Raw genomic sequence first — 53,972 nt, forward strand, 5'->3', positions numbered from 1 at the left:
AGTTCAGTCCCTGGTCAGGGAACTGAGATCCCTCAAGCCACTCGGCCAAAAAAAAGACTCCACTTGGGGCTTCCCTGGTGGCGCAGTGGTTGAGAGTCCACCTGCCGATGCAGGGGACACGGGTTCGTGCCCCGGTCCTGGAAGATCCCACATGCCGCGGAGCGGCTGGGCCCGTGAGCCATGGCCACTGAGCCTGCGCGTCCGGAGCCTGTGCTCCACAACAGGAGAGGCCACAACAGTGAGAGGTCCGCGTACGGCAAAAAAAAAAAAAAAAAAAAAAAGACTCCACTTGGTTCTTCCCTCATCCTTCAGGTCTCTGCTAAAATACCAGCTCCTCGGCAAAGCCTCTGACTAACCTATTTCAAATAAGCCCCCGACTCCATCACTCTCCATGTAACTTTGATTTTCCTTCACAACAATTAATACTACCTGAAGTCACATTACATAGAGATTTGTGTATAATCTGTTTTCCTCAGGAGTAAGATCCTGAGGGGCAGATACAGCATCCTTCTTCTATCCCCGGCATCTGGAGCAATGCCTAGTGCTGAGTACACACTCAATAGAGCTAAACAAATGAATAAGTGAATAAAGGGATGAACTCATTGATTAACCTCTGGGCACCAATATTCTTCACAGAGTTAGAACTCTTAGTAACATTTATGGAATGAATAAAGGAATCCAGAGAAAGTATTCAGGTGGCCTTAGAGGGCTGCTGGCAGGAATAGCAGAGTAAGCTCTGGTTTTGGGGGTTTTCTTAAATAAATTTATTTATTTATTTTTGGCTACATTGGGTCTTTGTTGCTGCGCACGGGCTTTCTCTAGTTGCGGCGAGCAGGGGTTACTCTTCGTTGTGGTGCGCGGGCTTCTCTTGTTGCGGAGCACGGGCTCTAGGCACACGGGCTTCAGTAGTTGTGGCATGCAGCCTCAGTAGTTGGGGCTCACGGGCTCCAGAGCACAGGCTCAGTAGTTGTGGCGCACTGGCTTAGTTGCTCCGCGGCATGTGGGATCTTCTGGGACCAGGGCTCAAACCCATGTCCCCTGCATTGTCAGGTGGATTCTTAACCACTGCGCCACCAGGGAAGTCCCAAGCCCTGGGTTTGAGGGAGGCAATTCACTCCAACCTGCTACCTCTACCCACAAATCCCACCTGATCCAACTTAACTCACACCAGCCCTCCATCACTCCTAACTCAACAATGTCTATCAAGTGCTGAATGGATAAACAAAAATGCAGTAAATTAGTGTTCAACAATAACAAGGAATGGAGTTCTGATGCATTCTGCAGCATGAACTGTGACATTATTATGCTAAATGAAAGAAGCCAGACATAAAGGACCACATACTGTATGATTCCATTTATATGAAATGTGGAGAATAGGCAAATCCACAGAGACAGAAAGATTAGTGGTTTCCTACCACCGAGAGGTTTGGAGGAGATGATGGGTGACTGCTAACAGATATGGGATTTCTTTCTGAGGTGACGAAAATGTTCCAAATTGATTGTGGTTATGGTTGCACAAGTCTGTGAATACCCTAAAAACCATTTAATTATACACTTTAAATGGGTGAATTATATGGTATGTGAATTATATCTCAATAAATCTGTTTTTTAAAACCGTCAACCCAACATCTAACCCCAAATTCAAGTCACCCCAAACCCAACTCTCATCTTAACTGATCACATCTTAACTTACCACACTGGCAATCCCTACCCTATATTCATAGTAACCCCTACTTTACCTCTACTCAGTTCATTCTACTTCTTAAATCAACCCTAATTCAATTCAACCCAATATCCAATTCCAAACACTTAATGCAATCCACTCATCATTCCAACCTCCAATTCAACAGATCCCCAAACTGATTCAACACACTTCAAACCACCCTCCAACTCAACTTATCTTCAACCCACTTCAATGTAATTTAACCTACCCTTAACACCTAACCTCCAACTCACCACAAGGGTCAACTCATAATTCAATTCTCTTCACCCCCAACTCACTCCCTTGACCTGCCACCCAAACCTTTGACCCCTAGTAATTTTATCTCAAACCAAAACCACATTCCATGTCGCCTCTTGATACATCCCCTCAGCTCAGGCAGTGATTCCAAGACCAATCAAGGTCAACATGGAGATCTGGCTATTTTCTTTTTTAAAGTTAAATGTCTTCCTAATAGGTTCACAATTTTTCCCAGCTTTATTGAGATATAATAGACATATAACATTGTGGATGTTTAAAGTGTATATAACATGTTGATTTGATACACTTATATATGGCAAAAAGATTTACCACCATAGCATTAGCTAACACCTCCATCACGTCACATATTTACCATTTCTTTTTTGTCCTGAGAACGTTTAAGATCTGCTCTCTTAGAGATCTGGCTAGTTTTTCAACTTTTCCTCCAGCAGCCTAAGTTAATAAACAGGCCCATCACTTCCAGTGAATCCCATTATAATTAGGTTCCCCGACCCCCAAAGCTACCTCTACCAAAAGACTCAATTATTAAGACAAGTGGTGGCAGATTCCTTCGGTGAGACAAGAGCCTGACCCTAAGAGAGATATGGCCAGCATCAGATGAAAGGCAGACAGGGACACAGTTCACTGGTTTATTCTCAGACTTGAGATGCCAATTATGCCCTATGGCCTGGGGCAGAGCGGGGGGGCGGGCAGGAAGATCATGCTAGAATCTCTCTCATCATATCCCAGCCTTCCCTAAGGAAGAAGCAGATTAAATATACAACAGAGGGGGTTTTCCCTTTTAATACAGACCCAGGTATAAATAGGGCAGCACCATTAGGATCCTGATTTACCCCCCACCATCATGTTCCCCAAACCATCTGGCATGGCAAGGTGCATTTGGGGAGATACTGGGGGGAAGCCGTATTCAGAGCTAGCTGGGCTGAGGCAGCAGAAGGAACACACAGCTCAGTCCAGGGAAGTCCCACTTCCCTCTGTAGTCTGACTTCAGTTCCTTCACTGTGAACCCACCTGAAAATAGGAATGAGTGGAGGGGTCCCAGCCTGGGATCAGGAGACATCCAGTGCTTAACTATGCAGAAGGTAGCACCAAAGGGTGTTTGTTGAGAGCACTGACTGAGGGGTGGGAGGCAGGCATGGGGGGGCATTCATCAGCTCTGAGTTAGAAGTTCATTGCATGGGGGTCGGGGGAGGGAGTTGAGCATCGCGTGAGCATCAAGGGGACAAAGAGCCAGACTACAGTTATGCCAGCTGGGGTGAAGTGCAGGGAAATGGGACTCATGGGCCAGGGGAGTCCAGCCTCCAGACCCCCGGAAATGGAGAAGGAATACGGTTTGACCGTGATGAGCAGACTCTCCCCTGGCTCCACAGTCCCAGGAGACGATAAATATGATGGCTTCAAAGCCTCAGCACCAAATGTGCCCCACCTGGGGCTCCCTCATTGTCCCTCCCACCCCTGAAGCTCTCAGCTGCTAAAGCAGACGGGGCCCAGTTCAAACCCAAACTTCTGGTTCGTCTGGCCAAAGTCAGCGGACGCCACGTCCCATAAGGGCAGAAATCCCACTCGGGAAGAGCTGAACTGGAAGAGGGTCTTCGTCTGTCCCTTCCGGAGCTGACCGTGGGAAGACACGGATGCTGAGTCAGGGGGAGGGCAGCCACAGCCTCCTGCCCTGCTCTGGCCAGCCCCTCACCTCCCCCCACCTTACCCTGCAGCCATCATAGGGGACAGTGATGGTGGCTGCTGCCGTCTGGTTGAAGGACAGCTCCTCCCCGTTGGTCCCAAGGAAACTGACAGAGCGGCCATGGTCTCCTGCAGCTTCGTCCAGCCAGGCGGCCGAGTTCTGGCAGGAGTATGTGAAGCTCTGGCGGGCTGTGGCACTCAGCAACTTCAGGAAGGTCAACTGTACCACACTCACCGGGGCCCCATCAGCATCCACGTAGGAGAACTGGAGGTGGGACAAAGGGGAGGTGAGGGTGCTCCATTCGCCTCTACTCTTTCTGAGGTACCCACCTCCCAGGATCTCCACCCACTGCAGACCTGTGCGCCCTACCATGTCCTCATCTTTATCAGCCCCACCAGCCATCCGGCCGTCCATGGTTCTCTTGCCAGCCCCTAGGCACGTGTGGCTACTGAGCCCTTGAAATGCAGCCAGTGAGACTGAGAAAGTTTTCAAAACTTTATTTAAATTTTAATTTTTTTCTGTTGGCACTCATTTTTTAAAAACCGAAGTAGAGTTGATTTACAATGTCGTGTTATTTTCAGATTTACAGTGAAAAGATTTAGTTATTTGTGTGTGTGTATATATATATACACATCTACTCATATATATATTATTTTTCAGATTCTTTTCCATTATAGGTTATTACAAGATATTGAATATAGTTCCCTGTGCTATACAGTAGGTCCTCATTGTTCATCTATTTTATATATAGCAGTATGTATCTGTTAATCTCAAACTCCTAATTGATCCCTCCCTCCCCTTTTCCCTTTGGTAACTGTAAGTTTGTTTTCTATGTCTGTAAGTCTATTTCTGTTTTGTAAATAAGTTCATCTGTATCATTTTTTTTAGATTCCACATGTAAGTGATATCATATATTTGTCTTTCTCTGTCTGACCTACTACACTTAGTATGATAATCTCTAGGTCCATCCATTTAAATTTTAATTTTTTATTTAATTATTTAATTTAAAACTTGTAATGTTAATTGATAACTAATGACTGAGCTTCAATCCATTTATCAGAAAACTGAGGTTTGGACCAACTTGAGGATGTGAATCTACTTTTTCAACTGCAAGTTTTATGCAACCTAAGTACTTCCAAGGAAAGTTAGTGTCCAAATTACGATGTGCTATAAATATAAAATATGCACCAGACTCTGAAGAACTCAGAGGGGAAAAGTTTAAAATGCCTCAATAATCTTTATATTGATATGACAATATTTTGGATATATTGGGTTACATAAAATATATTATTAACTTATCACTGGCTTGAGATAACTGGCTTGGTAACGTGTCCTGGCTTCCTTCTCTTCCCTATACTATTTCATGTTCCACAACTGATGTCTTCTGGAATCACGTCCCAGATAAATCCCTTGCAATTGAGTCTTTGCCTCAGGGTCTGTTTCAGGGGAACCCAAACCAAGATACCCCCTGACATTATATGATAGCTTTGTTTCCTTGGTTATTGTCTGTCGGCTTCCTTGGTCATATTCCCAGTAGAATATCAACTTCATGAAGTTAGGAGCTTTTCTTTGGTGCTATGTTCCCAATGTTTAGCATACACATATATGTTACATAAACAAATCTCAAATGAACCCAAGATTCCACTCCATCCCGTAAACCTGACCTTCTTCCCATTTACATATCTCAGAACCTCACTAGACATCAGTCCCTCAAACCAGGAACCTGGGTGTCATCCCTATCTCTTCCCTCCCCTCCATCTCATCAATTACTCATCTCATCAATTACTGACCTCATCAATTACTATTGATAGGTCCTATTCACGTGCCATCTCATCAGTTGACTTGTCATCTCATCAATTACTAGGTCGTACTGACTTGCCCTCTTAGAGGTTGTTCTAAGCCATGCCCTCCTCTCCATCCCCATAGCACCAGCTCCAGCCTGGTCCCTTCCTTGCTCTCTTGGACCAACACATCAGTCTTCTGGGTCTCCCAGCCTCCAATTTCCCCATCACCACCACCAGCAGCTCAGAGGCATTTTTCTATCACAGAGATTTAATCTCGGTGCCTCCCTCACTTAAAAACATTCCATGGCCCCCTACTGCTCATAGATCTTTCTGAGAAAGTGGGTCTAGCTCACACCCACCTCCTCAGCCTCTTCTCCTACCACATTCCCCCCCACACTCTCTAGAGCACGTTTTCTTTATATTTACCAGGCCCTCTCTTGACTCTAGGCCTTTGTATATCCTGTTCCATCTGCCTGGAACACTATGCCTTGTCCTCCCAAACTTGCAACCCAATTTATTCCTTAGACCTCAGCTGAGCTGTGACTTCTACCGGGAAGCCTTCAGGTCCTTCCAGCACTGCCTCTGGATCGCCACCATGACCTGTGTTTGCCCTATCATACATCTGATGCTGTGATCATCAGGAAGGCAAAGTGATTCTATCCTATTCATCTCACTTCCTCCAATTCCCATGCTGGTTCCCACCAATTTTTATACCATCCCCACCTTGGCCTCCAGGGCAACTCACCTTCTTCCCTCGGCGGAATGTGCTATACCAGCTTCCCAGCTTTTCTCTGGACCAGGAGGCCAGTTTCACCTGGGGGATGGAGGGGAGGGTGTAGCAGGTGCCCCAGGGGGCCACCATGTCCTTTCTGCATTTACCTCCCCACAATGAAATCTACTGACTGCAAATATCAGGGACTCTCAGTCTGTTCTCTGACTGTTGGACTGGACTTGGCTGGTGCACAGGACAGACCCAAGAGGCTGGGTGGTTCCCGCCTTCTGAGGCAGCCTCCACCAATAATTGATGAGAGCTGGTGGATAAATGCCCCGGCTCCCTCTCCCCGAGGTGGGGGACAGCTCCCAGGAGCCTAGCCTACACTGTCTCCTGGAAGTCCCCAGTGGAACTGAGACTTGGTTGTCCAATGTGATGTTTTAACAGCACACCCCTTATTGGCTGCCTCCCCTGGCCCCTCTCACTTACCCCTCCTGGGATCACCTCCTAAATAAATGACTTGCCCTTGTCAAACCCTCATCTCAGGGTCTGTGTCTGGGGAACACAAACCAAGAATGTTCCTCACTCCCTGCCCCAGCCTCTCTCTGGGCAGAAGGAAGATGAGCTGGTGAGAGATCAGGCCTCAGGTGTCAGCAACTGTTTAGAGATCAAGCCCTGCCCTCAAGCCCCCATAAATTGGGTGGGGGTGAGCTCATCTAAATTTGCATCCACTAGGGTATCTGAGTTCCCACGAAACCAGGGCTCTGACCAGTAAAAAATAAGAATAAATAAGAAGGACATTATTGGGTACTTTTGCAGGCCTGTGCTGACAGCGTGTTTTACCTGCAGTAGAGGTATTAACACAGCGACGCACATAGTCAGTGTTCAATCAGTGTCCCCTGATATGTTCGTTGGCACCTCAATGGCACAACCACCCTATGAGGTAGATATTTTCTTGAACCCCACTTTACAGATGAAAAAACTGAGGTGACAGATCTGGATTCCAGTCTGATCAGTCCAGGGTCCAGAAGCTCACTGCTCACCCACTGCCCTCTATAGCTAAGCCTGGTGCTTGGTGTCAGAGGCTGTTAGGCTCAGGGCTCCCTGATGGAGAACCCCAGGATTTCTGGGGAACCAGGTGGAGGGCAGGGAGCCCATGGGGCCTATAAGACAGCAGGTTAGGAGGCACAATAGAGCGTGGATAAGGGCTGGGACAAGAGCCAGACTGTCGTGGGTAATCTTGTCCCTCTCTGTGCCTCAGTTTCCCTGTCTGGGGGATGATAACAAAATTGTATTTTTTTAATTGAAGTATAGTTGATTTACAATGTTGTGTTAGTTTCAGGTTACAGAAAAGTGATTCAGTTATACATACATACATATCTATTTTTTTCAGATTCTTTCCCCTTATAGGTTATTACAAAATATTAAGTATAGTTCCCTGTGCTACACAGTAGGTCCTTGTTGGTTATCTATTTTAGGGATGATAACAGAATGGCCACATTGGTGGTTGTTAATGCAGCCAAGCGCTTAGGGCTGGCACACATACCTGCTATTTCAAGGTTCTCCATCATTATTGATTTCTTTACTAGATTTTCTTATCTGTCTTTCTCCATAGAAAATGAGCTCCATAAAAGCAAAGCAGTTTGTTTTTTTGTTTTTTTGTTTTTGGATTCTCTGCTATAACCCCAGCATTTCAAGGAGTTGGCATATAGTAGGTGCTCAACAGATGTTAGTTGACGGAAAAATAAAGTCCCAGTCAACGCCTGGTGTGTGTGTGTGGACAGGGTATGAATGAAACGGTTTCCAGAGTCTGGTCCCTCCTTCCACCACCACCACCTCCCACTTCACCCCCAGAGGTACTCACGGTCTCAAACTTCTTGTCTGGGTAAAGGCAGGTCTCTCCTCCCGCCGTGAAGTTGCAGAAAACCCTGAGCGCATCCCGCGCGCAGCCCTGATTGGGGTCAATCCAGTATTCCCCTGCCGCAGAGCCAGGTAGGGCGGATGAGCCGGGCGGACCCCAAGGCTCCCCGCCCGCCGGGGGAGGGACGGAACCTCACCGTCGGGCAAATGCGGGTAGTTGCGGTGCAACTCGCCGCACACGAGGCCCGGGTTCTCAGCCGTGCCCGGAGGGCGTCGCAGCTGCTCCAGCTCGAAGCTCAGCGATGTGATCGAGGCCAGCACCTCCTCCAGGCCGCCCTCCGGGACTCCTGGGCCCGGGACCGAGCGCCGGCGCCGGCGCAGCCTGTGCAGCTCCGCAGACGGACCCTGGGTGGAGGTGGGGATGGAGGAGAAGAGGAGATCAGAGACACAGGAGGAAGAGACAGAGAGAGAGGGGCAGAAATGAAAGACGTGGGGGGCAGAAAGACACAGGGGTAGGGGGAGAGGAGAAAGGGGAGGGAGAGATAGAGACAGGGACGGGGGAGATAGACAGTCAGAAACAGAGGGAGACACGGGAAGGAGAGAGACAGAAAGGCTCAGAGATGGGGAGAGGATAAAAAGAGACAGAACCACAAAGTCAGGCAAAGGAGAGAGAGAGAGACAAGGACAGAGAGAGACAGAGAGAGGGGGCGCCCGGAACAGAGAAACGAAGATAAAATAGTGAAACAAGTGTTTGAGATAGAGACAGAGAAAGGCCGGGAGAGATGGACCTACGAGATACGGTCAGAGCCCCCATGGATGTCCTCCCCAACGCCCTACACACAGCCCAGATCCTCCTTCAGCTTTTGGGCCACCTCCCACCCCACCTGCACCCCCTGAACACTTGGTGTTCCGCCCAGTTCTGGGCACTGAGGGACCCAAGGGGGACACACTCCAACATAGTCCCTGGGTAACTCACCTGGGGGCCGGGGGGACCTGGGGGTCCAGTGTCTCCGCGGGGACCTTGGGATCCCTGTAGGGAGAAGTCATTTGGGTGTGAACTCTGTCGATGGAGACCACTGCCTGCCAACACACACACACACACACACACACACACAGCACTGGGGGTAAGGACATGCAATTTTCAGCACCAAGCATAAACTGCAAATGTTCCTTCTATATGTGAACATCTCTGAAGTCATCATCTTAACATCTGTGACAAGTCATAGTTTACTTGGTAGAACTGTTTTCTTCCGTAGCAGTTTATAAAATAATGGCTCATCTTACACTGGATGGCATCTTAGATTTGATGAAATACAATGGTAGGTGTTGAAGAAATACTTGTTGAATGCCTGCCTGACTGAATAGATAAATGAATGAATGCAAAGGCCCTGAGGGTTCTGGCGCAGTGAAGGGGGCTGGGAAGCTGGCATGTGGGAGCCCAAGGGAACAGTGAGTACTCACCAGGGACCCCTTTGAGCCTTTCTGTCCTGGAGGACCCTGTGGGGTAGAGACAGGGAGAGCCGGAGTCCTGGCTGGCCCAACAAGGTGACCCCACCCCACAAATCCCTCATACTCACCACCACACCTCGGGGTCCAGGGTGGCCCAGAGAGCCGATGGGACCAGGGGAACCCTGGAGAAAGGACATCAGAGTCATCATTGGTAGGGTTCATCCCTATGGTCCAGACACATCCCCCAGACAGGCTTCCAGTTCCATCCAAAGAAGACCCCAAACCCCAGATGCAGACTTCAACCTTCAAGTCCCCAGAGAGAGTCCCCCATTTTCTCCAGACACAACCCCTATTATTCTAGACCCAGGCTTCCCAAATCCCCACACCCACAGTCTCCAAACAAGCCCCACTTCTGCCTCCCCACCACCCTCTGAACACAACCTGCCCACTCGAGGCAGGACACACACTCACAGGTTCTCCCTGGAGGCCAGGGGGGCCTTGCACTCCTGGCAAACCCTGATCCCCTTTCTCACCAGCCTCCCCAGGGGGGCCAATGAGACCAATTAATCCGATGTGGCCCTGGAGGATAAAAGAGGCACATGTGGGGGCTTCCCTGGTGGCGCAGTGGTTGAGAGTCTGCCTGCCAATGCAGGGGACAGGGGTTCGTGCCCCAGTCCAGGAAGATCCCACATGCCGTGGAGTGGCTGGGCCCGTGAGCCATGGCCACTGAGCCTGCGCGTCCGGAGCCTGTGCTCCGCAATGGGAGAGGCCACAACAGTGAGAGGCCCGCGTACCGCAAAAAAAAAAAAAAAAAAAAAAAAGAGGCACATGTTGGGGAAGAAGTGCAGGCGGGGGATTGGGAGATTTTTCTCCTAGAGCCTTGGAGTAGTGAGTTTGGGAACAGAGGAGACTCCGATCTCCTAGCCCTCTGGCTACAGAGGGAGGTAAGGGTGCAGGAGAGGGGAGTAAGTGGGGGAGGAGAATAATGGAAGGAGGTATCCTTACCTTTTCCCCCTTGAGGCCAGCATCTCCCTTCAGCCCTGGGAGGCCAGAGGGCCCCTGGAAGGAGAGTTAGGGGTCAGTTGGTGAGTCTCAAACAGAAAGCCTCAAGGTCCATGTGAGTGATTGGGGGATGGTCACATGGGAAATTACCCAGGTTTCAAATGGAATTACCAGGGAAGTGGTCATGGGGATGATGGTCAAGAAAGAGGAGGGATGATGAGAGATGAATGAAGGGGTTTGTTGGAAGATGGCCAACTTGGATGGTCAGTGGTCAACATCAATGTAGATGGTCAGTGTAGGCTATTAAGATAGGTGGTCTGTTTGGTCAATGTAGACCATGAAGATAGAGGGTCAGTGTGGATAGTCAGTGTAGACCATCAAGACGAAGGGTCAGTGTGGATGGTCAGTGTAGACCATTGAGATGAGTGATCAGAAGAGATGGTTAGTATAGATGGTCAGGGTTGACCATCAGATGGATAGTCAATGAGTGGTGAGTCTGCAGCATCAGCACCCATGGTCACTAGATGGTCACTGGATGCCCAGTGTGGTTCCCAGGGCTGGGACCTCAGGGACAAAGAAGTCTCTTACCAGGGGGCCAGGAGGGCCCAACTGTCCAGGAGGTCCCAGGAGGCCTGGTTCACCCTAGGGCAAAGCAGAACATGGGGGGCTGAACTCTGCCAGAACTCAATGTGGATGTCCCACTGCCCACCAGGGTCAGCTCCTCCTAACTATGGTGAGAAATTACAGGATGGGAGCACATAAGGAAGGCAGTATCCCACCCCCCCACCCTGTGCCTGTTCCCACCCCACTCACCACAGGGCCGGGGATCCCTCGAAGACCCTCAGGCCCAACACGCCCAGGGGGCCCTCGAGTCCCCACTGGGCCTGTCCTCCCTGGGGGCCCGTCAGGACCTGGTTCCCCCTGAAAAGGACAGGGGCAAGGGAGGGGGCAGAGAGAGTCAGGGGGTGGCTGCCTCCCGACCCGCCAGCCAAGAACCAGCAGGGAGGGGGGCGGAACTGGAGCACCCGTGGTGTCCCAGGCCTCTCCCCATTCTGATGGCCCAACTGTTGGCTGACAGGTCAGGATAAGGACCCCCCACCCCTTGGCAGGGGCACTCACCTTGGTACCTTTCTCCCCTTCTCTGCCTTCTCGACCCATGTGACCAGAAGGACCCTTAGGGGAGAAAGTGTGAGTGGGGGGCTGTGAGGTGAGTGGGTGCTCTGGGGAAGAGTGGGGCGTTTGTAGGGGGGAGCGGGGGGCTGTGAGAGTGAATGGAACAAATTTGGAGCCAGGGCAGCCAGGAGGTGGTGGTGGGGTACTCATCACTCACCCTTTTGCCAGGGGGCCCAGAGGGACCGGGTTCCCCAGAAGCACCAGGTGGACCCTATGGAGATTATAACCAGCAGGGTAGTTGAGGATGACGGTTTCAGGATGCCTTTTTTTTTTTTTAACATCTTTATTGGAGTAGAATTGCTTTACAACTGTGTGTTAGTTTCAGCTTTATAACAAAGGGAATCAGTTATACGTATACATACGTCCCCATCAGGCTGCCTTTGATGCGAAGACAGCCTTCCCCACATATGACCCAGCACCAGCCATCTCCCGCCTCTACCCTCAAGCTACTCACATTCACGGTGAGGCCCCAGAGAGGCAAAGCAGGTGCGTCTACAAGGGCCCTGGGTACCTCATTAACCCACTCTCCTGACCCCCCCAATTCACCCACCCACCAGCCCCGACCCCCTTCTTCATGCACCACATCCCCTGTTCCCCTACTCACCTGTCCCCCCACTTCTCCAGGGTCTCCCTTCTCCCCTGGGGGGCCGTCTTGACCCTGTGGTGGGAGGAACAAAGTCGGAAGGGGTCATGGGGGTACATGAGAATTTAGGGGTGAGGTTTGGAGGAAAGTGAAGGTTATTTTCTCCATCGACCTTGCCCAGGTGTGTGGGGGCGTTGTGGAGATGGGAACAGAATAGAGAATATGCTGGGCTTTCGAATAAGGAGGGGGTCACACTCACCGAAACCCCAGGGTCTCCGGGGGGGCCTAGGTCTCCTGGGAGCCCTGTGGGGCCCTGGAACACAGAATGATGGATAATTATATCTCTGAATGATGGAGTGTTCATTCATTCATTCAGTTAACTGTGCCCAGGCACAGTTCTGGTTGCTGGGATACACTGGTGAACAAAACACAAAATCCCAGCCCTGGTAGAAGGAACATTCTCGTGTTTAACGTGAGCTAAGTATGTTCCATGCATCATCTCACTGCATCCTCTAGGCTTAGGACTCACAGATAGAACTGACCTCAGAGAAAGGACTCGGCAAGTGGTGGGGTGGTGAGATTCAAATCAAGGTCCCTCCTAACCCCGAGCCCCATCGCCATGGTGGGAGGGGCTCCACCTCTGCCCTGATGGCAAATCCTTCATCAGCCAACTCTGACCCAGCATGAGTCTCAACCTTGACCTTTCCAGCATTGTTGGAACAACTCAGTGTGGAACCAAGTTTCCCCTACTGCAATGACATGTAACCACTCCATTTTTATATTGATTCATTCTTTCATTCAACCATTCATTCACTCAGCCATGTTCCGGGGTGCTTGTGGAATCAGCACACTGGAGGATGGGACCCCCCTCCTGGCTGGAAGTTGGGGAGCAGGTTCAAGGTGGCACATGTGCTCCTCCCCGAGTCTCTCCCTCCATGTCCCCCAGGACTCACCACGTTCCCTTTTGCTCCATCCTCTCCGGGGGGGCCTTTCTTGCCCGGGGGTCCAGCTGCCCCAGATGGGCCTGCATCCCCCTTTTCACCAATTTCTCCCTTGGGCCCCTTTGCAGAAACAGAGTTCAGAGGCGCCTGGACTCTCCAGGGGTCAAGGGTTAGCATACCTGGACTCAGGAATCTGGGTGGCCTGGGGCTTTCCTGGGGTTAGGGGTCAGAGTAGCCTAGACTGCCCAAGGGTCAGAGGTCAGAGGAATCTAGGATTCATAGGAGTCAGGGGTCAGGATGGTCTAGTTGCCCAGAGGTCATGGGCAAATTTGGGCTAGCCCATGTGCCACCCTGGAGTGAATCAGAAAAGGGATCCCCTATGGGCAACTCATCCCCAAGCCAGGGCTTGTGGTTTAGACCTGAGCCCCACCTGCCTCCTCAGCCCTACACCCTTGTGCAGTATACAACCTAGAGAACTTTGGGTAGCAACCCTGATACCTTTCAGGGCTCTGTCATCAAGGTAACGGGGGATGCCTGTAGGTCCTGGGTCAGTGGGTGACCTAGGGCTGCAGAGGTCATGGTGGCCCTAGATGCCCAGGGGTCAGGGATTCCCTGAGATGGGTGCAGGGACACTGGACAAAGTCACTCACAGGGATGCCTGGGATTCCTGGGGGTCCCGGGTCTCCAGGCTCCCCTGGCTCACCCTGCAGGAGGCAAAGTGAAGGTGAGGAGGGTTCCCATCCTGGCAGCCACCCCCAGGCAGGACTGGTTGTGCCTCCCCACCCCAGGCAGACTCCTGTTCTCTTTCTCTCTCACCTTCTCGCCCACTGCTCCAGGCTGACCAACTCCCCCAGGCAGCCCTGGAGGACCCTGGAGAGACAGCAAGGGGTACAGCTGGGACTGTGCGATCCCAACGGCCCCTTCTTGGGCAAGCCATGTCCTCACCTCTGAGACATCCTGCCCTCCCCCAGAGTCCTCACCTCTGATCTGCTGGGACCCTGGGGACCCCGAGGGCCTGGAGCTCCATGGGGACCCTGTGGGACAGTCAGAAGAGTATCCAGTGACTCCATGGTCCTTCAAAACTCCACTAATCACAAACACCACCCTTGATGCTGGTAACCCACATGATCCTTAAAATGACAATGTGATCTGTGACCCCCCCCAAATTGGTTTAATGGCCACCCCTGCCCTACCACCACCACCCCATTTTCCCCCATTGTCCATACCATGGACCCTACATCTCCAACTTCCCCCTTTTCTCCAGGAGGGCCTGGCATCCCCTGTGGAACAAAGAAGCAAAATTGGGGCACAAAGTGGGAAGGACCAGAGGCTGTACCCCTAAACTCAGACACCTACCTGCAGGCCACGGGGGCCAATCATCCCCACGAAGCCTCTCACTCCATCATCTCCTTTCTGCCCAAAGAGGCCTGGAGGTCCCCGGTGTCCCTGAGCCCCATCTGCCCCCTGGGAGGAGGACAGGGCAAGGCACAGTTAGTTAGGGTCTGCGTCAAGGGTTGGAGAGAGGCTCAAGGTCAAAGTCAGGATTGAGGCTCAGGGTTGGGATTCAGTTTGGAGAGGGTCAGGACTGGGTTTGAAGTTGGGGATGAAGGTTAAGCGTCAGAGATTAGGAATGAAGTCAAGGGTTGAGTCAAAGTTTTTCTAAAAACTTTGCATTGGGTGGTGAGTCAGGGTCAAGTTGAGGTCAGTTAAGGTGGTGAGGGGAAGGTCCAGATGGGGTGGAGATGTAGGGTAGGGTTTGAGGTTAGGGCCAAGGTAGAATCAGAGTTTGAGCCCGGGTTTGGGGTCTGCATTGGAGGGTGGGTCAGGACTGGGGTTAAGGATAAGACTGGGTCAGGTTCGGCTAATGTTGGATGTGAAGATTGGGTCTGAGTTGGGATTGAGGTTAAGGTCACAAGCAGTGTTGAGATTAGGGTTGTGATGGGTTCAGGGGGTGAGGTCAGGATTGAGTCAGATTCTGGGGTGAGCTCATATTGAGTGTTGGCATGGAGGGGTAGGTCAGTGTCAGGGCTGGGTCTGGGCCTGAGTCACCATGGAGAACACTGTCCCTTCCCACTGGGGATCCAGGGGATGGCCACAAAACTGGGAGCACTCACCGGGGAGCCTGGGTGTCCCACAAGACCCCGTATCCCTGTTGGTCCAGGTGGGCCCTGGAGGAGGGAATAGAGTCAAAAACCCCTCAGGTTCAAGACTGGGGGAGTGGAAACACTAGAGATGTCAGTCACTGCACCCCTGTCCACTCCCCTCACCAAGAAGCTGCATTTCCCTCCCCCAACCCTGTCTTCCTAGCTACCAACTCATGGGACCAGACAGAGCATCTGTCCTAAGTTTGGCCCATCAGGACGTTTGCCCAAAAGTCCCACCAGGACCCAGGGACTGAGCTGGCTCCCTGATGCTGTGGCTGAATTTCCAGAGGGAAACTGGGGGTGCAGTTGGCCCCTTTATTCCAGGTAGCTTGAGTGGCTTCTCATACTTGCAGGTGTCAAGATGGGTCTCATGAAGGCAGGGAGCTCCGTGACCTCCCCCTGGCCATCCTCCACATCCCTCTCCCCTCCCCGAGGACCACCCCCCTCACTGGGGCCCCCCACTCACCGCATCTCCCTTATCGCCTTTGCTGCCCTTGTGACCCGGGGGTCCCACTTCTCCCTGCAGAGGAAACAGGATGAGGGAGGACCACGCCTCCCTCTACCCCCATCCTCCCCCAGCCCTTCCCCTTCCATGAACTCTCTCTCACCTTGTCCCCATCCTCGCCAGAAGGCCCCACACCTCCAGGAGATCCAGGAAGCCCCAGGGGCCCTGGGATCCCGTCTTTGCCAGTGGGACCACGGGGGCCGCGTTCACCCTGATGGGCGGAGTGGAAAGGGGTATGTCGGGGCCAGGGCAGAAATGAGCTCCTGATATGTAGAGGGCTGAGTCTGGGGGATGCCTGGGGGATGGGGGGCAGGCACTTACCGGGGACCCCTTCTCGCCTGCAGGGCCAACAGCGCCTTGGCCTCCACTTTGGCCAGGAAGCCCAATGCCCCCTGCTGGGCCTACAGGACCGCGCTCCCCAGGGGGGCCCTGAAAACAGGGGGGAAGGGTCAGGGATAAGAGCAGTAGTGGTGATTCTCACTTATTGGAGGGTTTTCAAGCAGTCAGGCCCTGAGTCGGGTGGTTACCAGCACATCCAATCTATTCCCCCAGACAGCAGCCAGAGGGCGCTGTGAACACCTGAGTCAGCGCACGTGCCTCCCCTCCCCGCCCACATCCCTCTGGGGCTCCCACCTCACTTGTTGAAAAAAAAGGTTTTCCTGGCAGCCCACGAGGTCCTGCACGACTATGCTCTCATCTCCTAGGCTCACTCCCCTCCAGCCACACGGCCCTGCTCACTGCTTCCTCCAGCCTCAGGACTTTGCACATGCCGTTCCCTCTGCCTGGCACACTCTTCCCCCCAGACACCCACATGGCCCCTGCCTCACCGCCTTCAGGTCTCAGCTCAAATGTCACCTTCTCAGGAGGCCTTCCCTGGCCTGCCTATTTCAACGGCTCTCCCCTTCTCCCCTTTACTCTGCGCTATTTTGCCTTGTGGCATTCATCACGGCTGATCCCTTATCTCCCTGGCTAGATCGCAGCAAACTCCAGGAGAAAGAAGGTTTTTAAACGCTGATGTCTGGCACGCAGGTAAGTACGTGCCCAACGGATCATCTCATTCAGATTTACGATCATCTAGGAGATGGGACTATTTTACAGACAAGGAAACTGAGGCTCGCGCAGTGACATGACTGCCCAGCCAGTGAGCGGCAGAGTTGGCCGTGACCCCGACCTGTTTGGCTCCCCAAATAGCAGACTTGATGAGGACCATACCCAGCTTCCCAGAAACCCTGAGACCCCTGCCCCCTGCCCCACACACAGCAGACGGGTTTACACTTACGTTAGCCCCGACGGGGCCGGGGGGGCCCTTGTCACCCTTCAAACCAGTAGGTCCCTGAGGAGGGGATGATTCACAGTTGAGAGACTCCCAGAGGTGCCCCCGGGTCCTGTCTTCACTCTGGGGGGCTCAGAGTTCTCACCCGCTTCCCGGCCACTGAGGTTCACGGATCTGTCCCTCCTGCAGCCAGTGTTTTACTATCACATTTGCCCCTCCCCTGGGCCCCCTTTCCTTCTCTGCTTCACAGCCCAGCCAGACACATTCAGGAGGGGCTCCAAACGATACTCACTGGGTCCCCGGGGGCTCCTTGGGGACCAGGGAAGCCCCTGCGTCCAGGTGGCCCTTCCTTCCCGAAGGGTCCCAGTGGTCCCAGGTCCCCCTGGAGGAGTGCAGAGGAGGGAGGTCAGACTCCAGAGAGGAGGGCGTCTCCCCTCAATCTGTGAGTCTGGGCCCCCTGCCCCATGGCGTTGATTCTGAGCCTGGAGGTGCCGTGGGGACGTTGAGGGACCTTTGGGGTCACTTGATGAGATCTCCCGCGGGGCAGGGTCTCACCTTGGCCCCCTCTCTGCCTTCCAGGCCCGGAAGACCTTGTTCACCAGGAGATCCAGGGGGGCCTGGGGGCCCCCTCTCACCCAGAGGCCCTGCTTCTCCGGTCTTTCCCTGGAGAGGAAGAAGGCTCATCTTGAATGGAGGTGGCCTGGGGTGGGGGTCTGCCTGAGATCACCTCCCCCTGCCCCAAATATCCCCGAACTGGTGCAAAACTAGGGAGACCTGTGGGGTCCACTCTGACCTGAGGACCCACGACACCAGCTGGTCCAGGTGGGCCTGTCTGACCTTGGAAGCCCTGAGGAGAAACGTTAAAAGGAGGGGTCATGAAAAAAAAAAAAAAAAAAAAGGAGGTGTCATGGAGGGGAAGAAATGGAGAGCCTAATGGGGTCATGGGTCAGAGATCAAAGGGTTTCTCACCAATTCTCCTCTAGGTCCAGGGTGCCCACGTTGCCCGTCTTTCCCTTGGGGGCCCTGAGGGACAAGGTGGGAGAGAGTTGAGGCACAAACAAGGAGTCCCCCCACTGCCTGGCTCCCCCTTCCCCCCCAGCAGGGTGAGCTCACTTACAGGGGGACCCCTTGGTCCAGAGAACCCAGGAGGGCCTTGCAGACCTGGGAGGCCCTGAAATGAAAGCAGAAATCATTCACTCATCCCTCCCGCCTGCCCCTGAGTCCCACATAATGACAACAGCTTGTTGGATCCTTCCTGCAGGCCAGGCATGCGGTCAAGCATTCTATGCACAGGAAGTCATTTCATTCACCACCACAGCCCTTTGGGATGGGGACTGTGGTTATTCCCATTTGATAGAGTTGGAAACTGAGGCACAGAGAGGTTAAGTGACTCACCCAAGGTCACACAGCAGGTGAATGGCAGAGCTAAGACTTGAACTCACAGCTCTCTGACTTCAGAGGCTGTGCTTTTTCTGCATTCTGCACTATAATGTCTCCCCACCTTCTGGGCTTGTCTCCTACCCAGAATCACACACACACACACACACACACACACACTCACTCACTCACTCACTCACTCACCTTTTCTCCAGGGAACCCAGAGGCTCCGTCCTGGCCCACATCACCCTAGGATAGAATGAATGAGACTCAGGCTGCAGAACAAACTCAACAGGGAGGTATTGGAGGGGACTTGGTGAGCCTGGGGCAGAGGGCCTGCTTGGGGGGCCTGACCACCCACCCACCCCATACCTTGGGGCCTGGTTGCCCCGTGGCACCTGGTTGCCCCCTCTCTCCACGGGAGCCCTGAATAGAAAAGAAGCAAACATTGGAAGTGAGAGGGTGGGGGAGCCTAGGAGATGAGGATGAGTCCTCTGGGTCCCCCCACCATGACTACCTGAAGTAACCCAAACCCTCTTCCCACCCACTTCTCCTCTCGCAGCCCCTCCTTCCAGCCCTGCCCCCATTTTCTTACTGGTGGTCCCCGCTCTCCTTCCAGGCCTGGCTGCCCAGCCTTCCCCTGGAACATAAATTAGATGAGGGGGAAGCAGAAGAAGGTGATGGTGCAAATACATGACACAAACACACAAATGCACCCAGTCAGAGACCTGGAAAGATGTCTGCCCCACATTCACTTGCAAGCCTTTCATTCACACGCATGCATAAGTACAGCTTACACATGCAACTACGCAAAGATCACAGGCACCCAATTATATTATGATTGCACCTACAGGTCCACACATACAAGCACAGTTGCTCACACAGACACCTATTTATCACAGCTGCATGGTATGCACACATGACTGCATGCCATCACAGCATGCAAGGGGTGACCGCAGCTTCGAGATGACACTCGGAGCCTGTCATGTAATATGTCCCTTGCACACGTGTCTATCCAGTGTAAACATGTATGTGCATGGATTCATGTGAGGACACGGTCCTGATAAACACAGCAGTATACAAACCCTCATGTGCATATACACAATGTCCATTTACACAGCTACAGTGCACACATAGCGAAACAACACATGCATGTATATACAATCCCCCAGGTGTGCAGAAACACACACATATATGTATTTCCCTATTCTTCCACACACTTCGACATACCCCCTCACACATGTACGCCCATAGTCACACAATGTACGTGCAACTGGTGCCCTCATTCACCCAGTCACAGGCCCCTAGGCTGCAGCACCCAGACCCCATCTAATCTGCACTGAAAGGCACACGGGATGCACATGCATACACAGACACACAGGCACATTTGCTGTAATGCCAGGTGGGATCACCTACATGTGCCCTGCATTGCACATGGCAATATGTGTGCACACAAGTGCTTCCAGGCATAGACACAGTCACCTAGGGCCCCATGTGCTATCACGCACAGCCATACACTCTGTTCCTCTCATGCAAGCCCTTCCCTCTCCTCTGACCCCTGGATTGCAACTCACCCGCTTCCCTTTTTCTCCTAATGGTGCCAGGAGCCCGGGAAAGCCAATAGATCCCTGAGTAAAGAGAATGAGAGAGAAGACATGGGTGTGAGGAGTGGGTGACGTTAGCCCCTCACCCCATTCAGCTACCCCCTCTTTTCAGGCATTTCCAGGCCAGGGATTCCAGAAAGTTCTTTGGCTCCTCCAGCCCCAGTGAGCAGCCCCTCCCTTGCTCACTCCATTCCAGCCACACTGGCCTCTTTAATGCTACTCAGATACCAGTACATTCCTGCCTCAGGGCCTTTGCACTGGCTGCCTTTGCCTAAAATGCTCTTCTCTCAGATCCCAACAAAGCCAGCTACTCCTCATCATTTAAATCTCATTCAGACATCACCTCCTTAGAGAAGCCTTTTGCCATCATCCTGACCACCACATCCTCAAGTCATGCTCTGTTTATCATGTCCTATTTTGTTCCCCCTATAATATTTGTATTGAAATGACCTTGCTCATCTGTTTACTTATTCAATGACTAGGACATAATGCTCTGGTCTTATTCCCTACTGCCTGGCACATGGTGGTGGCTTACTCAATACTTGTTAATTAACTGCCTCCAGTACTTGCTTTCCTGCCCATCGTCCCTTGACCTGGGGGAAAACATCATATGCTCTGATATCCCCTCTCACCCCTAACTGTGTTTTGAATCCTAGATCCATCACTAAATTAACTGTGTGGCCCTGGACAAATGGATTGACCCCTCTGAGCATCAGTCTCCTTTGTAGCCTGGGGATACCAACAATACCTCCTTCACAAGGTTTTCGTTAGGATTAAATGGGATATGTATAGAAAGTGGGTTGTTTTTTCTTTTAAAGGTACTTGGCACATAGTATGTGCTCAAGAAATATTAGCTGTCTTTGTTATTCATGCTGATTATTAGTAAGCGCTATGGACTGAATGTTTGTGTCCTCTCAAAATTCATATGCTGAAGCCTCAGTCCCTAGTGTGATAATATTTGGAGGTTGGGCCTTTGGGGAGTAAGTAGGTCATGAGGGTGGGGCCCTTGTGAATGGGATTAGTGTCTTTATAAGAAGAAGAGGAGACTAGATTTCTCTTTCTCTCTCTCTTTCTCTTTCTCTCTCTCTCTCTCTCTCTCTCTCTCTCTCTCTCTCTCCTTCTCCCTCTCCCCATGTGAGGACAAAGACAGAAAATGTTCATCTACAAACCAGGAGAAAAGCCCTACCAGAATCCAACCATGCTGGCACTCTGATCTCAGACTTCTGGCCTCCAGAACAAATTTCTGTGTTTAAATCACCCAGTCTAAGGTATTTTTATTCTAGCAACCCAAGCTGAAGAAGACACTGACCTCAACTAAGCCAACATATCAGGCCTCCTGTAAAGTATTCATTGCTTGTTGCCCAAGATGCACTGATCAGTCTTGGCTAGGAGGCTTTGTTCTAACTCCCATGAATTTCTGTTCCAACAGACTGAGTTCTGCTCTTAGTTTTGATACCTTGAGTTAATCCCAAACCTGTTTATGTCAGTTGCCCTTGCTATTGGGGTCATGTGACTTGATGAAAACTTACAAAAACTGATGAAATGTAGAAAGGGAAAAGAAAGATATCTGTAAAATCTAGGTTAAATGGAAAAGACTCAGTGTAAAGGGAAGTCACTAAAAAAAACCACTGTCAAATTAGGCATGAGCAAGATAACTGCTAGATCGAGATACCAAAAGTGTGGAACTCAAGGAGGATTCTGTACTCAGATTTCTTCCCAAGTGTCTTTGCGTTTCTGCTCCACTTTATGTAACAAAAAACTATAAATCATCAGTGATGTAATATGGGTGTGGTTTAGGCAGAAAGACATGTCTTACCAATAGCCTCATTCATCAAAACATTGGCAGCCAAATGTACAGTTTTACATAAGTACATTCTAAGTTATAATTAATTCAAGATATGTAAAATATGTATTTTTTATGAGTCTCCTCCTTACTGACTTTTTGTTTGAACCAACCTCAATCATACCAAATAAGAAGGATCCTACAGTTTTATTACCACCAAAATCATCAATTTTATCATAATCAAATTGATGAGGTAGATACTACTGGTATCTCCCTTTCGCAACTGAGAAAATGGGTTCAATAGACTTGTTCAAGATCATTTAGCAGGTAAGGTGTGACTTACTCGAGGTCACTTAGCAGATAAGGCTGGGTATTTGAGCCTAAGTTTCTCTGATGCCAAAGCCCACATCTTACACTTTCAACGCCCCATGGGGTGGACAGCTCACACCCTCAGACCACAGCCTGGACCCCCAGATGTTAATCAGTCTCTGAACCCTGCCCTTGCCCACCACCCTCCTGCTAGCTTCTGACCTTAGGGCCTGGACGTCCTGGGTAACCTGGGAGACCCGGCACCCCAAGCTTGCCCTGCAGAGAGATTATGGGACAAAGGTCAGAGACTGCAACTTGGAGGTCAGTGGGGGAGGGGCAGGAAGGCTGGGGCATGGTTGCAGGGGTAGGAGGGGGGGATTCGGGGAAACATGGGTTCAAGTCCTGGCCCCTGCCTGCTAGGGGTATGTCCTTGGGCAACTCATTCAACAATTCCAAATCTCAGTTTCCTTGTCTGTAAAATGGGGGTAAAAATGTCTGTTGCCTGTGGTGGTTATGGGGATAAAAATAAGATAATGTGCATGGAATTGCTCTGTAATGCTGAGCTGGGGAACTGAAGGAGCTGAGAGCCTCCTGAAGTTGGAGATAAAACAGCAAAGGGCAGGGCTTCCCTGGTGGCGCAGTGGTTGAGAGTCCGCCTGCCGATGCAGGGGACACGGGTTCGCGCCCCGGTCCGGGAAGATCCCACATGCCGCGGAGCGGCTGGGCCCGTGAGCCATGGCCGCTGAGCCTGCGCGTCTGGAGCCTGTGCTCCACAACAGGAGAGGCCACAACAGTGAGAGGCCCGCGAAATGCAAAAAAAAAAAAAAAAAAAAAAGCAGAGGGCAGAAGGCAAGGGGCCAGGGAACACCTTGCCTGCAGCTAGAGTCTGGGGTATAGACTGGAGGGGGTGACCAGGTCCACTCACCTTCTCCCCAGCTGAGCCTGGGGGTCCCTCCTCACCAACAAGCCCCACCTGCCCCTTCAGACCTTCAGGACCATCCTCTCCCCGAGGACCTGGGGGTCCGGGTTGCCCCTGGAATAGAAAAGAACTCCTGACATCAGTCCCTTTGTCATTCCTGTCTTTGCCCCAGTTCACCCCCTCTTTCTATTTCCCAAGTCCCCCAGATCCACCAGACCCCTCCTCTGGAGGTCATCTTACCCAATCGCCTTTAAGCCCCACATCACCCTTGAAGCCTGGGAAGCCATCCTCTCCCTGGGTGGAAGATAGTACAGAGATCAGATGTCAGGGCTTCAGGGAAGGGACACAGCCAGAGCCCCATTACTAGGGCTCCCCCCTCAAGGAATCCCCTCCCTTCTCACCTTCTCTCCTTTCTCCCCCTGGAGGCCCCGGTTGCCAGAGGTACCCTGAAAAATATAAAAGCTCTCAGGTCCCCCCTCCCCCCACTTAAGAAGGGCCCCAGACTCAGTCCCCTGCCCTGAAACAGCCAGGAGAGTCCCAAGAGGATGTCAGACTGGAGGAAGGGGGGTGAGGGTCAGCCCCAGAGGAAATTATCTTTCCCCAAAGTCTGCTAGTATTGTGTGCAAGAGGCTGCCTCTCCCCCGCCCCTTCCCACTGGCAGCCTCCCAAAGTCATCTGTGTGGGGGTGTGCAGGGAAGGCCAAATTTCCAAGTAATTGATTCCCATCTCCCGGGGACACTGTGTCCACAGTTCCTTCTGGCAGGAGAAAGAGGATGAACATTCCAGGCGCCGGCTGCATTCTAAAGGCAAAGGAATGTTTCCCATTGTGCTGGCTACAATGCGACTCTGTGCCTGGCAACAAGGGGAGTCTGTGCTTGGCTACAGCAAGACTGCTCAGTGCAAGCCCAGATGCTGCTCACGCCAAATTCTGGGCTTGGGCCACAAGAAAAGCTGCACTTGGCTACAGTGTAACTGAGCTCAGCCACTAAAACGAAATTGTACCTGGATACAATACAACTGTGTTTTCACAATAGCATGACTGTTTCCAGCCACAGGGAGACACGATATTAACCGCACTCAGTGACTACAACAAAATTATACTTGGATACAATATAACTGTGTGTTTTGACAATAGCATGACTGTCTCCAGCCACAGGGCAATTCATTGACCACAATGTAACTGAGCTTGGCTACAATTGTTCTCTGGCCATGGCTACCATGTAACTAGACTCAGCAACAACATAGCCGTCAACTATATATAGAAAACCATGCCTGGCTACAATGGAACGCTGAGTTTGGACACCCACAGGATTTTGTGGCCAGCTACAATATAACCACCTCCTTGGTTATAGTGTAACTAAGCTTGTCTATAATGCAAAAATATGAGGAGCCAGCTCTTGGCTACCATCAAACTCTGTTTTTAGACTACAGGTAATGGCTACCTGTACTTGGCTACAATGTAACTGGACTCAGCTACCATATAGATGTGAATTCCAATGTCCCTGCACTTGGTCAACAGTGAATCTCTATTCAGTACAGCTCTCAGCTTGTCTTAGCATTTCTGGGCTTGCAGATTGTATGGCTCTGGGGTTGAGCTTTAAAACAACCCTCTGCTTGATTACAGTGTGCTGACCTGGACCTGGGTGTGATGTGTGTGCTTACATTGAAATGGGTTCAGCCTCTAATGGGTTTAACTGTTCTCAGCTACAAGGTGACAACCATGCTGTACTGTTACCCTTTGGCTTTTCAGCTCCAAAGTAGCTATATATTGTCACTTCTACCACACTTTGCCTGGCAGACTGATTCCTCTCATCACACATACAGAAGTTTCTGATAGAGCTGGCTTCCAGAAGTCAATGCTGATGAATCAACCCTATCTGCAGGGAATTCCCTGGCAGTCCAGTGGTTAGGGCTCCGCACTTTCACTGCCGAGGGCCTGGGTTTGATGCCTGGTCGGGGAACTAAGGTCCCACTAGTCACGCAGCACAGGCAAAAACAAAACAAAACAAAACAAAACTCTGCAGGCCCCAAGTATCACTTACCTTCACACCCCGAGGTCCAGGATAGCCCGGAGGGCCTGCCGACCCTGCTGGACCCTGAGATGGACATAAGATGAGTGCCATCCTGTTCTTCCCCCTCCATGTTCCCAGTGCCCTCATCTCTCTTCTCATTTAATAGCCCCTGACTCCTGGCCCTGCCTGCCAACCCTCATCCCCAAATCAGCCCCTCTCCAGGTCACTCACCTGGGCCCCTTTCTCTCCTGTTGGGCCCTCATGACCTGGGTGACCCTAGGAGATAAACATTCTAAGTTGTCAGAGACCTGATATGCCATCCAAATTCCCAAGCCTCCCCACTTCTCCTTCCTCCTTCTCCCAGAACCTAGTTCTCACCAGAGAGCCATCAGATCCTGGGAGGCCTGGAATTCCTGGGTTCCCAGGGGGACCCTGAAAGAAGATGAATAGTAGGAGGAGACAGAGGGTCTCGGAGCCTGGCATTCCACCAGGAACGTCCTTACTCAGACATACAGCTACCTCAAGCTTAGAGAAAAAACAGATGCTACTGGCCAGGAAACCTATCCTCAGCTCTTCCAAACTTGCTGTGTGACCCTGGACAAGCTCTCTTCCCTCTCTGTGCCTCAGAAATCCTCTGCTTCTGGGAGGGTTGAGACAAGGGATGTAAAAACAGTGTGAGAGACGTGCTGGGGTGGGGGACTCCCCAGCCACACCTCTTCCTTTAGAAGCACCTCCAGCCAACAGCTCCACCTGAAGAGGTGTGGGCCTAGGCAGGCATGAGGTGACCCCCTATGTCCTGCAAACCATTGACAAGTCCAGAGGCACTTGGCCCAGGTAAGCCAATCAGATTCTCTCCTGAAATTTTGAGGTAACGGATATCTTGCCTCATAGAAACTATGATCAGATAGATTTGGATAAAGAAACTGTAAGGTCATAAGGAACTGGGGACTGAAACAGTGACAGAGCAGCACAAGAGTGTGTGTAGAAACAGAAGTTGGGGTAAGAACAGACTAAGATGTCAATAGAAAGAAGCCTGTTTTTCATGCGAGATGGAAACAGATGTGCAGAGGAAGAAAGATGACACCAGAAGACCCGAGACAAAGGAATTTCCTGGCCCATGAGTCTTGGTAATATTTCCTATGACTGGCTTCTTGAGGGTTCCCCTCTCTCCTGACAATATCCCCTTCTGATCTAGCCTTGGTGCGGTTCTGTTTCTGGCCATCAACCCCTCCCAAGTAATGACACTTGGTAACTCTGAGCTTATTTAGGGAATGTCGCAATTTATCATTATCCAGGGCTTACAAAAGGGGCCCTGGTGGGAAGATTTTCCTGCAGGCAGAGTTGAAGGGAAAAGATGTTGGGGGAGGGGAGGGAAGGTTGGGAGAGTTGTCACTCACCTTCTCCCCAGGAGGGCCAATGGGTCCCTGGGGGCCGGGGATTCCCTGGAAACATTTTTTTAAAAAGAGAGAAAGAAAGCATGAGAAAGCGGCAGCAAGCGCAGAGGCTGGGGAAGCCAGGAGCGGTCTATGACCTCGGCTGAGCCCCACTACAACCCGCCCCCTCCGTCAGGAAAGAAAGCTCAAACCTGGGACCCAGGATTTCCCTGCTGTCCTGGGGGGCCTGGCTCTCCTGGAGGACCCTGGGGAGAAAGTGAGGGTTCTGTGAAGCTGAAAGGGATTATGGTGTTGAGGTGTCAGGGAAGTTGAAATGGAGGGATCATGGGAGCGGACAAGGATATGGGTGGTCCTAGGGTCAGAGTGTCAGAACGCGTCAGGGATCAGAACACATACCACATTTCCTTTGGCACCTGGAGCACCATCACTTCCAACTACACCCTGGGGGAGGAGAGGGTGTGAGACCAGGGCAGACCCATGCACAGGAGCCTGCGTCTGAGACACTGAGAAGCACAGGTGAAAAGGTGAGTGGGCAGAGGACCCAGGCAACAGAAATGGACACGCAGAGGAGAGAAGGGTGAGAAAAAGACAAGTGGGACGTAGAGAGACAGCGACATTCTCACCGGGCGTCCCAAGGGGCCAGGGGAGCCTCTAGGGCCAATCAGTCCTCGGGGGCCCTGCAAGGAGGTAGGAATGTTACTCCAGCATCACTGCTCTGAGGTCCTATGAGTCCTGACTCCCTCCCCTGTGCCAGGCAAGGGGCCCAGGGGTCCCTGATACTCACCGGCTCCCCAGCCTGGCCGGTGGGCCCCGGAGGTCCCTCTGCTCCCTGTGGGAAAGCATATGACTTGGGGAGGGAGGAGGTATAACCCTCAGAGAATCACCTTCTCTCATATCGGCAGCCCCTTCCAGGGGATCTCAGAGTCAGAGTGTGTGGCTGGATGCAGCCAACTGCGTATATGTGATTTGATTCAGGCCCCTGACCCCAATCCTGGACCTGCAATCCTGGGTTTAACCTCTTAACTCTAGTCCTGACCCCACAACTCTCAGCCTGTCTCTTTGAGCCCCACTGGGGTCTCCTGACTCTCCAGTGCAGACCTTCACCCCTCCCCCAGGCTCCTGTTCTGGCTTTCTAGCCTCCAAACCACCCCCTAACTCTCTTCCAAACTTACCTTCTCACCATCCTCTCCTGGGGGGCCAGGTTGCCCCACATGACCAAAGTCACCCTGGAGTGGGGAACACAGAGGGCAGTTCAGAGTCAAAAAGTGGAGACCAGCCCCCAGGAAAGGAGATGGGGTATGAGGGGTGAGGACTCAGACCCAGGAATGGAGGCTCTGATATTGGGGGTGGGGAAGGTGTCATGAACATCGGGAGGGGGCTTGGATATGGGGGAGGGGTCTCACACACTCACTCTCTGGCCCTTCTCTCCAGGCAGCCCTGGCAAGCCATCAAAGCCCTGATCACCCTGCACAAAGAAACATCAGCTGAGGGACTTCCCTGGGGGTCCAGTGGGAAAGACTCCATGCTCCCAATGCAGGGGGGGCCGGGTTCGATCCCTGGTCGGGGAACTAGATCCCACATGCATGCCGCAACTAAGAGTTCGCATGCCGGCACAGCCAAAATAAATAAATAAATAATAAATATTTTAAAATAAATTAATTAAAATAAATTGGAAGAAAAAAGAAAGAAAGAAACGCCAGCTGAGCTTTGAATCCTCTGCCCTGACAGTCCCTCCAAGTCCCAGTCCTGGCCCCATCACCTACCTTAGGTCCTGTGTCCCCTGGGAGGCCTCGAGCCCCATCTGCTCCAGGGCGGCCCTATGGGGGAAGTGACATCATCAAGATATCTACTACCATGTATCGAGCACCTTCCTCATGCAGTGTCTTATGCTGAGGGCTTCTATATGTACCAATTTTTTTTTTTTTTTTTTTTTTTGGTGGTACATGGGCCTCTCATTGTTGTGGCCTCTCCCGTTGCAGAGCACAGACTCCGGACGCGCAGGCCCAGCAGCCATGGCTCACGGGCCCAGCCGCTCCGCGGCATGTGGGATCTTCCCGGACCGGGGCACGAACCCGTGTCCCCTGCATCGGCAGGCGGACTCTCAACCACTGCGCCACCAGGGAAGCCCTATATGTACCAATTTGACCTCTTAAATATATCTCAAACCCATCCATTATTCTTTAGCCCTAGTGCCCTTTCTCTATTCAAGTTATCATCATCATAAAAATTAAGAACACTCATCTTCAGTCTCCATTAATTTCCCTGCTGTATGTTCCTCATGGCACTTTAAAACTATCTGGAGGACTTCCCTGGTGGCACAGTGGTGAAGAATCCACCTGCCAATGCAGGGGACACGGGCTCAGTGCCTGGTCTGGGAAGATCCCACCTGCCGCGGAGCAACTAAGCCCACGCGCCACAACTACTGAGCCTGTGCTCTAGAGCCAGCAAGCCACAACTACTGAGCCCGTGTGCTGCAACTACTGAAGCCCACACACCTAGAACCTGTGCTCCCCAACAAGAGAAGCCACTACAATGAGAAGCCTGCACACCACAACAAAGAGTAGCCCCTGTTCACCGCAACCAGAGAAAAGCCTGCACGCAGCAACAAAGACACAACACAGCCAAAAAATAAATTTAAAAGAAAAACTATCTGGAATTATCTTGTTCATCATTTCCCCCAATGTGGCAGTCTTTTCTTTTGCATGTGCTGTTCTTTCTACTTGGAATGCCCTTCCTCTCCTTTTTCCCTGGTTATACCTCAGATCTCAGTTCAAGCATCATTCCTCTGCAAGTCCTCCCAGACTCAGGGACCTGGCCAGACTCCTTTGTCACACCCTCAGTGTACTGTCATTCCCTCTCCTCAGTGCTCTTATCCCACCAATGACACCAGCAGACCCTGGGAGCACAGAGCTGAGGCTCCTGTTGGGTGTTGGGAGATGGATAAGGGATGAGCTGAGGACCTAGGAGTCACTCACCATCTTTCCCTGTCTTCCAGGGGGTCCAAGAGGTCCCTGAAGTCCTCGGGGGCCCTAGAAGAGAAAGGAAAGGAGGAAGAAAAATGTCAGTAATTGCAAGGGTAACCCCAGCCCCTTTGCCATTTTCCCCAGCTAGCACTTTATCCTGTAACCCTGTGAGAAGACCCTTCCCATCAACCCTGTCCCCACCCCCACCAATCTCACCTGTGGCCCCATTTCTCCCATCTCTCCTTTCAGACCTGGATACCCAGGGAGACCCTTGGAGGAAGAAAGATAAGGTAATGCATTTAGAGGGAGTTTGAGTTAGAGTCATCTCCACTGATGCACTCCCCACTCCACGCAGTCTCCTTACTCACCACGGGGCCTGGGCGCCCAGTGAGCCCCACCAAGCCAGGGGGGCCTTTCATAGAGAGCTGAAGAGACAGGGGAACAAAGCCATCATCAGAAGTTAAATATCCACCTGTCTCCTGACTACTCACCAACTCCCATCTCTGGCATTCTCTCAATGTCCTCCCTTCTCCCCCCTGACAGTCTCCCAGTTATCCTTCACTCACCTGAGCCTGTTGCAGGACTGCCTGAGCCTGGGCCTGCTGGAAGGAGACTGGGGGTCCTTTGAGGGAGCCTCTTGCAAACTGGAACTAGGGGGCAACTAGTAGTGAGGGGAGCCTCCAGGAGAGGCCCCCCTCCTTGGTCAGGATTCTACTCCCCAAGGCTGGGCCACCCTATCTGCCTCTTACCGGTATCATGATCACAGTGCCTGGTAGACCCCGGATCCCATCAGTGCCAGGGATTCCTGGGAGGCCAGCGGGGCCCTGAGAGAGGGACAGAGACAGAGAGAGATGGAGGAAAGAATGGAGGGAGGAGGGGACAGAGAGAAATGGGGGGAGGGGAGAGAGAGAGAGAGGTGAAGGTAGAGAGATGGAGAGAGGAAAGGAGGGAGAGACAGAGAAAGACAGAGGCAGGGAGAGAGAGAGAGAAGAGAGAGAAGGCGAGAGAACGAGAAATGGAGGGAAGGAGAAAGAGTCATAAAAAGTGGAAGAGACAAAAACAGAAAGAGACAGACAGACAAAAGAGAGACGAGGAAACAGGCACAGAGACATAGGGAGAAAGACAGAGATGAAAGACACTCAGGGATAGAGACAGAAGGAGAAAGGCAGGGGATAGCCCCCCCTCCCAGAGACAGAAGAGGAGCCAGAATGATAATTCCCAGATGGCGAGGAAGATGAAGAGGCGGGGTCAGAGCCAGCTCCAGTCGCAGCCATGCTGCCAACTTGAAACCTCACTCCCCCAGGAGTTTACACCCCAGAGGAAGTCTCTTACCGGTAGACCAGGGTCCCCAGGGAATCCTGGGGGGCCAGGAGGACCTGAGGGGCCAACCACCCCCTGTTGGGGACAGAGGAACAGAGGTCATGACAAATGCAAAGTCTGAGCCAGGCTGACTTCCAAACCACCACTGACACTGACCCCATGCTGACCTTCCTACCCCATCACCGAGCCACCCCTGGCCCCTCAATACTATACTGACACATATAAACCCCAACTTTACATCTCAACCCCTATTTTTACTCATCTTTTGAGCCTCAAATATCCAATCGTCTTCAAATGATCTGGCAACATTACACCCCAGCTCCCCACCCCAGAGGATAAAATACCCCAACTGGAAGTAAAAGACAAGAAGAGGGGAATGCAGCCATGACTCACTTGGGGTCCTGGGTCTCCTGGAAGTCCCTCAAACTGCTGTCCCTGGGGGAGAAATAAGTGTGACCCCCATTCTAGCACAGACCCCGCCACGTCCTCCAGCCCCAGGCCCCTCACCTGTGCAATCACGGCCGGTTCTCCTTTTTCTCCCTTCTCCCCAGCGCCCTGGGGCAGGGGATGAAAAGAGAAGAGGTGTGAGCCCTGGAACTGAGACATAGAACTCTCAGCTAACTTACCTCCCACTCACCACACACACACACGCACAGGCACACATGCGTGCAGAGAGTCCACCCTCTGAGCTGTCTCTGCTGTCCTTCCTTCAACCAGTATGTTTTGAGCAGCTCATCCTCCAGTTTCAAGCTGGCCATGCTGCAGCAAGGTGAAGAACATGAACCCTGGGGCATAGTGTGGAGTCCTAATCCTGGAGCTGCCTCTCAATAGCTGAGCAACGTTGGGCAACTTATCCAACTCCTATGGCCTCACCTGAAAAGTGTGTGGGTGAATGCCGACTGTATATATCCCACGGGAAGATAAAGAAGCTAAAACAATGCTTAGCACATAACAGGCACTCAGAGTAAGATGGTTAGGATTATTCACCTTCTCCCCTGTCCAACACCAAAGTTAGAACCTAGACACCTTCTCCGTCTGCCTTATTTTCCTAGGCAATCTCATCCCTTGACTGAAGATAGCATCTCTCCGCTGATGAGTTCCAAGTCTTTATCTCCAGGCTAGACCATCTTCCTTGAACTCCAGAATTTTCTAACCAATCACTCGCATTGACAATCAAACAAGGGTTGCCAGTTTAGCACATCCAAAATGAGATCCTTGTCACTTTCCACCTGCTCCTCCATCAGGCTTCCCCATCCTACTCAGTGGTGCCACCGTGCATCTACCCAGTCATTTCTGCATCGTTCTCCACGTACAGCAGCAAGAGCAAAATGGGGCATGTCCCCCATCTGCCCAACTTTTCTCTATCCCTACCGCCACCACTACAGCCACCACCCTCATCCAGGTCACCACTCTGTTTTAGACTGCTGGTTTCCCTGCTGCCCCTCTGGCTCCCCCTACAGTCCATATGCTGTTCAGCAGCCAGAGAGAGCTTTGAAAACTCCCAAGTCAGATCGTATTCCATCTCAAGTGGCTTCTCATCAGGCTTAGGCTAAAAACCAAATGAATCACCCTACCCACAGAGCCATTCATTAGCACAATGCCTGTCACATTAGCATAGTATCTGTAGATAAATATTTGTCAACTGCACTGGGGTGGTGGGAAGGCATTCTAGGCAAGATAAAAAGAAAGCAAAAAAGAGAATGCAGGGCTTCCCTGGTGGCGCAGTGGTTGTGAGTCTGCCTGCCGATGCAGGGGACATGGGTTCGTGCCCTGGTCTGGGAGGATCCCACATGCCGCGGAGCGGCTGGGCCCGTGAGCCATGGCTGCTGAGCGGGCTCGTCCGGAGCCTGTGCTCCGCAGTGGGAGAGGCCACAACAGTGAGAGGCCCGCATACCACAAAAAAAAAAAAAAAAAAAAAAAAAAAGAGAATGCAGCTATGTGTGGCTCCAGGTAAGAGTCCCTCCCCCTGCACCTAACCCAGCCACCCAGACGCACAGCGAAGATCTGGAGCTCAGTCCTCCATGACTGTTCTGCTGCCCGGAAGTGGGGGCCCATGGTGGGACCACCTTCTTCTTCTTCTTCTCTGGCTAACTCAGTCTCCACGGTCCCCAGTTCAGTTCCATTGTCAGGGTCCAAGCTCTCCTGAGGACATTGGGACAGACCAAAGTTTACCCCTGACCTCTTCATTGTCTGCCACCACCACTGTCCCAGGACTTTCCCTTCCAGCCTCGTCCACTTCCCACAACCTCTAGGACGGTGATGTTGCTGCCAATGGCCACAGTTGTGGTGATGACCAAAGGCGTGGGAGTCGGAGGCAGAGTTGGAGCTGGTGTCTCTGTCTTGGGGATGTCAGTGGAGGTCTGGAGGAAGGACAGAGAGGGTACCAGGTCTGGGGTCAGGACAACCAAGACAAAAGGGAGACGAAGGAGGAGACAGACTCTCTCTCCCAGAGCACCCAGTCTAGGGAGGGGGTCAGAGGAGGATTCCCAAAAAAACATCAGAGGGGTATGGGGCAGGGGGCTGGCCAGTGCAGGCGAAGGTGTGCTGGCTGGACAAGGACAGCCAGCAGGGAGAGCCCTTGTGTGTGGAGGAGGGGCAGCGCTGGCAGGGCTGGAAGGCCTGGAAGGCAGAGCGGGGCTGGCTCCAAAGCCCAGGGGTCAGGGTCAATGTCCACCACTCAGGGCCAGACTCCTGGAAGCCTATCCCATATGTCCTCTCCCAAGGCAGATCTCAGCAGTCGGTCAGCCGGCCAGGCCTCAGTCAGAGAAGGAGTGGGAGGTCCTCCTGGCCTGGACAGCTGCAGAGGAACTGGGTCAAGGGCGCACAGCCCTTGGGGGCCCAGGTGAAGGCTAAAGAAGGGGCTGAGAAAGGGTAGGCTACTCCTGGGGTCTCTGTTCTAGGCTGAAGTGATAACCCTCTTTCTCCCCACTGATGTGGCGAGCAGATGTAGTGCAACCAGTGACCCTCCAACCAAGGACCCCGACCAGTGGCCCACACCAGGGACACCTACCCAGTGACCCCCAACTAATGGCCCCCAATTATTCCTACAGCCAGTGACCCATTAATGACCCCCAATTAATGACCCATGACAAGTGATCCCCACTAAGGGACCTAAGCAATGACCCATACACACCTACGAATAATCCGAATCATTGGCCTTCCACCAGTTATTTCTATAACCAGTGAACCATCAGTGGCCCCCCAATTAATGACCCCCATCAATGACTCCAACCAGTTACTCTCCCAACCAGAGACCTCTCCAACAAATGACCCCCCCACAATAAGTACTAACTAGTGACCCCCAATAAGGCCTACCAGTGACCCCTAACCGATCATTCCTCCTAACCAGAGATCCTCCGACAACGAATATCCATGAGTGAGCTCAACTAGTGCTCCCTGATCAACGACCCCCAAACAGTAATTCCACTAACCAGTGACCCATCAATGACTTCCCAACGAATTACCCATCGGGGACTCCCAAACTATCTCATCCATGATCCCCTGAAAGGCACTCCCCCAGCTAGTGACCCCAACTGGTGACTCTACTAGTGCCTTCTAATCAGTGGTCCCCCACTGGTGACTTGCCCAACTAGCGATCCTCAGCAATGACCCCGCCCACACCATTAACCCTAAACTACAGACACCAATAACACCAACAGCGGCCTCCATCGATGACCTCTAACAGTGACCTCCAACTAGGAAACCCCCAAACATCAACCTCAGTCAGTATCTCTCTACTATGATCCCCCCAACCAGCAATCTCTATCAGGGAGGCCTAATAGTGTCCCCCCAGTTAGTGACCCCCAATGAGTAACCCTCACCCATGACCCCAACCAGTCAACCCCAAACAATGACATGCTAACTCACGAGCCCATCATTCACCCCAGCCAGTGGCTCCCCTTAAGCAGTAGCCCTCATCAAGAGCCCCCTAATCATAAGGTACTCAACTGGGTGTGCCCCCTCTCTCTAGTCCCCCTGCAGACCTGGAAGTTGGGAGGGAGATATGATAGAGCACCTAAGACAGGACCAGACCCCTCGACAGTGATTGGTCAGCTGAGAGAAGTCAAAGGTCAGTTATTGGAGACAAGAGGAAGAGACCTTGGATGAGGCACAAGGGATCAGTGGGAATCAGAGGCCAGAAGCAGGGCGGTCAAAGAACAGAAGGGAGAAATCGCAGACCCCTTACCTGGTTCTCCAGGGAGACAGGAGGTGGACTCAGGGCCAACATTTCCTTGTTCTTCTTCTTCCTGCCCTTCCCCTTACGACCTCGCCCTTTTTTCTTCCCTTTTCCCTTCCCCTTCCGCCGAGGGGGAGGGGTTTCTGGCTCCCCCTGGTGTACCTGGGAAGAGGACTCCAGTCGGGTCCAGATTCCCTGAGTGGAGGCCCCATCACTCAGATCACCTGGGGTCATGCTGGCACATGGTCCATTGGTCCTATGTTTTAAAGCCAGGGCTCACTCAGCCCTGGGACCTGGGGTCAAGGTAAATCATATGATGAGGGGCCAAGGGTCAGTTATGTGACCTGAAGTCAAGGTCATTCATGCCTAAGAACAGTTTAAGGGCAGGGGTCACTCAGCCCCCTGGATAGGGCTCAGAATTCATTCATTCCTGAGACCTGGAGCCAGGGATGACTCAGCCAGCGACCTCAGGACAAGCCCCTTACTCACCCCTGTGGCTGTAGGATCCAGGTCGTCACAGCCAGGAAGGTACTGCTCACAGGCTCGGAAGGCAGCCTGAGGATCTGAGCTTATCAGCAGCTCCTGAATATCTCCCTGGGGAGAGAGTGGGGGTCCGGGAAGGGGTCTGCAGGCTGACTCTGACCCCCATTCCAAGCATCAAGGTCTGGTGTTTTTCCACCCAAAGCAGGCTAAGTATAGGGAGGGGGTAGCCCCACCATAGCCCCAGAAATCCCTCTGCCCCAAAAAACTGAGAGAAGGAAGATTCTATCAGGGTGACACCAAACCACAACCACAAGCCACACCCCACAACATCTGTCCCATCAGAGGCACATTTGTTCCTTCGCTCGCGGCACATGGTGACACCTACTGTGTGCCAGGTGCCCTTCAAGGTACTAGGGATAAGGAGGGAAACAAGATGATGAGTTCCCTGGACTGTCATGACCACATCGAAAACACATCTGTCACAGAGCCACACGACTCTCTGCCTTGCTGGAATCACACACCGACACAACCAACAGCGCCGTCACACATCACACCCTTATCCTCCCACCATCAGCCAAGTATGCACCATCACAAATGATCAATTCATGGCTTCACAGTCTCACAGGCACATGCCACAAAGATAAACCATGATGCCTGGCACTCCCTTCCTCAGCTTCCTGGTGCTAAGTTGAAGCTGGATAGTTCCCTTCTCCGTTCTCTTCTCCAGATTCAGGCTGTGGACAAATCTCCCTCCTGCCTTCTGCCTCAGTTTCCCCCATCACTGAAGTGCTACCTCAAAAGTCTCCTCCCCGAGGTCCTGGGTCCCCAGCACAGTAAGTCCAGCTGTGCTGATGAATCGAGGTCCCTGGCTCAATACGGGGGGCTGAGGATCACAGTCAGCCACCAGGGTCACCATCCCACCATCCACGCTGACCGCCACACGGTGCCACCTGCAAGGGGACAGTCTCAGTGGGGGCGTGCTCTCATCTCACCTCTCCTGGGACTCCCACCCTCCCCATATTCACCTGCCATCCGTGAGGTTGACCTGCTGGGGGAGGGGGCTGAAGGAGTCACCTAGGAGGTCCAGAGCCGGCCCCAACGCCAGGCCCAGCTGCCGGACACCACCCTCATTGTAGACGGATAGCAGGACAGACTGGTTGGCTGGCCGGCCCCGCAGAGTGATCAGCACGGAGAAGTTCTCGGGAAAGTGCCCAGCTGGAAGGGCAGAGAGAAAGGGGCAGCTCAGATGGCCCGACTGGGACCCGTGCTCCCAGGATGAACCACAGCCCCTCTCACCCTGACTCACCTTGAAAGAGCTCCCACGTGGGGACACCGAGAGTGCTGGCCTTGCCCACCCCGAACGCCCGGTCGCCCTGCGGCACCCTCTGGGGGCAGAGGCCGGGACCCTCAGGGAGCCCAGCCCGGCCCCCCCGCACGCCCAGGGCCTTCAGCACATCCACAGGGTCTGCTACGGAAAGAAGCCAGGGTGCGGGGCAGTTACAACAAGCCCAGCACTCTGCTTGAGTGGCTCGGGTTTGGGGGAGTCAGCCGCCCCCAGCTATGTTTGTGGGTCAGAGGGAAGGAGCAGGCCTGGGAAGCATACCCCCCTCACCACTCCACAGCTGTTCCAGCCTCATCGGCCTGTTGACTCCTGTTTGTTTCCCTTGGTTTTCAGTGAGAAAAAAAAAAAGCTGACCTAGTTCTGGGATGAATCAAAGCTTCCTGGCCTGAGCCCCAGAGCCAAACTGTCCCCCTCTCCACACTCCCCCGCACCAGCTCCCTGGGGCTGCTTCCCAGGCCTGAAGCCCCCTTGCCAGGGGAAACCCGCTTAGAGAGGAGGGGCTCCTTGTGTGTGTTCTCCCCACCTCTTCCCTGGGCTCCCCTCCCTCTGACCTCCTCCTTGACCTTCATCACTCGTGACCTCCTCCCTCTGACCTCCTCCTTGACCTTCATCACTCATGACCTCCTCCCTCTGACCTCCTCCTCGACCACCATCACCCATGACCTCCTCCCTCTGACCTCCTCCTTGACCTTCATCACTCGTGACCTCCTCCTTGACCTTCATCACTTGTGACCTCCTCCCTCTGACCATCCTTTCTCTGATCCCCGCTGATTTCTCCTGGCCACCCCCTCTGACCTTCCTCTGCCTGACCCTGACCACCTCCCTCTGACTACCACCTGACCTCTTCCCTCTTCCTATCCCAGTTTCTTCCATCTGACCTGTGGACCTCCCCATTGTATCACCGTCTCTGACCTTATCCTCTGATCACCTCTCTCTGATAACCTCCTGACCTCCTCCCTCTGACCCTCTCCCTCTCATCCCAGCAAAGGAAGGGACTGGTCCAGTGAGATCCTAACCCAGGCCGTCCTACCAGCCCCACCCGGTGCAGCCTGGCCAGTGCTAAGTGGAACCACATGGCTTGGGCAAGGATGGGCGGGGTCTTCCCCTGAGCCCCAAACTCCTGCCTGATCTCCCCTCCCCCCCAGCAGGCTGTCCCACTGACCCCCTGACCCAGCCTCTTGGCAGGAGCCAGATTCTGCCATGACCTCACCCTAGGGGCAGCTCTACTGACCTCACCATTGGGATCCAGGGTGGGGGTCCAGACTTGGGGGAGACAGGGGTTTGGATGAGGGCCCCCCCATCCCAGCTTCTCCTGGGTCGGACCCCTCAGTCTCCAGACTCTCCAGAGCCCTGTTCCAACCTCAGCTCTCTCTTGCCCCCAACCTCATTCTGCTCTTTTTTTCTTCTCTCCCCCTCCCTGCCTTCTCTCTGTCCCACTTTCTGTGTCCAACTCTGAATCAGTCTTTCTCTCTCCCTCCCTCTCTTATTTCCCAGTTCTCTCTCACCCTCTAGCTCTCTGTCTCTGCTATTGGTATTTCCCTCGGTCTCACATCTGTTTCTCTCTGCATACCTCTATCTTTGTGCCTCTATATATCTCTGTGTGTGGATTACTCCCTCCATCTCTCTCTCACTCTCCCTCGGCACCCACCCCCCTAACCCTCCACCGGCCCCATCTCTAATCTCTAATTGCCTGTTCTGTGGCTGGGTTGTTATTAAGAGGTATTTGGGTTACAGTCCCCTGGGGCTAAAATCTGGGCTCCCAGGCTCTGCTGACCACAAGGGTCACTCCCCCATGGAATGATCATCCCAGCTGCCCCCTCTCTGGGCGGGGGCCCAGGGGAGGGCTGAGGTCCATGATTCCACCCAGTGTGGCTCTCCCAGTCTCTCCTTTCACCCAGACTCCACTTTCTATGCACTGGGAAGGGGTCTCTCCTTGACCAACTGCTCATTAACATTTTAAAAGTCTTTCCCAGCATCTAACCCAAATGTCTCCTGCTTCAATCTGTGTTCCTTCTGTAATGTCCTTTCAGAAACCAACTGCCCTTTCTTTCCATGGCTGGCTTTGTGACAAGGAGACACACAAGAGGCATTGAGTCCTGCCTGCAGGGCCAGGGGGCGGCAGTCTGTCAAGCAACTGGCTTGCCCTTCCCCCACAGATTCTCCCCTGTGCTGGTCAGGACCCCATGGAGAGGCTAAGTGGGGTCTAGGATGTGGAAGAAGGCAGGCAGGGATCGGGCTGGGACATGACTGGGACCCTCTCAGATGAGTAGGAGAGCCTAGGTGTGAGTGTCTGTGCAAATAGGTACATGCGTGATTGTTTCCATGCATGAGACTGTGCAAGCACGTGTGTGACTCTGTAGGGACCAGGGACTAGCTGAGCGTGTGCTTTGTGGCGCGTCGATGTCTGTGAGGGTTTGGCCTGTGATGGAGGAATTAGGTGCAGTTCTTGGACTTGTCCTGGGGTCCCGGCAGTGAGCTCGAGGTCCTGCAGGTGATGCATGGGAGTCTGTGATAGTAATAGCTCAGACTCCAGATGGAGGAGTGTGGTTATATGTGAGAGTGTGGCCAAGTCAGCGAGTGGGTGACTGGTTGAGAACGTCGACTGCGTTGTATGGATGCCAGTGGAAGCATGTGGGAGAGTTTGAAAGTGTAGGTGGATGACAAAAGCTGTGACCGTGTGGCGGGTGGCTGATGGGGTTGCCTTGGCGTGGGCCCTAGGTGTTTAACGTTCTTCGTGTCCTAGGGGCCTTATATTCTGAGTGCACGCCTGAGACCGCACGACTGTGGGGATGTGTGACCGTGGGAGTGGGGCATAGGCCACTTTGGGATTATCCGCGTAAACACACACCTCCCTGGACTGCAGAGAAAAGGAGAAAGTGAGAAAGTGGGGGTGGGTGTGTTGGGGTCCTGAGTTCACCTTAGGGAGGGATTACGGGGAGGGCCTGACCTCGGGTATCTCAGACCAGGGAAGCCCCCCTCAATCACCACTTGAGGGACCACGACCTTCCCGAACCCCGGGGCGCCCCCGACCCAGAACCCTGCGGGGCGGGGCGCGGCGTCCAGCCAGGTTCGCGCAGCTGGGCGTGCGTCAGCGCTGACTCACCCGTCCGGCGGCCCCCGGGACCCCTGGGGGGCCCCTGAGAAATTCCTCAGAAAAAACACCCGAGGCTCGCTCAGCTTGGGGAAGCAACCTCCACTCCCCCCGACCCCGCCCGTGCTCTGCCCCGCCCCGCCCCGCGCCCCGCCCCGCCTCGCCCCTCACCGAGGCCCTCCCGAGGCCCTGTCCATGGTGCTGATCCCGGCTCAGGGGAGGGCGGGGAGGGGGGAGGGGGCAGAAATGGGGGGAAAGGAGGTGGGCGCGCGCTAATTAGGGGCAGAGGAGAAAGAAGGGGAATAAGGTGACGCTATCTGGGGAGACGCAAAGGGAGCTCTGAATCCCAGATCAACCCTCTTCCCTACTAGTCCCCGCTCACCATCCACCATCCCCCTGAGAATCACCCTCATGGGCAAGTATTTAGCCTCCCAAACCACAACCACAGTCCTCAGAGGGTCACCCAGAGACACACAATCACACGCATAACACAAACACGGTTATTCTCAAAATCAGCCCCCCATACAGACACACACTCCCCTACCCACAACTCAATCACATACTCGCCCAGGGGCCATATCCCATCACCCAGGTCCGTACAATCATCGTCATCTCCCACACCCTGCACACACAGAGTTTCACTCCAAATGGCCGCATGCACATTGTTACACACATGTATATCCATAAATTGCATTCATTGCCACACCCCCCCCCCCCCCAGGAAACAGGGTCACACGTTTCCCCGACCCCCCCCACCAAGCTGTCACACTCACAAACCGCCCAGAGTCAGACACTCGTCCCCCAACACCACACCGTAGCCACGCGCAACGTGCACGGCCCCCATGCACGCCCCCGACTCCCGACTCCACGCCGTCTTTGGGGGCCTCGATGGATCCTGCACTCCGGGTCCTATTTTCTCCCTCCCGGCTCACCGGCCTGCGTCCGGGGGAGAAGCTGCAGAGACACCAGGAGCAGGCAGAGGCCGGCCCGCGGCTGGCCCAGGCCCCGGCGACTCCCCATTCCCGCGGCACCCACACTCAAGGCGGGGGACCAGCCGGGGCGGCTGCGGGGCGCGGCGACTCCACGGGCTCGGGACACTCTCGCGGCGGCCGGCTCCACTCGGGATCCACAGGAGACTGCCCGAGACCCCGCCCTGGCCTCGCCCTGCGCTCCAGCTCGGGGCCAGGCGGAGCTCGCGGAAGGGGGGGTAGCTGACAGCTGGTGGGTGGAATTGGGAAAGTTTGTGCTGAGCTCTGATTGCCCGGCTAGGGGTGGAGCCGCGGGCCGGGAGCTGGGCCCTTCTTGCCTCGCCCCACAGGGTCGGAGGAGGGTCACTCCCACCCACCCTTAGAATCCGGGGTCCCAGCCTTAGCCCAAACCCTTTTCTCCTAACAGGCCTCGTCAAAGGAGATCTTAGTCCCATTCAAACCTCCAGCCTCCATCCAGGCCCTGGAATTAGGGGGTACGGCTTTATACCAGATCCTTTCTGTCTCAGCCAGGGCCCCAAATTCTGATGCCAAATTCTCACCCACCTGCCTGGTCCCACAATAAGAGGTACCGACCTCACTCCATACTTTCCCTGCAGGTCCCTAAATAAGGGATCTTCACCCCACCTCAAACTTCACCCCAGATTCCAAAATGGGGTCCCTAGCCCCACACCCAAACCCTCACCACAGATTCCAAAACACAGTTCTCACAGTTCTTTCTCTTCCCCAAACTCAGTCTTCAAATAAAGGCTCCCACCTCCATCCCTAGCCCTCTTCTGCCTGACTCAGTCCCCAGATGGATGCCCCAGCTCCATTCTCACACATGGCCCATTAAATCAGGGTGTATGGCCCTACCCTAAGCAGGGCACTGCCACCGGGAGGGGTGGACCCCTGCCATTCCTGGGGTGAGGCGGAACCCCCCCTCACCCCACTGGAACGCCCCCACCCCCATGTGAGGGGGCCCCAGCGGGTCAGGTCAGGTGGAGCTGTCTGTGCAATTGAACAAGCACAGACATGCTGGATCTGAAGGAGCTTCCTCAGGGAGGAACCCAAGGGGCATATCCCGGGCCCTGAACTGCCCACTCTCCCCGCCCCCAGGCCAAGAGGGAGAAGCCGGCAGTGTCTCCCTCCCAGCCTCTGGTTCCTCAGACAAAGAGACTCTGTGTCCTTAGGGAGGAGGGGGTGGGGCCCCATCTGGCCTGAGGGGGAGGGGGGCCCTGAGGAGGGGGAGGAGAGGGAATCTCCCCAAGCTGCTCCTCCTCTCTCTCCGGGGACATCAGAGACTAAGACTTTCCTAGCTAAAACGCTCATAAAGTTCCTGCTCTGCCTTGCTCTGTTGGGAAGTTCTTCCTATAGTCTAATCGCACCTTCTGACATTTCTGCCCATTCTCTTTGAACGGACCCTTCTGGGACCACACTCTTCTTGGTCCCCTCTCTCCAATCACAGATTCTTTGCCCAGAGTAGAGACAGCAAGAGAACACCTCCACTTATTCCCCACACCGCCTGAAACTCCTCCCAGCCCTGGATAATTTATCATCATAACAAAAGCCCCCAGTTTTGAGTGTAGCAGCGAGAGGACATTTTTGACATATAAAAGGAAGGGACTATATATAATATATATATATATATTTTTTTTTGGCGTTACGCGGGCCCCTCACTGCTGTGGCCTCTCCCGTTGCGGAGCACAGGCTCCAGACGCGCAGGCTCAGCGGCCATGGCTCACGGGCCCAGCCGCTCCGCGGCATGTGGGATCTTCCCGGACCAGGGCACGAACCTGTGTCCCCTGCATCGGCAGGCGGACTCTCAACCACTGCGCCACCAGGGAAGCCCGGAAGGAGCTATATTGAAGTGAAGGGATTCCCCCCAGCTGCCTGCCCAAAGTCCGTTCATAATTGGGGGCTCCCAGGGCCCTTTCATCCTGCAGGTGGGGCGTGCTTAGGAGGGGACAGATGAGCAGAGGACGGGTGGCGGGAGTCAGGTGCTGGCCAGCAGAGGTCACGCGTCCAGGAAGGGATCAACATGGCCGACGCACCCTGGACTGTACTGATCTCAGGATGCTCCTCGGGAATTGGCCTGGAGCTCGCAGTGCAGCTGGCTCGAGACCCCAGGCAGCGCTACCAGGGTAAGGGGACCAGGGTGAGGCTGGGAAGGACAGGGGTGGGCATGGCTCCCCAAGACCCTTAGCTCTCCCAGCACTATTTCCACTAGTCCATGACTTCGACTGCATTTGTGGGCTTGGGGAGGACCCTGGACACACGGAGGCCCCCTTCCCACCTCTGCTTGTGAATCATCCCCTCATCCAAAGAATATTTCTAATGCATCTATTGGGTGCCAGATTCTAGGTGCTAGAAACACAGCTGCGAACAGAATAGACAAAAATCTCTGTTCTAGGTAGTGATGTAGTGGAGGAGGTGAGGGAGAACAAACAATAAACAGATGTTTAAATCGTATGATGTGGCTAGTGCAGATAAGTGGTCAGAAGCAAAATAAAACAAGTGGGGTGGGTGTGGGTGATATTTATTTTTAGAAGGGCTGGCTGGGGAGGGCTTCTCTGAGGTTTCACTTAGTCAGTCCCTAAGAGTCCCCACCCCCACTCATCCCCAGATTAATGCTCCAAGATAAGCCTCTTAAGTGACCCTGACCTTGAGGGTTTAAGGAGGAGGGGGCTCTAGGTCTAGAGACTCGGCCCCCTGCCACTCTGGGATCAATGGCCCATGGGAACCTCTGACCCAGAGCACACTGGAGTCGAAGTAAGCAAAGGGCCATTGCTTAAGAGGAGGATGCAGGGGTGAGGGCATTGCCCCAGTTGGCAGAGTTGCTTCTCCCAGCCCTCTACCCTCGTCTTAGAGACATGCACAGCTTTGGGTGTGACAGTCTGGGTGCCAGTGTGCAGAGAGGTAGTTGTGCAGTGTGTGTCCCTGTGGGCTGGCAGATGAGTGTCTAACACTGCTGAAAGATGATGCTTATTGACTGCTTGCAATGTGCCAGGCTTCCATCTAAGTGTTTTGCATATAGAAAGTCATTTAATCCCCACATCACCCCGAAAAGGCGGACACTCTCATTTGCCCCATCTTAGAAATGAGGAAACTGAGGCACCGACTGCCAAAGGTCCTTGCCCAAGCTGGAACTTGGCAGAGTCTGGATCTGAACTCAGGTAGCCCAGCCCCTGGGCCCATGCTTGTCACTATATGTAGATGCATGTGGTCCCATTCATGTGTGCAGCACCTGTGAATTACATGGGCTCACAGACAACATGCAAATGTGTGTGTGACTGTGGGTGCAGGCGTTGGGGGGGGTGGGTGCAAACATGTGTACAGCTGCATGAGATCAGCATTCAGACGAACCCAGGTTGAAATCTCAGTTCTCACACTTGCTAGGGGTGGAGCAGGCAAGAAACTTCACTATGTTAAGCCTCAGTGTGTTAATGGGGACAATAATATTACCTATGTGTTCTGATTACTATTGCTAAAAGCAAATCACCCCAAAATGTATGGGGTGTATGGCATACACAGCTGTATGCCAAAATGTATGGCATAAAACATCTGCAATCATCTATGTCTCATGGTTTACAAAGGTCATGAATTTGGAAGGGCTCAGCTGGGCACTTCGGGCTCAGAGGAGACTGGAACATGTGGTCTTTCTATCTGGCTAGCTTGGGCTTCTTCCCAGCATGGTGGCCTCAGGACAGCTGGGCTGCTATAGGGTGGCTGAAGCCTACAAGAGTGAGTATTCCAGCAAGCAAAGCAGAAACTGCAACATCTTTTCCATCCTAATCTCAAAAGCCACACAGGGTTACCTCTACCATAGTCTATTGATTCCCAACTAGCCACAAGATTCAAGGGGAGAGGAATCAGATTTCATGGGCTGATGGGTGAGCAGCTAGGTTTTAGAAGAGCATGTGTGATAAAAGATGCTGAGGCCATCTTTGGAAAACAAGTCAACGACCTAATCATAGGATTCTTGTAAGGATTAGAGTTAGTGTTTATAAATGTGTTTAGCATATTATCTGGCATATAGTAGGTGTTCAATAAATTGGAACCTACGCTGATGATGTAAATGGGGCTATTCACACTTGCATGTGCATATTTGCACATATGTTGACTTTAGGTGTGCATGCATTTCTTTTCTCAAGCCATCTTTTCTGTATTTATTTTATTGTCTTACCTACTGGTTTTGAATTCTGTGAAGGCAGGGACTTTATCTTATTTCATGCAATAGCCTCAGCACTTAGAATAGTGCATAGGGTGTAGTAGATGCTCAATAAATGTTTGCTAGATGAGTGGATGGATGGATGGAAGTATATACACATATCTGTACACAAGTATGCATTTGTGGTTGTATGACGAATGTAGGTGTATAAATCTGTGGGTCTCCATTCCTCTGTGACTACTCATGCAAAATATCACAGGAACATGTAAGTCCACACACAGGGTAAAGGAACCTAGTGCCTGCTCCAACTCTGTTCTCTGTCCCCAGTGGTGGCCACTATGAGGGACCTGGGAAAGAAGGGGACACTGGAGGCAGCTGCTGGGGAGGCTCTGGGTCAGACCCTCACCGTGGCCCAGCTGGACGTTTGCAGTGATGAGTCAGTGGCCCAGTGTCTCAGCTGCATCCAGGGAGGGGAAGTGGACGTGTTGGGTGAGTCTGAGCATCCCCTGGGGTCACTCGCCCCCTCCCTGGCCTAAGCATAGATCCTTATCACAGCAAGTTCTTTCCAGTGTCTGGGCACTAACTCTCTTGTTTCCCTAATAACATCTGACCCTGGACAGAAAGGGTAGATCAGTTGGCTAAGAGCCCAGGATACCATTCAGTTTATTAGAGATATAAGAAATATACTGAGACCTGGGGATAGGGTGGATTTTATCAAATAGAAATTCTCACATATGGAGAAAACCATATGTGGTTGGGAAAATTAATTTGATGAGTCATTGTGGGGAAGGAGCATGATGAAGAAGCAACTCATGGTCCCTAAACAGTCTTCTAAGGAGGGTGTGGCTGTTTTGATGCAATTTGGGGTCAGAGCTGAATTGCTCATACATTAAAGTTGAGGCTGTTCCCAGCAGCCCTCTTCCCTACCCAGGGCTCAGAGTCCCCTATAACAAATGCTGAACTATATTTAAAGATTATCAATGCTTCACATTTGTCCGTCCAAGATACCTTGGACTACCCCTGAACTTGGAGTGGGGGAGGGGTGGGATCATTTAGGGAGTGTCCCTGGGGGAGTGACACTAGAAGAGTTGAGGGACTTCAAAGTAAGCCTCAGCCCTACCCCCTTAGTGAATAATGCTGGAGTGGGCCTGGTGGGGCCCTTGGAGGGGCTCAGCCTAGCTGCCATGCAGACCGTCTTTGATACCAACTTTTTCGGGGCCGTCCGTCTGGTCAAAGCTGTACTTCCTGGCATGAAGAGGAGACGACGGGGCCACATCGTGGTGGTCAGCAGTGTCATGGGGCTGCAAGGTGAGCCCTGGGGCTGCACCCCTGGGAATCCTCCCAGCGTCTGACCCTCTCCCAGCTGGAAGGATGGCAATTAGGTTTTAGCTCACATTCCCTAAATGTGCCTGCATTGAGAAGCATTCTGCAGCTCAGAAGGAAAAAGTTCTGGGATAGATTAACTATGTCTATCATGGTACAGGAATAGACAGGGGTGGTACAGATGCTGCCAAAGGCCATCCATATCCATTATCAACCCCACTTCTGGAAACCTCCCAAAATTTCTTCCAACCATCCCACAAAACTCAAAGGAACCATCAGCACTCCTCCTGAGGCGCCTTCTGGCCAAACACCTCCCACCAGGCTCCAGAGATGTCTAGATCTGGGACTCTGAGGTTCTGCAGGGAAAAGAGCAGAGATCGACTAATGATGTCTGCCATGGGCCTACTATGGAGGCCATCTACTTGTCATCCTTTCTCCCGGTCCCTTCCTCCTTGAACCTCTCTAGACTCCCTTCCTTTCCCTGGAAATTTCCTCGGATCTGCCCCCCTCCCCAGCAGTCCCCTAAGGAATCCACCATACTTGTTACCCTGTCATGGAAAAGCTGCATTTACTCAGCTCCATCCCTTCAGCCTCTCTTGCAGCTGAATCTCCTGATCTTGGAAGGGAGGGGGACACATTCACTGCTCAACAGGGACCAGTAAAGACCCTGGTGAATGGCGCTTGCCCTTGGGGACCCTGGGCATCCCATGCCCAAGTGGCCCAAGGGTTTAGAGGATAGAGGGAAATAGGAGAGTTCCCTGGGCTGAGGGTGGATGGAACACTGCCAGGAAGAGGTGGGACCTGGCACCCCAAGACAACCTCATCCTGACCCCATATGCTCCCATCACATACACCCATCGGGTTGGCCCCAGATATGCTCTGATCCCTAAATCCTCTTTGCTCTGTCTCCCAAGACCCCATCCCTCTGGACCTACAGAGCCCATCACCCAGACCCCCAAAGAGCCCACCTTCCTGTAATCCTCTCAGGTGTCGTGTTCAATGAAGTCTATGCGGCCTCCAAGTTCGCCATGGAGGGGTTCTTCGAGGGTCTGGCTGTCCAGCTGCTGCAGTTCAACATCTTGTGAGATGGGCACTTGGACAGTGACTGGGGAATGAAGGCAGTGATGGGACAGACAAGGGAAGGGGAGGAGCGAGGAGGTGGGGGAGCAAGGAGGCATGAAACAATGATGGGAGAAGCAGGGGCGTGAAGAGGAAAGATGGACAGTAATGGGCAAAATGGGGCAGCGAGTGTGCTGGGGCTCAAGACCCTCTCCCCCTTACCCCTGTTCCCAGCATCTCCCTGGTGGAGCCGGGCCCGGTGGCCACCGAATTTGAAGGGAAGCTCCTGGAGCAGGTTTCCACAGCCGAGTTCCCAGGCACTGACGCTGACACCCTGAGCTACTTTCGGGATTTGTACCTCCCGGCCTCCAGGGAGCTCTTTCACTCTGTGGGACAGAGCCCACAGGATGTGGCCAAGGTGAGTGGGGAGCCCAGAGCCCCAGGACATGGCTCAGGTATGTGAGGGGGCCCCTCCCTACGGAACCCCCCTCTCCTTGGGTCCCAAAACTCAGGGCTCTACCCCACAGGTAATTGTCAAGGTCATCGGCTCAGCCAGACCACCCTTGCGCAGACAGACCAACACCCGCTACACTCCGCTGACCGCCCTCAAAGCCGTGGACCCCTCCGGCAGCCTGTATGTGCAAACCTCCCATCGCCTGCTCTTCCGCTGGCCACGCCTCCTCAACCTTGGCCTTCGATGTCTGGCCTGCAGCTGCTTCCGTACCCCAGTGTGGCCCCGGTGAGCAGAGCCTCACCCAACCCTCCTCACCCCTGACAGCCAAGCCTCTTTTGGTTCACATTCATCTCAGGCCATACAGACTCTCCACTCGTTCATTCATTCATTCATTCAGCAAACTCTGCTCGACCCATTCTGTGCCTGGGCATTGCTGGGACCCCAGAGAGCCCTCAGCCTCTAGACACAGACCCCTCTGCGGTCAGGGCTGGGTCAGAGAGAGGGGACCCTGGGACTCTGGAACCCTGGGCTGAGGAGCCCAGATCAGAGAGCTGGAGTTGTGTCTGGGAAGGCAAGGGAGGCTTCCTGGAGGAGGGGGCATTGTTGCTGGACCTTGAAGGATGCCTCAGTCAACCTCTGGACTTTGCTATCTTTGGTCTGTGGGTTCTGGGATGATCCAAACATCACCATCCCTCCTCCCCGCCTATACACACAGCCAAAGCTGGTTTGACTAAGGGGTCTCCAGACTTTTCTGGTCACATACTCGATCAGTAAAATGTGTTTGTGCATACACCAGCAATGTATGTATATTTTTTCACAAAATATATATTGGTAACCACTAGCAATCACTGTATTTAATAAAGTTCAATTTCTTACATCTAAATAAAAAATTAAAAAGCAATAGGGTCTATCTCACACCTATTAGCATGGCTACATCAAAAAAAAAATTGCCCAGAAAATAACAAGTGTTCACAAGAATGTAGAGAAATTGGAACCCTGTGCACTGTTGGTGAGAATGTAAAATGGTACAGCCACTATGGAAAACAGTATGGCAGTTCCTCAAACAGTGAAATAGAATTATCATATGACTCAGCAATTCCATTCCTGGGTATTACCTGAAAGAATTGAAAACAGGGTCTTAAAGAGATATTTGTATACCCATGTTCAGAGCAGCCTTGTCCACAACAGGCAAAAGGTGGAAGCAACCCAAATGTCCATCAACGGGTTACTGGATAAACAAAATGTGATCCACCCATACAATGGAATATTTATTCAGCCTTAAAAAGGAAGGAGATTCTGGGCTTCCCTGGTGGCGCAGTGGTTGAGAGTCCGCCTGCCGATGCAGGGGACACGGGTTCGTGCCCCAGTCCGGGAAGATCCCACATGCCGCGGAGCGGCTGGGCCCGTGAGCCATGGCCGCTGAGCCTGCGCGTCTGGAGCCTGTGCTCCGCAACGGGAGAGGCCACAACAGTGAGAGGCCTGCGTACCACATGCTACAATATGGATGAACTTTGAGGACATCATGCTGAGTGAAAGAAGCCAGACACAAAAAGGACAAATACTGTATGATTCCACTTATATCATGTCCCTAGAGGAGTCAAATTCATAGAGGCAAAGTAGAATGGTGGGTGTCAGGGGCTGGGGGAGGGAGGAACAGGGAGTGAGTGTTTAATGGGGACAGAGTTTCAATTTTGCAAGATAAAGAGTTCTGGAGATGGATGGTGGTGACAGTTACACAACAATGTGAGGGTACTTATCACTAATGAACTGTACACTCAAAAATGGTGAAGATGGTACATTTTGTGTTATGTGTATTTTAGCCCAATTTAAAAAAATTTAAATCAATAGGGGTCTCATCTGAACCCCTGAGACAGTGTCCCCAAATTTCTTGGCCCTCCTCTTGAGAATTCGGAAGTGAATGGACTCTGGGCATAAATGCTGGCTCTTCCTCTCGTTCAGTGGGTGGTTCCGGGCAGGTGACTCCCCTGATGTCATCTTCTACCAAGCAGAGTTAGCAATAACAGTGCTGAAACGAAAGTCCTCTGGACTGTTTCATTTCACTTGCAGTTTTTGTTGTGGTTTGTGTTCAAACCTTGGAATGCCAAGCTCTGGGCAAAGATTTTTAATTAATGTTTGCTCTGCAGTTTTATGAGATGAAGCCACTCAGAACATCCCCATTTGCCAGGGACAGAGGGGAAGGGGCAGGAATCGAGTCTGGGGCTGTCCAACTCAGTCTATGCTGGTCTTTAGGGATCTCTCGTGATCTTTTCTAAGAAAAGGGAAACTGAGTCCAGGACCCTCAGAAGAGGTCTCTTTGAGTCATTGCAGAGATAATGGAGGCTATTTAATATTTTTTCAAGTCAACTCCTCCCTTGCCCTCTCCCATACTGGACTTTTGAAGCAAAGTTGGAATACCTGAAAAAGAATATATGAAAGTAGATAGTGGTGATGGTTGCACAAGTTTATGGATCCACCAAAAACCACTGAATTGTACATTTAAACAGGGCAACTTTTATGGTATATGAATGATATCTCAATTTTTATTTTTTATTTTTTTGGAGTCTATCCCAGTAATTTTATTTCACATGACCTGAATATTGATTTTTTAATTAATTTTTTTGGAGTGTAGTTGATTTACAATGTTGTGTTAGTTTCAGGTGTACAGCAAAGTGATTCAGTTATACATATCCATATATCCACTCTTTTTTAGATTCTGTTCCCATATAGGTCATTACAGAGTATTGAGTAGAGTTCCCTGGGTCAATTATTAAATTAAATTAATTTTTTAAAAGAATAGATGAGGGCTTCCCTGGTGGCGCAGTGGTTGAGAGTCCGCCTGCCGATGCAGGGGACACGGGTTCATGCCCCGGTCTGGGAAGATCCCACATGCCGCGGAGCGGCTGGGCCCGTGAGCCATGGCCATTGAGCCTGCGCGTCCGGAGCCTGTGCTCCGCAACGGGAGAGGCCACAACAGTGAGAGGCCCATGTAACGCAAAAAAAAAAAAAAAAAAAAGAATAGATGAAATGCAGATGTGCGAGAGGTCTTTACCCGGGAGGCTCACCCCAGGATTACATCGATCAATTTCCTCCACCTTTGGCTTCCGGTTACGTTGGGTTCTGCCAGTGGGAGGGGAAAGGCCACGGCGTTTGTCCCTCACGCTCCTTCTGTACAGGTCACTGTGGATTCGCAGCATCCCTCTATCTCAGCCCCAGCTCCAGTTTCTGAGAACCACTCCCTCCTTTTGCCCCTTTCAACTAAAGATGGTGATGGGACCCCACGGTTGCCAGCAGGGCGGCACGTCTCCTTACCCCCGACCCTCCCCTTAACCATTGTTCCTGTCCTCCTCACTTCCCAAATTACCCGCTGTGAGTGTGCTGTCTCTTTCCATCCAACATGCTGACTGATGTAACATATGCACTTGACAGAGCAGAGAAGCAAAATGCATACACACTAGCCCACCATCAGAATCTACCATGAGAACATTATCGATGTTCACTGTCTGCCTCACCCCAAAGGTCTCCACTGTCCTGAATTTTATGTCCAGCATTCTCTTGCCTTAAAAAAGAAAAAAAATCCTTTAGAACTAAACTCAATATTCTGTAATAACCTATATGGGAAAAGTAACTGAAAAGGAATGGTTACCTGTATATGTATAACTGAATCACTTTGTTATACGCCTGAAACTAACACAACATTGTACGTCAACTATACTCCAATAAAAAATATAAATTAGGGCTTCCCTGGTGGCGCGGAGGTTGAGAGTCTGCCTGCCGATGCGGGGGACGCTAGTTTATGCCCCGGTCCAGGAGGATCCCACATGCTGCGGAGCGGCTGGGCCCGTGAGCCGTGGCCGCTGGGCCTGCGCATCCCGGGCCTGTGCTCCGTGGTGGGAGGGGCCACGGCAGTGAAGGGCCCGCGTACCACAAAAAATAAATAAATAAAAATTTAAAAAATAAAAATTAAATTTGAAAACATATTTTTAAAATTCCTTTAAATAATTTATTTTAAAAGACACATTTATCTCCTTACCAAGAAGAAAAAGCCATCATACCCACCATGAGTGAAGCTGAACTCGATATTTATTTGCAGGTGGCGCGTACAGTATTCCAAACCCCCTACGTATAGACTCTTGGTGCAAGAAAACACCAGGCCTTCTCTCCCAGCTTCTCTTGAAGCTAGAGGGTGAGCATGTGACCCTGATTCCACTCTGCAGATGCACAGGATTTAGAATTGAGAGTTGGCCACCCACAGAAGGGGTCAGGAAGAGGAGGTAGCAGAAGGGAGAGGAGCGTGGCATTGCCAGCGTTGGCAGCAAAAGCCAGAGCCTCTGGTTGGTTTCAGGGGGATGATTTAAGCTGTGATCTTAGCTGCTGCCCTGTGCTGCCACTTTGTCCCTTTCAATCTTCCAAGGCTGGTGATTCCGTGAGCCCTCAGGATCTACCCAAGAAATTCCTTTGCAGCTTAAATCACACTGAGTCAGTTTCTGTTGCACATAAGGAAGAATCATCGTCAATCCAGATGGCAACTATAAACACAAATGCAGTGTGGGGAGTGATGCTGTTATTAAATTCCAGGTGGATGCTACTGGTGACCAGCAGAGATTGGCCAAAGCTCAGAAGGTGATAATAACCAGCTAACCCCTGACTCTTTATTTCTACACTCATGCCCCCACCACCTCATCTTTACATCCTAGCTGCTCAAGTCAAAAATCTTAGCGTCGTCTCTACTTTCTCTCCTTCACACCTCACAACTAATCTATCAGGAGATCCTGTTCGCCTGACTTGCAAAGTATATTCAGAACCAACCACTTCAAAACACCTTCTTGGCCCCTAACCTACTCAAACCACCATGATTTCTCACCTGGAATATTGCACCAGCCTCCTCCTCTTCTGCATTTTCCTCCCTGCCTATAGATATAAAAATATCTTTCAAAGAGGTAAAACATTCACAATGCTTTTAAAAATAAAACATATATATGAAAAATATTTTTTAAACAATTCTCTTACCCTCATCTTTCCTCAACTGCCCAATTCCTGATCCCCCACCACTGCCTGTTATAATTTGCACGAGTTATTTATCCAGGTTTTCTTTCTGATTATACAAGGAAAAAAAAACCTGATGAATGGATAAACTGTGGTATATACACACAAAGGAATAGTATTCGGCCTTAAAAAGGAAGGAAATTCTGACATGTGCTACAACATGGATAAACCTTGAAGACACTATGCCTAGCGATATAAGCCAGATATAAAAGGACAGATATATTGTGTGATTCCATTTATATTAGGTACCTACAGTATGCAAATTCGTAGACAGAAAGTAAAATAGTGGTTTAAAGAGGCTGGGAAGGGGGAATGGGGAGTTAGTGTTTCATGGGGACAGAGTTTTAGTTTGGGAAGATAAAAAGAGTTCTGGAGATGGATGGTGCTGATGGTGGCACAACAGTATGAATGTACTTAATGCCACGGAACTGTACACTCAAAAATGGTCAAAATGGTAAATTTTATGTTGTGTATATTTTATCACAACTTTAAAAGTAAATATGGAGTCTTTTAGTGGAAAAGCATGAATATTCACTTTTTTAAACTTTTTCACAAAAAGCAACATACTATACACATAAGTGTGAACTTTGTATTTCCTTGAATAATACGTCTTAGGAGTTTCTCACATCAGCCCGAGAAGACTTCCTCATTCTTTGGTTCAGCTGCAATATATTCCACTGTGTAGATGGACAATAATTTATGCAACTGATCTTGTTGACCTGATGAATGTTTGGGCTCTCTCCAATCTTTGGCTATGATAGAAATGACTGAAATGAATAACCTTGTGTTTATACTTCATTTCACACATGTGCAAGCATTTCTGTCATGGGATTACTTGGCCAAAGAAACTAAGCATTTGTAATTTTTATGAACATCATCAATTTCACCTCTACAGGGGAGGAGTGATGTCCACATGTTAGCATGCTTACTTCCCCACAGCCTCACCATACTGGGCATTATAGATCTCCCAAAGTTTTGCTGATCTAATGCATAAAAATTAGTATCTCACATTTCTCTTATTTTAACTTGCATTGCTTTTATCATGAGTGAGGCCCAGTGTCTTTTAGTGCATTAAAGAATATTTGTGTTTCATTT

At 52.1% G+C, this 53,972-nt stretch overlaps 2 protein-coding genes across 3 annotated transcripts; one reads left to right on the top strand and one right to left on the bottom strand.

Moving 5' to 3' along the window:
- Positions 1-3,445: 3,445 nt before the first annotated feature.
- Positions 3,446-40,882, bottom strand: COL5A3 (collagen type V alpha 3 chain; the record flags this gene model as incomplete). 2 transcript variants are annotated; one of them, XM_079701741.1, is made up of 67 exons in its annotated part: positions 3,446-3,592; positions 3,687-3,926; positions 6,192-6,260; positions 8,023-8,135; positions 8,216-8,423; positions 8,995-9,048; positions 9,480-9,515; positions 9,596-9,649; positions 9,939-10,046; positions 10,473-10,526; positions 11,058-11,111; positions 11,283-11,390; positions 11,589-11,642; positions 11,800-11,853; positions 12,247-12,300; positions 12,485-12,538; positions 13,179-13,286; positions 13,817-13,870; positions 13,983-14,036; positions 14,147-14,200; positions 14,393-14,446; positions 14,523-14,630; positions 15,281-15,334; positions 15,777-15,830; positions 15,919-16,026; positions 16,137-16,244; positions 17,095-17,148; positions 17,381-17,470; positions 17,644-17,751; positions 17,882-17,935; positions 18,058-18,111; positions 18,206-18,259; positions 18,670-18,714; positions 18,838-18,891; positions 19,061-19,105; positions 20,040-20,093; positions 22,384-22,437; positions 23,087-23,194; positions 23,321-23,374; positions 23,482-23,526; positions 25,123-25,176; positions 25,324-25,368; positions 25,471-25,524; positions 26,490-26,534; positions 26,678-26,731; positions 26,883-26,927; positions 27,110-27,163; positions 27,271-27,315; positions 27,659-27,712; positions 27,898-27,951; positions 28,250-28,303; positions 29,462-29,515; positions 29,666-29,719; positions 29,818-29,874; positions 30,016-30,099; positions 30,199-30,273; positions 30,782-30,844; positions 31,163-31,204; positions 31,277-31,324; positions 32,765-32,911; positions 33,013-33,129; positions 34,956-35,108; positions 35,436-35,540; positions 36,223-36,379; positions 36,455-36,644; positions 36,736-36,894; positions 40,795-40,882. In XM_079701741.1, the coding sequence occupies 67 exons, from the start codon at positions 40,880-40,882 to the stop codon at positions 3,446-3,448; spliced, it is 5,241 nt and encodes a 1,746-aa protein (XP_079557867.1). The 2 variants fall into 2 exon arrangements, with proteins under 2 accessions (XP_079557867.1, XP_079557866.1); XM_079701740.1 differs by having other exon boundaries at positions 36,736-36,897.
- A 1,986-nt stretch (positions 40,883-42,868) lies between these two features.
- RDH8 (retinol dehydrogenase 8) lies at positions 42,869-48,123 on the top strand (the record flags this gene model as incomplete). The annotated part of the gene is made up of 6 exons (XM_079702444.1): positions 42,869-42,971; positions 45,326-45,487; positions 46,127-46,306; positions 47,309-47,402; positions 47,615-47,798; positions 47,908-48,123. The coding sequence occupies 6 exons, from the start codon at positions 42,869-42,871 to the stop codon at positions 48,121-48,123; spliced, it is 939 nt and encodes a 312-aa protein (XP_079558570.1).
- Between the last annotated feature and the right edge of the window lie 5,849 nt (positions 48,124-53,972).

This window comes from Hyperoodon ampullatus, assembly GCF_949752795.1.
Source record: "Hyperoodon ampullatus genome assembly, chromosome: 4".
NCBI lineage: Eukaryota > Metazoa > Chordata > Mammalia > Artiodactyla > Ziphiidae > Hyperoodon > Hyperoodon ampullatus.